Raw genomic sequence first — 72,089 nt, forward strand, 5'->3', positions numbered from 1 at the left:
ACTTGCCCAAAGTCACACAGCTGACAAGTGGCGGAGACAGGATTAGAACCCAAACCTCTGACTCCCAAGCCCGGGCTCTTTCCACTAAGCCACGCTGCACAGTCTTCCAAGTTAGGCATCCTGGGTCCTAATGCTGGGTGTACCACTTGCCTGCTATGTGACCTTGGGCAAGTCACTTAAGTTCCCTCTACTTCAGTTTCCTCATCTGTAACATGGGGATTCAATCCCTGTTCTCCCTCCTACTCAGACTCTGAACCCCATGTAGATCAGGGACTGTGTCCGACTTAATTATTTTGCATCTTCCAGAGAGCTTGGCACTTAACAAATACAATTATTACTATTATCATTCTTATTACCATTGTTATTATTATCATTATAATAATTATTACACAGCCCTGTCCCATAAAGGGCTCAGGATTTAAGTGTGGAGAGAGCAGGGAACTTATGCCTGTTTCTTCAGGTGTGGAAACTGGGGACCCAGAGAAGTTAAAGGACTTGCCCAAGGTCACCCAGCAGGGAGTGGCAGAGCCACAGTTAGAACCCAGATCCCCTGACTCTCAGCCCTGTAGGCTTTCTACTGGGCCATGCATGGCTGATGCAAGTTTTCCCACTGGGCTGGATATCATTTCAGAAGCACATGTTACACCAAAATCCTTTGGCCCCGATTCGCTGGCTCTAGAAATGTTTTCCCAATGCTGCAGCTGCCGGCATGGGAACCACCCAAATGTCTTGCTAGGGACGTGCCGTTCCCCAAACAAGTAAAATTCATTTTTCATTCCTCATAGTGAGGCACAGGTGATTTGAAGATTATAAGGTGAATCAACCAATCACTCATTTACTGAGCACTTACTGTGTGCAGAGCACTGTACTGATCGCTTGGGAGAGTACAGTACAAGAGAGTTGGGAGACACATTCCCTGCCCAAAAATAAACTTACAGTCTAGCGGAAGAGAGAGGCGTTAATGAGAAGCGGCATGGCGAAGTGGATAGAGCACAGGCCTAGGAGTCAAAAGGTCATGAGTTCTAATCCCAGCTCTGCCACTTGTCTGCTGTGTGACCTTGGGAAAGTCTGCTTGACTTCTCTGTGCCTCAGTTATCTCATCTGTAAAATTCATTCATTCAGTCGTATTTATTAAATGCTTACTGGGTGCTGAGCACTGTAGTAAGTGCTTGGGAAAGTACAATACAACAATAAAGTGACAATCCGTGCCCACAGTGAGCTCACAGTTTAGAGATATCTATACAAATGAACAGACATCAATACAAATAAATAAAATTACAGATATATACCTAATTGCTGTAGGGCTGGGAGAGGGGGAAAGAGCAAAGGGAGCAAGTCAGAGTGCCGCAGAAGGGAGTGGGCGATGAGGAAAAGTGGAGCTTAGTCTGGGAAGGCCTCTTGGAGGAGGTGTGCCTTCAGTAGGGCTTTGAAGAGGGGGAGAGTAATTGTCTGGCGGATTTGAGGAGGAAAGGCTTTCCAGGCCAGAGGCAGGACGTGGGCGAGGGGTCAGTCACGAGACAGGCGAGATCGAGGCACAGTGAGAAGGTTAGCACCAGAGGAGTGAAGTATGTGGGCTGGGTTGGATTGAGACTGGGAGCCCATGTGGGACAGGGACTGTGTCCAATCCGATTTGCTTATATCCACCCCAGCCTTTAGTACAAGATCTGGCCAGAGTAAGTGCTTAACAAATACCATAATTATTATTATTAATATTATTATTAATATAAATACATTATGGATGGGGACATAAGTGTTGTGGGGCTGAGGGAGGGATGAATAAAGGGTGCAAATCCAAGCACAAGGGTGACACAGAAGGGAGTAGGAGCAGAGGAAATGAGGGCTGAGTCAGGGAAGGCCTCTTGGAGGAGAAAAGATTTCAGCGCTGGAATATTGGATTCATCATTACTGAGAATCTTGCATTTGCCTTTCTTAAACCTCATAATTTTGACACTGTTATTATACAACCCTTACTGCCCCAACCCCTGTCTCTCTAATTCTTACCAAGGTGGCCAAGAACCTCATACAACCAACTTTCTGTATGTCAAAACTCTTCTTATTTATTATAAGATCAAAGTATTAGTGGAAGTTTACCTCTGTCTAAATTGGATTCCTGAGAAGCCAATTCTGAAATCTGCAGCATTAGGTAGAAATGTCACCAAAAGTGCCAATTGGAAGACATTTACTGAATACACAGTTGAGATCATAGAACTGGTTTGTTTGTCTGTGTTAAGTGGCATGGGTGTTTATTTTAAAATGCAAATTCTATTCAAAAAACTCTAGTTAAGGATGTGAAATATCAGCAATCTGGGGAAATGGCATAATATGGAAAGTTCTAGTGTGGAGATCCTATGCCAATTAGGAAAACAGCCACTACTCGTTTATGAAAAGTTATTTGGTGGGTTGTTTTTTTCCTGTCGATAACCTATGAAGTCATCTTAAGTAAAATGTTAGGGAATTATATAACAGGCCTGGAACCCTCTCTAATGAAGAATGTGAACATTTAAGCCGGTTTAGTAAAAAGAGCATGAGGTCGGGAGTCAGGAGACTGGTGATCCAACCCCAGCTCTGCAACTGGCCTGCGGTGTGACCTTGGGCAAGTCACTTCATCTCTCCGGACCTTTCGCAACTGTGAAATGGGAATGATAACTTCAGTCCCTCCCTCTTAGCAGGTGAGCCCCATACGGGATGGGAATCTGATTATCCAGTATCTGCCCCATCTGCTGAGCAAAATGCTTGGAATGCAAGAAGTGCTTAATTGTTATCAGAATTTTTATTATGATGATTAATAAGGAGCCCGCACATTTCGTTCCTCTAACTCTAACCTTCTCACTGAATCTCGATCTGGTCTATCTCACCGCTTACCTCTCGCTTACATCCTACCTCTGAGCTGGAAAGCCCTCCCTCCTCATATCAGACAGGTAATTGCTCTCCTCTATTTCAAAGCCTTTACTGAAGACACATCTCCCCCAAGAAGTCTTCCCTGACTAATCCCTCCTCTCCTCTTCTCCCATTCCTTTCTGCATCACCCTGACTTGCTCACTTCATTCATCCTCCCTCCCATCCCCACAGCGCCTGTGTATATATCTGCAAATCATTTATTTATCTATTCATTCCTGTATATTAACGTCCATCTTCCCCTCTAGATGGCTTAATGGAAAGAGCATGGGCTTGGGAGTCAGAGGACATGGGTTCTAATCCCAACTCCGCTACTTGTTAGCTGTGTGACTTTGGGCAAGTTGCTTAATAATAATAATAATGTTGGTATTTGTTAAGCGCTTACTATGTGCCGAGCACTGTTCTAAGCGCTGGGGTAGACACAGGGGAATCAGGTTGTCCCACGTGGGGCTCACAGTCTTAATCCCCATTTTACAGATGAGGGAACTGAGGCACTGAGAAGTGAAGTGACTTGCCCAAAGTCACACAGCTGACAAGTGGCCGAGCCGGAATTTAAACCCATGACCTCTGACTCCAAAGCCCGGGCTCTTTTCACTGAGCCACGCTGCTTCTCAACTTCTCTGTGCCTCAGTTACCTCATCAGCAAAATGGGGATTAAGACTGTGAGCCCCATGTGGGGCAAACTGATTACCTTGTATCTACCCCAGTGCTTAGAACAGTGCTTGGCACATAGTAAGCGCTTAACAAATACCATCATTATTTTTAGAACATGAATTCGTTGGGAGCAGGGAATGTGCCTGTTTGTTGTTCTATCATACTCTCTCAAGCGCTTAATATAGTGCTTTGCAAACAGGAAGAGCTCAATAAAGACAACTGAATGAATGAATGAATTTTAAGCACACACAATCAATCTATCGATGGTACTTATTGAACACCTACTATATACTCTTTGTGGGCAGGGAATGTGTCTGTTTACTGTTATATTGTACTCTCTGAAGTGCTTAGAACAGTGCTCTGCGCACACAGTAAATCTCAGTAAATAAAATTGAATGAATGAATGAATGAATGAATACTATTCTGACAACAAGGATGAATACTACTGCTACTGCGAATGATAATGGTGGTGTATGTTAAAAGCTTGCTATGTGCCAAACTCTGTACTAAGATAAATACCAGATAATCTGGTCAGACACAGATCTTGTCCCACATAGGACCGAAAATCTAAGGAGGATGAAGAAGAGGTATTAAGCACCCATTTTCCACGAGAGGCAGTGTGGCTTAGTGGAAAGAGACTGGGCTTGGGAGTCATTAGACTTGCGTTCTAATCCCAGTTCTGCCATTTACTTGCTGTGTGACCTCGGGCAAGTCATTTCACTTCTCAGTTCCTTCATTTGCAAAATGGGGATTCAGTACCTGTTCTCCCTCCTATTTAGACAGTTAGCCCCATGTGGAACCTGATTATCTTACTTAATAAATACTATTATCATTATTATCATGATTATTATTTTTTTACAGATGAGGAAACCAAGGCCCAGAGACATGAAGTGACTTGTCCAAGGTCTCACAACAGGCAAGGGGAAGGGCTGGGATTAAAACCTAGGTCCCGTGAACTCCCAATTTTGAGAATAGCACTGTTCTTAGGGCTTGGGAGAGTTCAACCAGCAAGTAAAATGTTCATGAATTATACAATGTGTCTATAACACTTTTGAACCAATATTGTGTAATTTCATTCTCCTGGCATTAGATGGAATTTTTCTCTGCAGCCCCTTTCGTAGTGTTGAATCCCCATTTTACATATGAGGGAATTGAGGTATAGAGAAGTGCAGAAACTTGCCCAAGGTCACACAGTCAACAAGTGGTGGAGCCGGTATTAGAATCCATGTTCTTCTAACTCCCACATCTGTGCTCTATGAGCAAAAAGCTCCCTGAAGATAAACCCACACAGGGATCATTGCAATCTGCTTCTTACAGTGTCTTCATGGGCTTCCAGAGGCACTATGCCATGAGAAGCAATATGTGACTGTGGGCAAGTCACTTAACTTCTCTGTGCCTCAGTTACCTCATCTGTAAAATGGGGATTTAGACTGTGAGCCCCATGTGGGACAACCTGATTCCCCTGTGTCTACCCCAGCACTTAGAACAGTGCTCTGCATATAGTGAGCACTTAACAAATACCAACATTATTATTATTATTATGACCTAGTGGACAGGTTGGCCTTGTCAACATACCATACCCCAGTCTTATCTATCTCACCACCAACCTCTCTCCCGTGTCCTGCCTCTGGCCTGGAATGTTCTCCCTCTTCTTGTCCGATAGACAATGACTTGCCCCTCCTCCAGCGCTTTACTGAAGATGCATCTCCTCCATGACTAAATCCACCTTTCCTGTTTTCTCTCTCCCTTCTGTGTTGCCCCGACTTGTTCCCTTTAATCACCACCATCCCCAGCCCCACAACACATATCTATATCCATAATATATCAATTTCTATTAATATCTGTCTCCTCCTCTAGACTGTAAGCACACTGTGGGCAGGGAGTGTGTCTGTTGTTGTGTTGTACTCTCCCAAACACTGAGTATGGTGCTTTGCACACACTAAGTGCTCGTTAAATACGATTGTTTGATCGCCTAAGGTCACACAGCAGAGTGACGGAGCTGGGATTATTGGTTCATTCATTCATTCAATCGTTTTTACGAGATGTTCTTCCCCTTGACTCTATTTATTGCCATTGTTCTTGTCTGTCCGTCTCCCCCGATTAGACTGTAAGCCCGTCAAACGGCAGGGACTGTCTCTATCTGTTGCCGACTTGTTCATCCCAAGCGCTTAGTACAGTGCTCTGCACATAGTAAGCGCTCAATAAATACTATTGAATGAATGAATGAATGAATATTTATTGAGTGCTTACTGTGTGCAGAACACTGTACTAAACTCTTGGGAGAGCACAATACAACAGAGTTGGTAGATGCGATCCCTGCCCACGAGGATCTTACAGAAGGAGGCGGATGTCAAAATAAGTTACAGATAGGGGTGAGTATCTGTCCCAAGGTGACCCTGGGGTACTGACCATCTCAAGGTCAGATGCTATCTCGTGACCTCCTGAGCCGGCAGGCGGACCTCGGAAGTGAGGGTGGGATACCGCCCCCACAACTGAAACTGCCGGATTGACAGCCCAAACTGGGAATACAGAAGGTGTGCCTCACCCCCGTGCCAATCAAATTGGGAATGGAGAAGGGGGGAGGGCAGAGATTGGATAAATTGAGGCCGGAAGCTGGAACGGCCTAAGGACACAGGTGATAAATACCTGCCACCTCTAACCTTCTGTGCAGAGGAACTGGACTTGCAGCAGCCGGCTGCAGGTCGCCTCTGTCCAGAGCGTGAGAAGGCCTCTCTGCCTGAACCGAGTGAGGAGCCGTGGGATGGGTAAGCACTCGTGGGGTTGGAAGCCAGATGCTTCACCACGGGTAAGTAATGTTTAAATGGATTTGATGTCTAAATGGGTGCCTCCCCAGTGGGATGTGAATATGGTGGGAGCTAGCTGCCTCACCAAGTGCGAGTAGCACATAAGTAGATCTGATGTCTAAGTGGGTGCCTCCCCAGCGGGATATGAATATGGTAGGAGCTAGCCGCCTCACCAAGTGCGAGTAGCACATAAGTGGATTTGATGCCTAAGTGGGTGCCTCCTGAGTGGGATGTGAATATGGTGGGAGCTAGCCACCTCACCAAGTGCGAGTAACTATAAGTGGGTAATGCATAACTGAGTTTAATGCATAAGTGTATGTAACTCATTAGTGTTTACTGCAAAAGTGTATGTAACGTAAAGGTGGATTCCTCCTGGGTGGGGCGAGCCCATGGTGGGAGCCAGCCGCCTCACCACGTTGTGAGTAAATCATAAGTGGGCTTGGGTGTCCGGCCACACGCAAGTAACATACTAGTGTATTCCTCCCGTTAGGGAAGCTCTAACACCATATTTCTCCCAAAAGGGAAGGTCGGTTTGTCGTGTCTAAATAAATAATTAATTCAATTCGCCCCGCGGACTAAATTCTATACAAAACTCAGGTTTTCCATCCCCAGCCTCTCTCTCTCTCTCTTGCCGGGCCGATTCTGAAAGAACCTGTCCCTGGCGACAGGTGACAGTATCACAGAGTGCTTAACGGCTACACAGCCAAGTGCGTAGTCGTCGCAGAAGCGTGGGCAGATAGAGGAAATAAGGGCTTAGTCAGGGAAGGTCTCTTGAAGGACATGTGATTCTAGGATTGATTGATTCCCCCCTCTAGACTGGAAGACGGTTGTGGGCAGGAAATGTGTCTGTTCTATTGTACTCTCCAAGCATTTAGTACAGTACTCTGCAACCAGTAAGCACTCAATAAATACAGTTGACAGGTTGATATGGGAGGGTTTTGAAAGTGGGAAGAGCAGTGGTCTGTTGGTCATGCTTCCATTATCACAATCACCTTACTCCCTCTTTTTTATGGCGTTTGTTAAGCACTAACTAGGTCCCAAGCACTGTACTAAGCACTGGAGTTAATATAAAATCATCAGGTTGGACACAGTCCTTATGCCATATGAGGCTCACCGTTTCAATTACTTGGGAGTAGGATTTAATCCCCGTCTTACAGTTGAAGACACTAAAACGCAGAGACGTGCAGTGACTTCCCCAAAGTCACACACCAAACAATTGGAAGAATGGGGATTAGAACCCAGGTCATCTGACTCCCAGACCTGAGCTCTTTCCACTAGACCACGCTGCTTCTCTTTGATTCTGGTTCTTCCTCTTGCTCCCAAGCTTTCTATAAGATTTCCATCTGCTCATCTCCCCTTTTAGATGTGAGCATCTAGAGGGCAGCGGTCATGACAAGTCATTATATTGTACTCTGCTAAGTGCTTAGTACAGTGCTCTGTAAAAGGCACTCAGTAAGTAATATTGATTATTTACAAGATGCTGATTTTAGCTAGTGCTCTTTTATTCCCCTTATCTTTAATCAACGGCATTTTTTGAGTGCTTCCTCTGCAGAGCACTGATTAAGTGCTTGGGAGAGCATTCATTCATTCAATAGTATTTATTGAGTGCTTACTACACGCAGAGCACTGTACTAAGCGCTTGGAATGTACAAATTGGTAACAGAGACAGTCCCTGCCCATTGACGGGCTTACAGTCTAATCGGGGGAGACAGACAAAAACAATAGCAATAAATAGAATCAAGGGGATGTACATCTCATTAAAACAATAGCAATAAATAGAATCAAGGGGATGTACATGTCATTAGCAAAATAAATAGGGTAATAAAATATATACAAATGAGTAGATGAGCACAGTGCTGAGTGGAGGGCAAGGGAGAGGGGGAGGAGCAGAGGGAAAGGGGGGAAAAGGGGGCTTAGCTGAGGGGAGGTGAAGGGGGGGGTGGTAGAGAGGCAGAGAGGGAGCAGAGGGCAAAGGGGAAGCTCAGTCTGGGAAGGCCTCTTGGAGGAGGTGAGCTCTCAGTAGGGCTTTGAAGAGGGGAAGAGAATTAGTTTGGTGGAGGTGAGGAGGGAGGGCATTCCAGGAGAGCGGGAGGATGTGGCCCACATTAGGGTTGGGGGACACAGTCCCTGCCCTCAAAGAATTCACAGTCTAGTGGGGGAGGCAGACATTGAAATGAATTAGAGATAAGTAGATTTTCACATTGCTTGTCTCATTTTTATCTTCAACGTATCCCTGTGAGCTACAGAAAGACATGGATAAAAATCCCCATTTCACAGGTGAGAAAGCTGAGGCTCAGAGAAGTTAACTGACTTTTCCAAAGTCATACAGCAGGCTAATAACAAAGCTGGGACTAGAACCCAACCCAGACCTTCTGGCTTCCAGGCTGGCATTCTTTCTGCTACATCATGAAATGGCTGGGTTTGCGTATCAGTTGCAGGAATGCTGAGACGGAAAGAGTTGGAGTCCATCGGACAGCACTTGTATCTTATGTCATGTCCTTGCGTCACTACAATCTTTGAGCAAAATATTAAAGAACCAAATTAAATAGTGTATTGTTGGTTGATTTTGGACTGACTGACTCAGGGCCTTGCTGAAATAGCAGAAACTAATTAAGCAGTGAGAGAGACAAAAATCACCTGTTAGCAATTATGCGTATAGATTCCTTATCTCTAATGAGTACTCTTTCAGCTGTGACAGAATTAATATCCTGGGAGGTTTTTTCTCCATATTGGATGATAAGAACGAGTTGACATGACTCCTAAACTTCCCGAGGTTAATGGGATTTGTATCAAAGTTTTTAAAAGGCAGCATTTTCTAACTCAAATAGCCACTTTGCTTTTTGAAAGTTTCTCGACATTCTGAATTTCTTTTTATGCTCATCCGGGTTCTTTCTTTCTTTTTGACAGTAAGGACTGTAGGTTGGTTGGAGAAGGCAAACGAGAAGCAGTGTGGCCTAGAAGAAAGACCCTGGGTCTGGGAGTCAGAGAACCTGGGTTCTAACCCCTGCTCTGCCACCTATCTGTGTTCTTTAGAAAAGTCACTGAACTTCTCTGTGGCTCAGTTTCCTCATCCGTAAAAGGGGGATTAAATCCTCGTCTCTCTGATTTAGATTTTGAGCCCCATGTGGGACAGTCACTCTATCTAACCTAATTAGCTTGTACCTACCCCAGTGCTTAGTACAGTGCTTGGCACATAGTAAATGCTTAACGTTATTATTACTATTGGAGTAGAGGGGTGGCCTAATGGATAAAGCATGGGCCTGAGAGTCAGAAGGACCCGAGTTCTAATCCTAGCTCCGCCACCTGTCTGTGTGACCTTGGGCAAGTCATTTCACTTTTCTATGCCTCAGTTACCTCATTTGTAAAACGGGGATTAAGACTCTGAGCCCTATGTGGAACAGGGACTGTGTTCAACCCAATTATCTTGTATCTACCCCAGTACTTAATACAGTGCTTGGCACATAGTAAGTGCTTAACTATTACCACAATTACTATTATTATTATTGTAATTATTGTTATGTGGGTGAAGCAGTTCCGGAGCCTTAGCAAGACCCTCTATCCTCCTCCAAGAGGTGCTCAATAGATGCTATCGACTGATTGGGTGGGGGGGTGGACAGGTATCTTATTCCCATTTTACGAATGGTGGAACTGAGACCCAATGAGGTGAAGAAACTTGCCCAAGGTCACACAGCAGGCCAGTGGCAGAATTGGGACTATCTAATTATAATGGACATAGTGCCCCTCGCGGTGACCCGACCGTAACCAACTGACATTTACCCCTGCATTGGAAAGCTGTTTGCAGTTCTAACGTGGGTAGATTTACCTTTTCTTGAGACAGGGCCCAAAACAAAGTAGGTACCTCTAGGCCCTTCTCCTCACTTTCCTCATTTTCTTCCTCATCTTTGTCCTCCTCCTCTTTTTTGTGCTTTTCCTCCTCCTCCTTCTTCTCCTCTTCCTAATTTTCCTTTTCACACTTCTGTTCGGGATGTGGAAGATACCCACAACTATTCCTGCTCAGTGCAGAAGCTTCTTGAGGGCAGGAAACCATTCATGTGTTACCATAATTTCCCAAGCGCCTAGTCTAGCGTATTACACTCAGTCGGTGGTCAATCAATACCATTACTACTTCAACTCCGACTACTCTTAGAATTACAGCTACTACTGTTCTCATCCCACCTCCTTCTGTAGACTGGAAGCTCCCTGTGGGCAGGGATCATGCTTATGGCATTTGTTAAGCGCTTACTATGTCGCCAGGCACTGTACTAATCATGTGGTGTACTGGATAGGGCAGGGGCTTGGGAGTAAGATGGTCATGGGTTCTAATGGGTTCTCCACTTGTCCTCTGCAGCCTTGGGCAAGTCACTTCGCTTCTCTGTGCCTCAGTTAGCTAATCCGTAAAATGGGGATTAAGACATGTGACACATGAGCTGTTTCCAACATAATTATCTTCTATCTACTCCAGCACTTAATTTAGTTCCTGGGACATAGTAAGTGCTAAACCAGTACAATATGTGTATAAAAGTGGAGCAGAAGGGGGGGAAATGAGATTTGGGTCAATTTTCTCACACCGGATGGCACGGCAGTACTTCTTTCTTTGGCACAGAACGAGCTTCTTGTTCCTTAGCCACAGAGATAAGGAAGCTGCACAGTGATAAACAGAACAAAATAACTCAATTTACAGTCACTATGGGAAGCTAAGGAGACCTCCCCCTCTCCACCACCCGACACCCAGAGATGGAAACAAACATCCTCCTTTCCCACCTGGGAAAAATTGCCCAAGGCCTTGGAAGATGCTGGGCTTAATCGAAATGAAGGCACGCTAACACAAATACCATAAACAGAGTAACTCAAAAATCTCATTGATAAATACAGCCAGTGAAATGCCTGGGAAAGGCAAAGGAAAACAATCATCTTGGTGGATCCCACAAGCAGCTGTTCCGTTCTGAGATTGATTTTCAATCCATCACTTGGATTTACTGAGCAGGCCAACCTACTCACTGTTCCTCCATCTTGTCTATCCCACGGCCCACCTCTCACCCACATCCTGCATCTTTCCAGGAACTATCTCTCTCTTCAAATAGGACAGACGATCACTTTCCCCACTTTCAAAGCCTTATCCAAGGCACATCTCCTCCAAGAGCCTTCCCTAAGACCTCATTTCCTCTTCTCCCACTCCCTTTCTGCATCGCCCAGACTTGCTCCCATTATTCATTCCCCCTCTCAGCCCCACGGCACTTATGCATGTATCTGTAATTCATTTATTTATATTAATGTCCATCTCCCTCTCTAGTCTGTAAGATCACTGTGGGTAGGGAATGTGTCTGTTATATTGTTATACTGTACTCTCCCAATCACTTAGTACAGTGCTCTGCACACAGTAAGCCCTCAGTAAATATGACCGATCGACTGTAAAACTCTTAAATTATGTGTAAGTGTTCTTGGGCATAAAATGCTTTTGATAATTCTGCAGAGTAGTTCACATTCATCTACGGTATCATTTTCCACTGAAATTGCTATGAGATTTCATGTATATACAGATATACGTAAATATATATATATATATATATATAATTTTGTTATCCTTGAACATCTATCCTTGTAAAAAGATCTGAGAAAGAGGAACAGACCAAATTCCCCAGAGAGTATAATAGCACTTATTAGTTAATGATGCAGAAAGTGTCAGAATATGAATTTTTCAAGCATCAGTAATTATAATCCTTTAAGAAAAGAGCCTTCACAATATCCTTGTATTTTACTCCCACTGATGGAATCACTTCAGATTTCCCAGAATGCTTTGAAACATGAACATTTTTCAAAGACTAAGAGATTATTTTTCTTTGCATTTTGCTAGAAATGGCATGACCCCTGTTGGTCAGAAAGCCAACTTAAAAGAAATCACAGGGTTTCTTCGAAATTAGCATTACCTGTCTTTGAACACCTAGCCTATACAACAGGCCCGGGTGGCTGGTTCCACCATATGGTACTATTTTTGCATAATCAACTCAGAACAGATTAAAATAGTGCCCAACTGTTTCATTTGCATTGGTTAAATCATTTAGCAGAAACTTCAAGCCGTTCAGGAGAGCTGGTATTTGGTCATCAACGAGGCACGGAAAGATAAAAGGAGATTTTTAACCAACCATCGGTGCAACGGAATTATTGAACTGAAAAGTGGAGGGCAGGGGAGGTGGAAAAAGATTAGGATCTGATGCCTGTCAGAAGCCTCGTGTTCTAGTCCCAGCTCTTCCACTGGCCTGCTGTGTTGTGACCTTGGGCAAGTCACTTCACCTCTCTGGACCTCTATTTCCTTATCTAATAATAATAATAATGTTGGTATTTGTTAAGCGCTTACTATGTGCCGAGCACTGTTCTAAGCACTGGGGTAGACACAGGGGAATCAGGTTGTCCCACGTGGGGCTCACAGTCTTCATCCCCATTTTACAGATGAGGTAACTGAGGCACTGAGAAGTGAAGTGACTTGCCCACAGTCACACAGCTGGTAAGTGGCCGAGCCGGAATTCGAACCCATGACCTCTGACTCCAAAGCCCGTGCTCTTTCCTCTGAGCCACGCTGCTTATCTGTAAAATGGGAATCACCTACGTGCTCTCCTTCCCTTTTAGACTGTGAGCACCATGTGGAACAGGGATTGTGTCCGCTCTGATGATCTGATGATCATCTCAGCCCAGTACTTGGATATAATCAACAGCTTAATCAATACCACAGTTGAGTTCATCAGTACCATATTTAAGGTTGCCAATACAGTTTGCCCCATAAATTAGGTTAAATTATTTCCAGCTTCTGGGTACTCTCCTAAATGCTTAGTTCAGTGTTCTGCACATAGTTTGTGCTCACCCAACCCCTTTGGAGAAGCAGCGTGGCTCAGTGGAAAGAGCACGGGCTTTGGAGTCAGGGCTCATGAGTTCGAATCCCAGCTCTGCCACTTGTCAGCTGTGTGACTGTGGGCAAGTCACTTAACTTCTCTGGGCCTCAGTTCCCTCATCTGTAAAATGGGGATTAAGACTGTGAGCCCCACGTGGGACAACCTGATTCCCCTATGTGTACCCCAGCGCTTAGAACAGTGCTCGGCACATAGTAAGCGCTTAACAAATACCAACATTATTATAATAATATTAATAAGTTAATAAGTAATGATTAACAATGATAATATAATTTATTATACTTCATTATTGCTGTTATTATTATTATTATAGCTGTTAAACACTTACAACGTGCCGAGCACTGTTCTAAGCACTGGGGCAAATCCAATTCAATCAGGCAGACACAGCCTCTGTCCCACGTAGGGCTCACAGTCTAAGTAGGAGGGAGAACAGGTATGGAATCCCCATTTTCAGATGGGTAAACTGAGGTACAGAGAAATTCAGTGACTTGCCCAAGGTCACACGCAGGCAGGTGGTGGAGCAGAGATTAGACCCCAGGTCCTCTGACTCCATGGCCTGTGTTCTTTCCACTAGGCCATGCTGTTCCTCTTTAAGCACTAACTTGAGTGCTAACTGTAGCTGTTTCCATAGTGGGTTTGTACTACAGTCCCATAGTGACAACCACAACTTCCTATCCCAGAATGCATAGCAGCTGTGGGCCATATCCCACTTGCATCCCCAGCAGCATGACCCAAAGCAAGGGTCAGTGGAAGGAACAAGAAACCTGAAAACCAAAAAAAAAAAAAAAACCCAACCCAAAACAACCCACCTAGTGTGTGTCCCCTCTCATTCTTCCTGAAAACCGTTTTTCAGATCTGACCCTTCCTCTCCCCGCAAACAATTACCCCATGATGAGCATGTAATGATCCCGGCTCTGCTGCTTGTCAGCTGTGTGACCTTGGGCAAGTCACTTCACTTCTCTGTGCCTCAGTTACCTCATCTGTAAAATGGGGATGAAGACTGTGAGCCCTAAGTGGGACAACCTGATTACCTTGTATCTACCCCAGAGCTTAGAACAGTGCTTGGCACATAGTAAGCGCTTAACGAATACCAACATTACTATTATTATTAATATAAAGGCACCATACCGAGAGATTGGGAAAAGACAATAGAGTTATTCGACGGGATCGTTGCCCTCTAGGAGCACACAGTCTGCTGTGTGCAGAGCACTGTACTAAGCACTTGGGAGAGGACAGTGCAATAGTATTCTCACCCGTGTTCTCCCTCAGGCCTGAAACCCCACCTCCCTTCACAGCCAAAGTCCATCACTCTCCCGACCTTCAAAACCCTTCTAAAATCATGTCTCCTCCAAGAGGCCTTCCTTAACTCTTCATTTCTCCCCCATCCACTCTCCTCCCTGCTTTGACTATGGACGTGGCTGTGGACTTTGCTTAAGCACCTTGAGACTCACCCTGACCTCACAGTACTTATGTAACTTCCTTCCACTCTACTATTTTTTATACCCATAATTTATATTAAACCTTTCTCCCTCTCTAGACTGTAAGCTGTCATAAGCGGGAACCATATCTACCAATTCTGGTGAAGCAGCATGGCGCAGTGGATAGCGCACGGGCCTGGGCATCAAAGGTCATGGGTCACTTCACTTCTCTGTGCCTCAGTTGCATAGTCTGTAAAATGGAGATTAAGACCGTGAGCCCCATGCAGGACAGGGACTGTGTCCAACCTGATTGGCTCATCGCCACCCCAGCACTTACTACAGTGCCTGGCACATACTAAGTGCTTAACAAATACCATAATTATTATTATTTCCCAAATGTTTGGGAGAGTGCTCTGCACACAGTACACACCTAAAAAATACCACTGATTGATTAAATAGAGTGGTCGACATGATCCCAGCCTTCAAGGAGCTTGCAGTCTAGCAGGAGAGACAGTCAGAAAATGAAATACAGATGGTGGTAAGGAGAGAATGGAAAGATGGGTAGGTGGATGAGTAAGCGATTAGACTAAGCTCATTTTGGGCAGGAAGCATGTCTACCACCTCTGTTATATCATCATATTGTACTGGCCCAAGTGTTTAGTACAGTGATCTGCACACACTAAGCAGCCAATAATAATAATAATAATAATGGTATTTGTTCATTCAATTGCATTCACTTAGCGCTTACTTGTTAAGAGCTTACTATGTGCCAAGCACTGTTCTAAGTGCAGGGGTAGATACAGGGTAATCAGGTTGCCCCACATGGGGCTCACAGTTTTAATTCCCATTTTCCAGATGAGGGAACTGAGGCACAGAGAAGTTAAGTGTTTTGCCCAAGGTCACACAGCAGACAAGGGGCAGATCCAGGATTAGAACCCAAGTCCTCTGACTCCCAAGCCCGTGTTCTTTCCTCTAAGCCACCTTAGGCAGTTCGGTAAGCCCCAAGCTGTCTAACTCATTTCTCCATCAGCTATAGGCAATGTTGGATTTGGTGCATCGATTCAAAGGAAGAAATTAGTTCCATCCCTCACTCACACCATTACCCCGGCTGGGAACTTCCTTCATGCTGGCTAGATGGCTGCTCTTTTCATATTCAAAGCCCTCCTAAAATTACACCTCATTCCGAGAACCTTTCCTGATTAATTGGCAATACCCCAGTCCTGCCAATCCAACAGCCACCCTCAGCATTTAAGAACAGATGTATATGTTCATTTGTATTTTCATTTCTACATTCTATTCTTTGGAAAGAACGTGGGACAACATCGCTAAAACCCACCAATTCCTTTCCATCCAAACTGCTACCATGGTGGTTCAGGTGCTTATTCTATCTGCTTTTACTGCAGTGATGACCTCCTGACCTCCCATCTCTCCCCACTCTGGTCCCTAGTTCACTCTGCTGCATGGGTCATTTTTCAACCAAAATGTTCAGTCCATGTCTCCCTACTCCTCAGTGGTCACCCATCCACCTCTGCACCAAATAGAGGCTCCTTACCATTGGCTTTAAAGCACTCAATCAGGTCACCCCCTCCTACTTCACCTCACTGATTTCCTACTATGGCCCAACCTTCACACTCCACTCTTCTAACTCCAGCTTACTCGCTATGCCCCGATCTCATCTATCTCTCCGCAGACCCCTTTTCCATGTCCTCCTCCTAGCCTGAAACTCCCTCCCCTCCTATATATGCCAGACCACCACTCTCTCCACCTTCAAATCATTATTAAGGTCACATCTCCTCCAAGAGGCCTTCCCCAATTAAGCCCTCTTTTCCCCGGCTCGCTCTCCCTTCTGTGACGTCTATGCATTTGCATCTGTGACCTTCTGACATTTGATATTCGTCTCACACCCAACCCCACGACACTTATCTACATATCTTTAAATTATATATTAGAAATTACTCATTTTTTCATATTCATTCATTCATTCAATAGTATTTATGGAGTGCTTACTATGTGCAGAGCACTGTACTAAGCTCTTGGAATGTACAATTCAACAACAGAGACAATCCCTGCCCAATGATGGACTCACAGTATTAATATCTGTCTCCTCCTCTAGACTGTAAGCTCATTATGGGCAGGGAACGCGTCTGCTAATTCCCTTTATTGTCTTCTCTCAAGCACTTAGGACAGTGCTCTGCACATGGTAAGTGTTCCATAAATACCATTGATTTATTAATTGGGAGTCAGAAGACTTGGGTTCTAGGTTCAGCTCTGCCACTGTCCTGCTGTGAGACTTTGGAGAGGTTACTTATCCTCTCTGGGCCTCCTGCTCCCACTCTTTGTAAATAATTTGTGTTTGCCTCTCTCCCCTGTTTAATTACAAAATCCTTGAAGACAGAGAATGAGTGTCTTGATCTGAAATATTCTCCCAAGCATTTAGTGCAGTGCTTCATATTCAGAAGGTGCTCAGTAAATCCCCCGATTGAATGACCTTTGACATGATGCTGCATTTCTGGAAAATCCCAAACTACGCATAAATTTACAGATTTTTGAAAGAGGACCAGTGATTAATATCATCTTCCAATGATATTTACTTTTTAGTCAATGATTCGTACATGACTCTAAATGCTCCTTTTATCGGATTGGCATGCAAGCCTTCAGTGGATGGTGATTACGCTTGTCTAAATTCATCATGAAGCTCCTTTCATTTCCAAGCCAGTAATTGTCCGTGACCCTTTGAAGAAAATCAGCATATTCCATCTAAATTTACATTTCCCGAGTTATGGGCATTTTGGGTGGCCAATCCAGACCTCCCCTGAATCAACGAGAACGTGAGTAGTGGAGCTTTCAACCCTAGAGGCAAAGGAAAAGTCATGAGGATGGGTCATCCACGTAGAGTATGACCCTGTGACCCGGCTCATCCATCTTCATAACAGCTTGATTGCGCTCTCCATGAATATTGGTGAACACTAATAATGTTGGTATTTGTTAAGCGCTTACTATGTGCAGAGCACTGTTCTAAACGCTGGGGTAGATACAGGGTCATCAGGTTGTCCCACATGAGGCTCACAGTTAATCCCCATTTTACAGATGAGGGAACTGAGGCACAGAGAAGTTAAGTGACTTGCCCACAGTCACACAGCTGACGAGTGGCAGAGCTGGGATTCAAACCCATGAACTCACTCCCAAGCCCGGGCTCTTTCCACTGAGCCATGCTGCTTCTCACTAGTGTTCCCTATTCATTTTCGCCTTTTGAATAACAGGACTACCTTTTCCATGGGAGGTGTTGGCCTTCCCCAGGGCTGAAAGGAATCGATATTTGTGCCCTTCGGTTCCAGAATGGATTTTTATACTCTTAGAGCTGTTGGACTTCCAGTCTAATTCTATAGGAAAACAGCAGTCAGATATGTGTGGATGACTGTGTGTGTGTATCTCATTTTCCTTCATGCTTGACGGTGACACTATTATCATTATTAATAATAATTGTATTTATTGACCCTGAAAAATAGGGTAAACTCCTCTACTAGATTGTTAACTTCTTGAGGGTAGGTAATCATGGCTACCAACTCCAAAGTGCTTAGTAGAGGGCTCTGAACACAGTAAATTCTCACAAAATACCCTTGATCGATTTATATTTATATTGATGCTATCGACGCCTGTTTACTTGTTTTGATTTCGGTCTCCCCCCTTCTAGACTGTGAGCCTATTGTGGCCAGGGATTCATTCATTCATTCACTCAATGGTATTTATTGAGCGCTTACTATGTGCAGAGCACTGTACTAAGCGCTTGGAATGTACAAATCGGCAACAGATAGAGACGGTCCGTGCCCATTGACGGGCTTACAGTCTAATCGGGGGAGACAGACAAAAACAGTAGCAATAAATAGAATCAAGGGGATGTACATCTCATTAAAACAATAGCAATAAGTAGAATCAAGGGGATGTACATCTCAATAACAAAATAAATAGGGTAATAAAAATATATACAAATGAGTGGATGAGCACAGTGCTGAGGGGAGGGGAAGGGAGAGGGGGAGGAGCAGAGGGAAAGAGGGGGGAAAGGGGGCTTAGCTGAGGGGAGGTGAAGGGGAAGGTAGAGAGGCAGCAGAGGGAGCAGAGGGCAAAGGGGAAGCTCAGTCTGGGAAGGCCTCTTGGAAGAGGTGAGCTCTCAGTAGGGCTTTGAAGAGGGGAAGAGAGTTAGTTTGGCCGAGGTGAGGAGGGAGAGCATTCCAGGACAGTGGGAGGACGTGGCCCAGGGGTCGACGGCGGGATAGGCGAGAAAGGGGGACGGTGAGGAGGTGGGCGGCAGAGGAGCGAAGCCTATGGGGTGGGCAGTAGAAAGAGAGAAGGGAGGAGAGGTAGGAGGGGGCAAGGTGATGGAGAGCCTTGTAGCCTAGAGTGAGCAGTTCTTGTTTTGTGTGGAGGTAGATAGGCAACCACTGGAGGATTTTAAGAAGGGGAGTGACATGCCCAGAGAATTTCTGCAGGAAGATGAGCCAGGCAGCGGAATGAAGAATAGACTGGAGCGGGGAGAGAAAGGAGGAAGGGAGATCAGAGAGAAGGCTGACACAATAATCCAGCTGGGATATTATGAGAGCCTGTACCGGTAAGATAATCGTTTGGGTGGAGAGGGAAGGGTGGATCTTGGCGACATTATAAAGGTGAGACCGGCAGGTCTTGGTGACGGATTGGATGTGTGGAGTGAACGAGAGAGCCAAATCAAAGATGATACCGAGGTTGCGGGCTTGAGAGATGGGAAGGATGGTCGTACCATTCACAGTGATAGGGAAGTCAGGAAGAGGACAGGGCTTGGGAGGGAAGATGAGGAGCTCAGTTTTGGACATGTTGAGTTTTAGGTGGCGGGCAGACATCCAGGTAGAGACGTCCCAGAGGCAGGAGGAGATACGAGCCTGCAGGGATGGGGAGAGGACAGGGGCGGAAATGTAGATTTGTGTGTCATCTGCATAGAGATGATAGTTGAAGCCATAAGAGCGAATGAGTTCACCAAGGGAGTGAGTGTAGATGGAGATTGTCTCTGTTTGTTGCTGAAGTGTACTTTCCAAACACTTAGTACAGTGTTCTGTACAGAGTAAGCACTCAATAAATATGACTGAATGAATGATTAGACAATTGGTGAGGTTGTTTCAAAGCCTGCAAGTGGGGTTGAAAAGATAGATGAGGTAACTGAGGCACAGAGAAGTTAAGTGAGAGAGAAGTTAAGTGACTTGCCCCAAGTCACACAGCTGATAAGTGGCAGAAGCGGAATTAGAACCCACGACCTCTGATGCCCAAGCCCGTGCTCTTTCCACTAAGCCCCGCTTCTTCTCGACTGATCACTTGGGAGAATACAATATAACAGAGTTGGTAGACACTTTCCCTGCCCACAACATGCTCAGCTAGAATCAGCTAATCAGATCAGAAACAACCTCTGTCCATGTAGGGGCTTCTGGTCTGAGAGGGAGGGAGAGGAGAGATCTTATCCCATTGTACAGTTGAGGAAACTGAGGCCCAAAGAGGTAAAGTGCATCATCCAAAATACAGCAGGCCAGAGGCAGAGTTGGGTGTCCTGAATCATGATTTTGTGCTCTTTCAACCAAACCATGCTGCCATCTGTATATACCATTATGGACACCCAAATGTGCTCAGCGAAGAAAGATTCTGAAACAGGGATTTTCACATTGGCCGGATTATGAATTTGGGTCTCTCTTTTTTTTTAATTTTTGGGGTTTTTTTAAATCCCTCCCCTTCTCTCCCCACCAACACCAAAATACCGCTGGATGTGAAACAGTCTACAACTAATTGTTTCCTAGTGTTTGTACAGCACTAGAATGACAGCTTTTAAATAATTGGCTAAAACAATAGTAAAACAAATAATTTGAGTCATCTAAAGCTGACAGCAGGCTGGAGGTAATTTTGTGCAAGTTGATCAATAAGGATTGCACATCCCACAATCCTCTTGGAATTTATTCCTGCAATATATCTTAACTTCAAGCAGAGCTCATGGTTAACTGCTAATCCATATTCATTGAAGAGAGCAAATGAGGGCATAGCGAATAGATGCTCTGGGTACCATCTCATCGAACGTGAAAAGTTATGGGCCCCGTTTTTCATCTTGATCTTTGGCACTGCCTAACTCGCCTTCACCACTCAAGATAATCTCTTCCGAGGATTATCATAGCATTTTGCATGTCGATGGTTAACGGGTAATTCATTCAATGAAGACGCTGGCATGAATGGAAATGGCCACCGTATAGTCGGAGATCAAATTTTCTCGGGTGTTTTTAGTTAAGTATATCATCTTAGAGCTTAGTCGTGGTTTCAAAAGCCAACTGTAGCTGTGAAAAGTAATTTTCATCCTGTTTCATCAATTACCGTTAAACAACCAGAACGTAAGGTACCACCCACCACTCCGTTTCTCATGACGGTTTCCGAGCCTATGCTGAGCTCCTCCAGGATGAGGAAGATTATGTGTTTCTGTTCTCTTCGAGTGAATCAGCCACCTACATAGCTCTGCTGATGCTTAGACAGTCTCCCCCTCTAGATGGTAAGCTTGTTGTGGAAATGTGTCTGCTAACTCTCTTAAACTGTACTTTCCCAAGTGCTTAGTACAGTGACTTGCCCACAGTAAGCACTCAAAAAGTACCATCGATCGACTGATTGTAAGCTCACTGTGGGCAGGGAATGTATCTGCTACATTGTTGTATGGTACTCTCCCAAGTGCTTAGTACAGTGCTCTGCACACAGCAAGCGCTCAATAAATATGATTGATTGACCCATCTCAATGATCAGCTGGTGATTTGTGTTTGTGCTTCTGGAGCAGAGGTGGTCAAATGGGGGTTTGTGGTTGCACCTGTTTCAATCAATCCACTGGTCAATCTAAGGTATTCAGTGAGCACTTACTTTGTGCTGAGCACTGTACTACTTGTTGGTATTTGTTAAGTGCTTACTATGTGCAGAGCACTGTTCTGGGGTATATACAGGGCAATCAGGTTGTCCCACGTGAGGCTCACAATTAATCCCCATTTTACAAATGAGGTAACTGAGGCACAGAGAAGTGAAGTGACTTGCCCACAGTCACAAAGCTGACAAGTGGCTGAGCCATAATTCGAACCCATGACCTCTGACTCCCAAGCCCGGACTCTTTCCACTGAGCCACACTGCTTCTCTACTAAGTGTTTAGGAGAGTGGAATTCATTCATTCAATTGTATTTATTGAGCCCTTACTGTGTGCAGAGCACTGTACTAAGCACTTGGAAAGTACAATTCAGCAATAAAGAGAGACAATCCTTGCCCACAAAGGGCTTACAGCCTAGGAGGAGGGAGGCAGATATCAAAACAAGGAAACAGGCATCAGTAGCATCAGAATGAATAAATGGAATTACAGATATATACACATCAAAACAAGTAAACAGGCATTAATAGAATAGAGTCAGTAGACATGATCCCCACCCTCAAGGAACTTGCCATCTAGTGGGGGAAGCAAACACTAAAATAAAATAGAGAGGGGAGGAAGCAGCAGAGTTTAAAGATGAGTACTTAAGTGCTACTGTAGGGGGGAGGTGAACGAAAGACTTAGTTGCAGGAGGACTCAAATGCATAGAAATGTTGAAGGGATGGCAAGGTGACATGAGGTGGGAGATGGGAAAGTAATCAGGGAAGGCCTGCTGGATGAAGCCTCAAAAGGACTTCAAAAGTGAAAGGTGTGTTGAGGAGAATATTGATGTGTCGTTACCAAGCCCCACAGCCCTTACCTACATATCCGTAATTCATTTATTTATATGAATGTCTGTCTAGACTGTGTGAGCTCGTTGTGTTCAGGGAATGTGTCTACCAACTCTGTTCATTTGTATTCTCCCAAGTGCTTAGTCCAGTGCTCTGCACACATTAAGCACTCAATTTTTTTTGTTTGCTTTTTTATGGTAATTTTTAAGCACTTAATGTGTGCCCAGCCCTGGTCTAAGCACTGTGCTAGATATGGGCTATTCAGATTGGACACAGTCTCTGTCCCCAATAGGGCTCACAGTCTTAATCCCCCTTTTACAGATGAGGTAACTGAGGCCCAGAGAAGTGGAGTGACTTGCCGAAGGTCAAGGCGGAGCGGAGATTAGGAGCCAGGTCCTTTTGACTCCCAGGTCCAGGCTCTAGCCACTAGGCCAAATTGCTACTTTTAATATGACAGATTGATAGATTGATCCTGGGGATGAAACTGGGATGACCTGTTCATGGCCATGTGACACCTCTACCTATAGGGAGCAGTTCTTGGTTTTGCGGAAGCCTGTCTCTCCTCCACCTGCCACCAATGTTCCTTAACTTGATACGTCTGTTACACCACTAGTCTCTTAGAGAGGCCTCACTTTTGTACGCATGCATGTTTTTCTTGATTTGTTTATTTATCTGTACTTCAACCATTTGTTCCACTATTTCATCCTGATGCATCTGTACTGCTTCTGGCTTTTTCTTATTCTTTCTCTGGCTCTCGCCGTCTGAAAATACATTTTCAATAGTATTTATTAAGCACTTACTATGTGCAGAGCACTGTACTAAGCGCTTGGAAAGTACAAGTCGGCAACAGATAGAGACAGTCCCTGCCCTTTGACGGGCTTACAGTCTAATCGGGGGAGACAGGCAGACAAGAACAATGGCAATAAATAGAGTCAAGGGGAAGAACATCTCATAAAAACAATGGCAAATAAATAGAATCAGGGTGATGTACATCTCATTAAACAAAATAAACAAAATAAATAGGGTGATAAAGATATATACGGTCGAGCGGACAAGTACAGTGCTGAGGGGGTGGGAGGGGAGAGGGGGAGGAGGAGAGAGAAAAGGGGGGAGAAGAGGGTTTAGCTGCAGAGAGGTGAAAGGGGGGTAGAGGGAGCAGAGGGACAAAGGGGGGAGCTCAATCTGGGAAGGCCTCTTGGAGGAGGTGAGTTTTAAGTAGGGTTTTGAAGAGGGGAAGAGAATTAGATTGTCTGAGGTGAGGAGGGAGGGCGTTCCAGGACTGCGGGAGGACGTGGCCCAGGGGTCGACGGCAGGATAGGCGAGACCAAGGGACGGTGAGGAGGTGGGCGGCAGAGGAGCGGAGCGTGCGGGGTGGGCAGTAGAAAGAGAGAAGGGAGGAGAGGTAGGAAGGGGCAAGGTGATGGAGAGCCTTGAAGCCTAGAGTGAGGAGTTTTTGTTTGGAGCAGAGGTTGATAGGCAACCACTGGAGGTGTTTAAGAAGGGGAGTGACATGCCCAGATCGTTTCTGCAGGAAGATGAGCCGGGCAGCAGAGTGAAGAATAGACTGGAGGGGGGCGAGAGAGGAGGAAGGGAGATCAGAGAGAAGGCCGACACAGTAGTCTAGCCGGGATATAAGAAGAGCCCGTAGCAGTAAGGTAGCCGTTTGGGTGGAGAGGAAAGGGTGGATCTTGGCGATATTGTAAAGGTGAAACCGGCAGGTCTTGGTAACGGATTGGATGTGTGGGGTGAACGAGAGAGACGAGTCAAAGATGACACTGAGATTGCAGGCCCGAGAGACGGGAAGGATGGTTGTACCGTCCACAGTGATAGGGAAGTCAGGAAGAGGACCGGGCTTGGGAGGGAAGATGAGGAGCTCATGTTGAGTTTTAGGTGGTGGGCCGACATCCAGGTGGAGACATCCCGGAGGCAGTAGGAGATGCGAGCCTGAAGGGAGGGGGAGAGGAGAGGGGCGGAGATGTAGATCTGCGTGTCATCTGCATAGAGATGGTAGTCAAAGCCGTGAGAGCGAATGAGTTCACCAAGGGAGTGAGTGTAAATGGAGAACAGAAGAGGGCCAAGAACTGACCCTTGAGGAACTCCAACAGTTAAAGGATGGGAGGGGGAGGAGGCGCCTGCAAAGGAGACCGAGAATTACCTGCCAGAGAGATAAGAGGAGAACCAGGAGAGGACGGAGTCCGTGAAGCCAAGGTGAGATAAGGTGTGGAGGAGGAGGGGATGGTCGACAGTGTCAAAGGCAGCTGAGAGGTCAAGGAGGATTAGAATGGAGTAGGAGTCATTGGATTTGGCAAGAAGGAGGTCATGGGTGACCTTAGAGAGAGCAGTCTTGGTAGAGTGGAGGGGACGGAAGCCAGATTGGAGGGGGTCCAGGAGAGAATGGGAATTAAGGAATTCTAAGCAGAGATTGTAGACGACTCGTTCTAGGATTTTGGAAAGGAAAGGTAGTAGGGAGATAGGGCGATAACTGGAAGGGGAAGTGGGGTCGAGAGCGGGTTTTTTTAGGATGGGGGAGACGTGGGCATGTTTGAAGGCAGAGGGGAAGGAGCCATTGGAGATTGAGTGGTTAAAAATAGAAGTTAAGGAAGGGAGGAGGGCAGGGGCGATGGTTTTTATAAGGTGAGCGGGAATGGGGTCCGAGGCGCAGGTGGAGGGGGTGGCACTTGCGAGGAGGGAGGAGATCTCTGAGAATACTGCAGGGAAGGATGGGAAAGTAGGGGAGAGGGTTGGTGGGAGGGAGGGGAGAGGGGAAGGGGTGATTTTAGGGAGCTCAGACCTGATTGTGTTGATTTTTGTCTGTCTCCCCCCATGGAAAGCAGTATGGCCTTGTGGAAAGAGCAGGGGCCCGAGAGTCAGAGGACCTGGGTTCTAATCCCAGCCCTGCCATTTGCCTGCTGTGTGACTTTGGGCAAGTCATTTCACTTCTTTGCATCTCAGTTTTCTCAACTGTAAAGTGGGGATTCAATCCCCATTCTCCACTTAAACTGCGACTGACCTGATTAACTTGTATCTCTCCCAGTGCTTAGAACATTGCTTGACACATAGTAAGCACTTTACAAATACCATTAAAAAATTAGACTGGAAGCTCCTTGAGGACAGGACACGTGTTTTGCTACTTGCCTACTTGCATTGAGTGGGTGCTCAGTAATTGAATTCTTGTATGGGTCATGAGGGCCTGCAAAATGCTGTAATCTTTTGTTTCCCACCAGTCTTGGGGAACTTGACCTCACTCAATGTTTTGGCTGCTGCCTGGTTCCCACTGGGCTGTTGTGATGTTGCTTTCTGTGGGTATCTTCATTCTCCAGAAGCTTGAGCTTAAACTTTTAGTTCAGCTCTCTTGGCGATGTGAGACCACTTTTCGTTGCAGTGGTTGTGTAATCTGTGTGATTGTGGCTCATCCATCAGAGAGACCTCAAAGATGTAGCACTGTCTAGACACACATACAAACACACACACACACCCCTCCCCTCCTTTGGGCCCTCATTTAATTGGAGGGGGGGAGGAAAGAATGAAAGAGAGCACATGAGGAAGAGAGGAAGAGGGACAAGGTGGAAGGGGGAGAAGGGACAACAAAGGAAGGAAAGAGGGGAAATAATCCGTTACATCGTACTTTCTCGAGCGCTTAGTACAGTGCCCAGCATGTAGTAAGCACTCAATGAATATGATTGATTAATTCATTGAAAGTGAAAGAGGGAGAGAGGGAAACGGAAAGTGTGGGAAAGAGAGAGAAGGGAGGGAGGGGCACAGGAGGTAGAGAACGGCCAATTTCTAGAAGGCTTTGGAATTTTTTAATGACCGTGGTGTGTTTGTTCTCCTCTGATTAAGAAATAATGCTTAGAACCTCATATTGTCCACACAAGGGAAATCACCACATCCATATTGGAATTTAGTACATCATTTGGCATGGAGCTGAGTCCCATAAATACTCTAGTACATGCCTACATAATGATTTTCAGTATGACTCGCATGTAATATTTTTTCGGCATTGGTTCGAAAGTAAATGGGGAAACCAAATTTAGCCAGCTGACATTTGATTATGCCTTTGGACTAATGTAATAGGGAATGTAATTACATACTATTTCACCCACAGCTGTGAGTAAATACCTATCAGGTGCCAAGGTTCACCAGATGAGCATTCTCTACAACATCATGGGGGAAACTGTGTCTTTGCAGCTTAAGGAATAGCAGCAGATTCCACTGGCACTAAAGCAATCCCTTTTGGATTCTTCCATCTGAAGAGAAATAATGCACCACAACCCTGAACATGACTTCAGAGAATTCCAGAAAACACCAACCTCTTGAGTAAGACTTTTTTAAAAAAATGTTTCTGTATTGTTAGCAAGCTGCAGAGTTGCCCCAAAGAACATGGGCTTAGGAGTCAGAGGTCGTGGGTTCTAATCCCAGTTCTGCCACTTGTCAGCTGTGTGACTTTGGGCAAGTCACTTCACTTCTCTTTGCCTCAGTTACCTCATCTGTAAAATGGGAATTAAGGCTGTGAGCCCATGTGGGGCAATCTGGTTACCTTATCTTCCTTCTAGACTGTGAGCCCATTGTTGCGTAGGGATTGTCTCTATCTGTTGCTGAATTGTACTTTCCTAGTGCTTAGTACAGTGCTTTGCACATAGTAAGTGCTTAATAAATATGATGGAATGAATGAATTTAGTTTTTCAAAGGGCACCAAACATGATTCTTGCCTTCAGGAAAATGTGGTGGGAAAATGTACTTTAAAAAAAAGAAAAGGATCTGGGGAAGGAAATTCAAAATCAATCATCTTGATTGCAAAACACTGAATTAAGTGCTTGGGAAAGTGATAAGAGCAACAACGATAATAATGACGGTTTATGTTAAGTGCTTACTATGCGTCAAGCACTGTTGTAAGCACTGGGGTAGATACAAGCTAATCAGGTTGGTCCCTGTCCTACATGGGGCTCGCAGTCTTAATCCCTATTTTACAGATGAGGTAACTGAAACAGAGAAATAAAGTGATTTGCCCAGGGTGGCAATAGATGAGTGGCAGAGCTGGGATTATAACCCAGATCCTTCTGACTCCCAAGTCAATGCTCTATCCCTTAGGTCATGCTGCATATAACAGAGTTGGTAGAAGTTCCTACCCCACAAGCATCTTAGAGGGTAGAGGGGTTTGAAAAATATCTCATTGGGTTTGTCCTATTACATTTCTGCTGTTGTCTGGGATAGGTATCAAACAATCAGCATTATTTATTGTGCACCTACTGTGTGCCAAGCACTGTGTTAATCAGAGGTATTTATTGAGTGCTAGATTTGTGTAGAACACTATTAAGTGGTCGGGAGCATTCAATACAGTTGGTAGACATGATCCATGCCCTTAAAGAGTGAAGCACTCAGGAGAGTACAATAGAATTATCAATCAATCAATTGCATTTTATGAGCACTTAATGTGTGCAGAGCACTGTTCTAAGTTCTTGGGCGAGTATAATACAACAGAGTTGGTAGGCATGTTCCCTGCTCACAAGGAGCTTACAGTCTAGAGGAATAGCTCAAGGAGCTACTGTGTGCAGGACACTCTACTAAGTGCTTGGGAGAAGAAAATAAGATATAAACACCACAGTCTAATTGTGCAGATCTTCAATAGATCAGTCTACTGAGGTCCTAATAATCCCTTGAGCCATTCTGATAGCAAAATTCCTGGGCCAATTGTTTATCAAGGGCCTGGCAGTCAGAGGACCTGGATTCTAATGCTGCCTCTGCAACTTACCTGCTGTGTGACCTTGGATAAGTCATTTTGTTTCCCTGGGCCTCAGTTCCCTCATCTGTAAAATGGGGATTAGATTGTGAGCCCCATATGGGGCATGGACTGTGTCCAACCTGATTACCTTGCATCTTCCCCAACATTTAGAACAGTAATTGCTTAACAAGTACCACAATTATGAGCGTTATAATTATCCTCATCATTTTTTTGCATCCTTTATCTATTTTTAAATAAAATGCAAGCAGTTGCTTCCAAAGATAACTTGTTCTTTCATCTGAATTGTCCCCTTCCACTGAGTTGTTCGAGATGCCAATATGTGATAGCTCTCTTCCACTCAAAACACAGCTCCTCCTTGGGAATTCCTGGAGGATTATGGCTTTTCCTGCCAAATGTCTAGTCTCGTCTTGAAAATGAAATGTGCCTTTCTACCTTAGACTAGAAATAGATAGATGATATTTCAATGTTCTCGTACTGCAGGCTTAGATTATTTTCTTAGCAGCTGAAAAGAGAGATGTTTGATATGAACATTTTCGCATAGGTCGTGGCCTAAGTTGCTACATGACTAGAATGTAAACGATTGTTTAGGAAGAGAACACAGAGTGCCTCTTCTCTTTCTGACAATCGAAAGAAAAAATTGGAAAAGAGAAACCCAGAATATACTGGCAGTGACCCAGACAAAACGTTTGCTGTGAACTGAGCCCTTGATAATAGCCAGAGTTATTTTCACATTAAGAAAGGTAGGGTGTTATTTATAACTACTTGGGGACATCACCTGCTCTGAGGGAGGGGTTTCTTGGGTTACTCACTGTTTACAAATAGCTCTGAAAACAGGCTTAGATTCATTCTCTTTCTGGCTCTAATTTCATCTTCCTCCTCATCCTGCTTTCAAAATCCCTCTTAGGAGGTTAAGAACTTTGGTGCTCTGATGAGTTGCAGGGAATCATGTGAAATTGGCAATAGAATTCCATTGTTTGTAGTCATTTTGAGCAGAAAAAATGCCCATCCGGGTGGTATCATAGAACGATCTACACACTAAGCCATTTATTGTGATGGGTTATCAGAATATGATTTGGTGACTGGGATGGGAAGGATGGAAGGAATAGTGAAGAGTGTCTAGACTGCCCCACTCAATCAATCAGTTGTATTTATTGAGCGCTTACTGTGTGCAGACCACTGTACTGAGTGCTTAGGAGAGCACAATATAATCCCAGGTCCATCACAGGTCATCTGTGTGACCTTGGGCAAGTCACTTAACTTCTCTGTGCCTCAGTTACCTCATCTGTAAAATGGGGATTAAGACTGTGAGCCCCAGGTGGGACAGGGACTGTATCCAACCCAATTTGCTTGTATCCACCCAGCGCTTAGTACAGCTAATAGAACATAGTAAGCACTTAAATACAAATATTATTATTATTAGATAGTAGACCCATTCCCTGACCACAGTGAGCTCACAACATTAATATAAGTGAATAATTTACGAATATGGATAGAAGTGCTGTGGGTCTGAGGGAGAGCTGAATAAGTGATGCAAATCCAAATATAACGGTAACACAGAAAGGGGTGGGAGTAGAGAAAATGAGGGCCTAGTCAGGAAAGGCCTCTTGGAGACAATATGCTTTTAATAAGGTTTTGAAGGTGGCGAGAGTGAGCGTCTTTTGAATGTGAAGGGGGAGCATTCCAAGGAAGAGACTGGACATGGACAAGAGGTCAGTGGCGAGATAGATGAGATTCACTCATTAATTCAATAGTATTTATTAAGCGCTTACTATGTGCAGAGCACTGTACTAAGCACTTGGAATGTACAAATCGGTAACAGATAGAGACAGTCCCTGCCCTTTGACGGGCTTACAGTCTAATCGGGGATAGAGGTACCGTGAGTGGGTTGGCATTAGAGGAACCAAATGTATGGGCTAGGTTGTAGTAGGAAATCAGGGAAATGAAATAGGAGGTAGAAAAGTGATTGAGTGCTTTAAAGCAATTGATTGAGTGCCCCGATGTGGAACTCTGTAAGTCCATCACTGGGTAGGGATTGTCTCTGTTGCCAAATTGTACATTCCAAGCACTTAGTACAGTGCTTTGCACAAAGTAAGCTCTCAATAAATACTATTGAATGAATGAATGAACATCCTGCTCACCCCAATTTTGGAGGGGGCCTAGAAATCACCTGTCTCACCCAAATCCATACCTTGAGCCTGGCTGTGCAAGGAAAAACTCCAGTTACGAAGCCTGCACTACAGCCCCGACTGAGACCAGATTTCCTGATAGGATGCTACTCCTACAAATCTACACCAACAACTCCTTGTTCTGGTGAGGTCTTCCCTCATCTGAAAGAAGCCTTGTTTGGAGGCTTCCAAATCTGTTCAGGGCCTCCAGAAGCCAAGATGGTCCGGGGGGAACTGCTAGGGCGTGATTCCGATATGGAACCCTACCCCTGAGTAGCCCTGGTTTCCCAGATTTGGTCTCAGTTCAGTGAAAGGGGCAGAGGTCGACTGTGTTTTGGGAGACAAGGTCCAAGAGAAGCAGTGTGGTCTAGTGGAAAGAGCACAGGCCCAGGAGTCAGAGGACCTTCTATTCCCAGCACTGCCACTTATCTGCTGTGTGACCCTAGCTAAGTCACTTAACTTCCCTGTGCCTCACTTAGTTCATTTATACAATGGGGATTTAGTCTGTGAGCCCCATGGGGGACAGGGACTGTGTCCAACCTGATTAGCTTCTATCTATTTCAGCACTTAGTACATTTCTTCTCATTCCATAGCATCACTTTAAAAATGCATTTGTTCATCAACTGCATTTATTCATCAACTGCATTTATTCATCAAATGAATTTGTTCATCAGTTGATGTGCTTGTATCCACCCCAGCGCTTAGTCCAGTGCTTGGCACATAGTAAGCGCTTAAATACCATTTAAATGAAAAAAAAAGGTACCTGAGCAGAATGAGAAGCAGGATTCCTCCACTTATCTGCTGTGTGACTTTAGGCGAGTCACTTCATTTCTCTGGGCCTCAATTTCCTCATCAGTAAAATGGAGAGTCTATTACCTGTTCTCCCTCCTACTTGGACTGTGAGCCCCAGATGGGATTGGGATGGTGTCTGATCTGATTATATTATCCAGAATCAACCCCAACATTTAGTACAGTGTTTGCCACATACGTGCTTAACAATGCAATTTCAAAAATTACTCCAGTGGCTTCATGGTTAAAACAGACTGAAAGTCTCACTCTCAAAAAAAACTGATCATCATCTAGGGTGGACCTAAATGTGAACAAAATCTAGCCCAGTAGGAGTAATAGTAGTTGTAGTGGTAGTAATAGTAGTAGAAAGAGTAGTAATAGTATAATAAAATAATAATAATAATGTTGGTATTTCTTAAGCACTTACTATGTGCCAAGCACTGTTCTAAGCATTGGGGTAGATACAAGTTAAGCAAGTTGTCCCACGTGAAGCTCAAAGTCTTCATCCCTCTTTTACAGATGAGGGAATTGAGGCACAGAGAAGTGAAGTGACTTGCCCAAGGTCACACAGTTGTCAAGTGGCAGACCTGGGATTAGAACCCATGACCTCTGACTCCCAAGCCCGGGCTCTTTCCACTAAGCCACGCTTCTTCTCATTATAAATAAAAATAAAATGGTGATATTTGTTAAGTGCTTACTATGTGCAAAGCATTCTTCTAAGAGCTGGGGGATACAAGGTGATCAGGTTGTCCCACGTGGTGCTCACAGTTCTAATCCCCATTTTACATATGAGGTAACTGAGGCACAGAGAAGTGAAGTGACTTACCCAAAGTCACACAGCTGGCAAGCGGCGGAGCTGGGATTAGAACCCAGGACCTCTTACTCCCAAGCCTGGGCTCTTTCCATTGAGCTACGCTGCTTCAATTGTAAACTGTAGGCTATTTGAGGTCAGGGATCATATCTGCGAACTCTGTTGTACTCCCCCAAGTATTTAGCACAGTGTTCTACAGAGTAAATGCTCAGTGAATACCACTGATTTATTGATAAAAATAGAGACGATATGATTAAATGGTGCATTGTACTAAGGCATTCAGAAGCATAATACACATTTCCTGCCCCCACCCCGGAGCTCACAATCTAATAGCCCAAGATGTTTTATGACTCTATTATGTAATAGTAATAATATTTTATCAATAAATGGCATTTATTGAAACACTTTTTATGTGCAGAACTCAATAAGTGCTTGGGGAGTATAATACAATTGAACTGGTAGACATGAGCTCGGCCCACAAGGACCTTACAGTCTAGTGGACTGTATAGTTTATAGACACAGTGATTATGGTATTTGTTAAGCGCTTACTATGTGCCAAGCACTGTACTAAGCTCTGGGCTGGATACAAGCACATCGATTCATGAACAAATGCATTTGATGAATAAATGCAGTTGAGGAACAAATGCATTTTTCAAGCGATGCTATGGAATGAGAAGGAATTTAGAACAAAGTGTTTCTCCAGCCCCTTTTCTTCATTAGCACATGTCAAATTCAGCAGTGGCAATGTGCAAGCTGTAATTTATTGTTTGTGAGAGGATAGAACTTGGCCAAATATTATGTTTCAGACAATCATCTTCAGCAGGCAATCTGTCACTATTTTATTGAAAGCAACTGAGTGGGTAAAAGGTAACTTATTAATACTGTATTACTTTGATGAGTCTACACATCTGTGTGAACAGGGCTTCTTTCTTTCACAGATTGAATGCAGAGAAGGTGATAAGTTTGTAATGGAAGGCAGCTGCAGTCAACTCAACCACTTAGCCAGAAAAACTAGAGACAAACGATCACCTTGAAGAAGGGAGGTTCCCTTCAAATGAGGCTCCTGCTACCATGTCAGAGAAGTTCTGTGGTGAGAAAATAAATGGTAGATTATAGAGTCCAGGAAAACTTGATATTCCTACCATTTATTTTCCCTCTGTGGAAATACCATGTAAGTATATACATTTTGATTGAACATTTGGTTTATTCTGAATTTATGGCATGTATTATCACTTACTACACACGAAATACTATACTACACGCCAGGGGAGATACCAGATAATCAGCCACATGGGGATCCCAGTCTAAATAATAATAATGATGGTATTTGTTAAATGCTTACCATGTGCCAAGCACTATTTTAAGCGCTGGGGTAGTTACAAGGTAATCAGGTTGTCCCACATGGGGCTCACAGTTGTAATACCCATTTTGCAGATGAGGTAACTGAAGCACAGAGAAGTTAAGTGACTTGCCCAAGGACATACAGCTAAGTGACAGAGCAGGATTAGAACCCATGACGTCTGGCTTCCAAGCCCGTGCTCTTTCCACTAAGCCATGCTGCTTCTAAATGGGGGCAGGGGGAGAAAAAGTACTGATACCCCCTTTTTCAGATGAAAACCTGGGGCCCAGAGAAGTTCTGTGACTCTCCCAAGGTCAGCCAGCAAGTAAATGGTGAAGCCTGGATTACAACCTAAGTCCTCGGACTCCCAAACCCCTGCTCTTTCCACCAAGCTTCGGAGCAAGACATAAATATCTTTGTGTATGCCTCCCCCATTGGAGTGTAAGCTCTCTGTGAGCAGGGAACATGTCTTGGGAATCAGTTGTACTTTCCCAAGCACTTAGTACAATGCATTACACCCTATGGGTGCTCAATAAATAGCATTACTACTACTGTAACTACTTTTCAAAGATACGATAAGAAATCCAGAAACTATCATTTGGTAGGTACTCAATATATGTCTGGAGTTAGGATTTTGAGTGGCAAATAAACACAAAAAAGAACAGTGGGAAGCAGTCGGGCCTAATGGATAGAACACAGGCCTGGGAGTCAGAAGGACCTGGGTTCTAATTCTGGCCCTCGCACTTGTCTGCTGTGTGACCTTGAGCAAGTCACTTCACTTCTCTGTTCCTCAGTTAACTCCTTTGTAAAATGGAGATTAAGACCTTGGGATGTGGACTGTGTCCAACCTGATTAGCTTGTATTTACCCCAGCACTAAGTACCTGGTACATAGTCAGCGCTTAACAAATACCATCAAAACAAAATCACCCACAGAAACATGTGACATTTGTTCTACACTAGATCAGACTTACCCTGTGATACTAATTCACTTGGGCAAGCCTCTAGACACCTCTTGACCCTTCTGGACTGCTACTACTACTAACTGCTACTAGGCAGTCGATCATATTTATTGAGCGCTTACTGGGTGCAGAACATTGTACTAAGTGCTTGGGAGAGTACAATATAACAGACATATTCCCTTCTCACAGTGAGCTAACAGTCTGGAAGGGGAGACAGACATGAATATAAATAAATAAAATTACAGATATGTATGTAAGTGCTGTGGGGCTGTGAGGGGGGATGAATAAAGGGAGCAATTCAAGGTGACACAAGGGAGTGGGAGAAGAGGGAAAGAGGGCTTAGTCAGGGAAGACCTCCTGGCCTCCTTCAATAAGGCTTTGAAGGTGGGCAGAGTAACTGTCAGATATGAAGAAGGAGGGCATTCCAGGTCAGAGACAGGACATGGGTGAGAGGGCAGCGGCAAGATAGATGACATCGAAGTACAGTGAGGAGTCTGGTGTTAGAGGAGCGAAGTGTGCGGCTGAGTTGTAGTTGAGTAGGATGGTAAGGTAGGAGGGGTCAAGGTGATTGAGTGCTTTAAAGCTGATGGTAAGGAGTTTCTGTTTGGAGGCGGATGGGCATCCACTGGAGGTTCTTGAGGAGTGGGGAAACATGGCCTGAACATTTTTGTAGAAAAATGATCCAGGTAGCAGAGTGAAGTATGGACTAAAGTAGGGAGAGACAAGAGGCAAAAAGGTCAGCAAGGAGGCTGATATAGTAATCAAAGCAGGATAGGATAAGGGCTTGGATTAACGTGGTAGTTTAGATGGTAAGGAAAGGGTGGATTTTAGCAATGATGTAAAGGTTGAACTGACAGGATTTAGTGATAGAATGAGTAGGTGGGATGAATAAGAGAGAGAAGTCAAGGATAATGCCAAGGTTGCGGGCTTGTGATACAGGAAAGATGGTGGTGCTGTCTACAGCGATGGGAAAGTCAGGGGAAGGACAGGGTTTGGGTGGGAAGATAAGTAGTTCTGTTTTTGACAAGTTTGAGGTGATGGCAGGACATTCATTCATTCAATAGTATTTATTGATCAATAAATAGCATTGATTGATTCAAGGAGCTCCCAGTCTAGATGGGAGACCGATACTAAAATGAATTACCGGTAAGAGAAGCAAACCGAGGATAAAATAAGTACAGAAGTGTGGTCGGTATGGAGGTGGGGTGAAATCCTAACTGTTTAGTGGGTACAGACTCAAGTCCAACTTCTGAGGTCATTTCCACCACCACGCCATGCCATCATCCCAGAGAATAGCTAACAGACTGTGTGTAGGAGAGTGCTCTAATCAAGTTTAAAATATAACACTCACCCACCCAGAAGCTCTCACTGACTTCTCCATGGTGTGAAGGGCTAAAGATCTGGATCTCACATATGGTAATGATAATAATAACAATAACTGGTATTTCTTAAGCACTTAGTATTTTTTAAGGTATTTGTTAAGCCCTATGTGTCAAACAGTGTTCTGAGTGCTGGATAGATGCACGTTAATTAGAGTGGACATAGTCCCTGTCCCACATAGAGCTCACAATCTAAGTAGGAGTGATAACAGGAGAACTAAAGCACAGAAAAGTTAAGTGACTTGCCCAAAGTCACACATCAAGCAATTGGCAGAGCTGGGATTAGAACACAGGTCCTCTGACTCTCTGGTCTGTGTTCTTTCCACTAGGCCAAGCTGCTTATGATTTGTCAGATGTTGTACTATGTGCTGGGGTAGGTACAAGATCATCATCACGTTGAACACATTCTCTGTCCCCCAAGGGACTCACAGTCTAAGGAGAATAGGTTTTGAATCCCTACTTTACAGATGAAAAAAACAAGGCACAGAGAGAAGTCAAGTGATTTACCCAAAGTCACACAGCAGGCAAGTGACAGAGTTGGGATTAGAACCCCGGTGAAAATAAAAGAGAAGCAGCAAGGCCTAGTTGATAGAGCATGGGCTTGGAACTGGGTGACCTGGGACAAGTCACTTAACTTCTCTGGGCCTCAGTTACCTCATCTGTAAATTGGGGATTAAGACTGTGAGCCCTACGTGAGACATGGACTGGGTCCAACCTGATTACTTTGTATCTACCCCAGTGCGTACAGTGCCTGGCACATAGTAAGCACTTAACAAATACCATAAATAATAATAATAATGATATTTGCTGAGCACTTACTATAAGCCAAGGCCTGTACTAAGTTACAAGTTAATTGGCTGAGACAGGGTCTCTGTCTCACCTGGACTCATTGTCTAAGGAGGACAAACCCATTAGCTTGTATCTACCCCAGCACTCAGTACAGTGTAAGTAAGTTCTCAAAAAATACCATTTTTTAAAAAAGGTATCAAACCCCCATTTTACAGGTGAGGGAACTGAGGAACAGAGAAGGAAAGTGATTTGCCCAAGTTCCCACAGCAGGCAAGTGGCGGAACATGGATTAGAACCCAGATCCTCTGATTCCCAGGCCTGTACTCTTGCCGCTAGGCTGTTGTGAATAATTCTTCAGCTTCTCTCAGATGCTTGAACAATCCCTAGTCAGCACCAGCTCTAGACAAGTGGGGGAGAGCTACTTTATGTGGAACACCCCTGCCCTGCTCAGATGGAGGAGGTTGGAGGATGAAGCCAATTGATTTTTTTTTTGTAAGTGAACGCTGCTATTTTGGATTCTCACTATACAATATTTAGATGAACCTTTCTAAAGGAACCAAAATACAACACTCCAAGCTTAATATACGGAACAGATTGATGGGGACCCTTAATCCTTATCTACTAAGCATTCAGCAGTGTCCTCCAGGTTTGGAGTGCAAGCATAGATAATCACAGCTACCTACTTCTTAGGGATATGCATCCATTAGGTAAACTCTTTGATGATTTCCAATTCCCTGAGCTTCCTCCCAGAAATGAATTGCTTACTTAGCTATTGGTTTGCTGAGCTATAACAGCTGTTGATTTCAGTGGCAGAGAGAGGAGCAGAGCCGTGTACTCCACTTTGTGCTTTCCTGTTTGGCATAGGACATTGGTTCAGTAAGTTCAGCCCTTACTAGGGCTGAAGTAAGTTCAGAGAAGCAGCGTGGCTCAGTGGAAAGAGCACGGGCTTTGGAGTCAGGGGTCATGAGTTCGAATCCCAGCTCTGCCACTTAGCTGTGTGACTGTGGGCAAGTTACTTAACTTCTCTGTGCCTCAGTTACCTCATCTGTAAAATGGGGATTAAGACTGTGAGCCCCACGTGGGACAACCTGATTCCCCTGTGTCTACCCCAGCGCTTAGAACAGTGCTCTGCACATAGTAAGCGCTTAACAAATACCAACATTATTACATTATTATTACTATGTGACAACCATTGGACTAAACATTAGGCAGGAGGTGCTGGAGACATAAGATGTGTCTCCTCACAGTGCTCTGCACCATTGTAAACACTCGATAAAAATGCCACTGGGGGGAGATGCAGGGAGGTCGGGGGAGAGGCCGGAGCAGCATCATTCCCCCACCCTGCCACCAGGGATACGTGGACAGGGTGGGGGACAGTGGGGTGGCAGGAGGGCAGTGGGCAGACTGGGGGGGGCTGATCCTGGACCACCCCTGAGACCCGGCCAGAGCCACAGTGAGAGTTTCTAGGGAAGCCAAGAGCCCCGGGTCCCAGCCTCGGCCCTGGCCTCCAGCCTCTGCATCACCACCTCAGGTCATACTTGCGGGGCAAAGCCTGGTCCAGACTCCAGTGAAAACCCGGCCCCTCAGCACCCGGACGTTCCCGTCTCCCAGTGGTCACTTTTCCCTTCACCCGGCCTTTTCCCTTCCTCATCCTTTCCCTTTCCCCGTCCCTTCCCCTTCTCCATTCTTTTCCCTTCCTCTTCCCCTTCTTCGTCCTTGGTCTCTTCCTCTTCCCCTTCCCCCATCCCTTTAACCTTCTCTACTCCCTCTCCTCTTCTCACTCTCCCTTTCCCTACTCGTCTTCCACTCCCCGTCCTATTCCTATTTCCCTTCCTCCTATTTTTCCATCCCATCCCCCAGGAAACTCTCTGTTTCTCAACCCCCCCTCTCTCTCAATCTCTTTCAATTTCTCCTTCTCTCTCAGTCTCTTCTCAATCTCAGTCTCTCCCTCTCCCTCTCTCTCAATCTCTCCCTCTTTCTGACACTGACTCTCACTCAATAGTTCTGACACTCATTTTCACTCTCAGTCTTTCTGACACTCATTTTCACTTTCGCTCAATCATTCTGACACTCTCTCACACCTCAGTCTCTCTCAGTCTCTCCCTCTCTCACTCCCTGTCTCACACTTCCTCTCTCATTCTCTCCCTTTCATTCCCTCTCACATTTTCTCAATCTCTCTCTCGCTCCCTCCCTCTCTCATTCTCAATTTTTCTCACTCTTACACTCTCTCTCATGCTCTCAGTATCGCTCAAGCTCTCTGTCTCACTCCCTCTCTCAATCTCTCCCTCTCTCCCTCTCTCACACTGTCTCAATATCTCTCCCTCCATCCCTCTCTCAATCCTTCCCTCTCTCAACCATTTACTTTCACACCCACTCTCCCTCTCTCCCCAGCCCCCAAGAGAGGAGGAGCTGGATCATGTCCCATTTAAGGCCCCAGATGCTCCTGGGCCTTCCCACTCCCCCCCCCCCCCCTTTTACCCCATAAAGTCTCTGGCCCACAGACTCCTCCAGACTATGTGGGAAGAGAAGGATTGACTGTGGGCAAGTCACTTCACTTCTCTGTGCCTCAGTTACCTCATCTGTAAAATGGGATTAACTGTGAGCTTCACGTGGGACAACCTGATGACCCTGTATCTACCCCAGCACTTAGAACAGTGCTCTGCACATAGTAAGCGCTTAACAAATACCAACATTATTATTATTATTATTATTGCAGCCCAGTCGAGCCCAACCCAACCCACTCCGTTGGGTGAGTTGCGGGTTGCAGCTGCTTCAGCCTCCTCCCCCTGGGGGGTCTTTTTTGTTTTGGTGGGGGGCTTTTAACGGGGCTGGCTCAGCTGGGCTATGTTGTACTGATAATGTTAGTAGTGATGGTGGTGATGATGTTGGTGATGATGCTGATAATGATGGTGGTGATGATGATGTTGAGGTGCAGGGTCGGGCTTCTTGAACAGGGATGGGGAAGGGGCTGAGGGAGTTGTAAAACCAGTTTGCTGATCCGCCTGGGCTCTGAAGCTCGGGAGGAGTGGACTGGGGTGTCCAATATGCTATCTGTGACACTGACCTTGATGTTGATGTGATGCCTGGGGCCGGGGAAGGGGCTATGTCTGAGGGCTGGGAGATGGAGGGCCATAACTGTGCTTGTCTCCCTGATCCTGTTGTTCTCAGTGGGAGGGTGTGGGAGGACTTGTCCAGAAAAAAGAGGGAGGGTGAGAGCCGGCCACCTGTTGTGGGCTGGGACTGGGGTTGCACTGCAGGCGGAGGGGGGTAGGGGAGGGTTTCCTGACTGGATAGTCTTGGCCAAATGGAGGGTCAGTCCTGGCTTGAGGAGGCTGCCGGCACAGGGCTCAGAGATCCCAACCCGGATATGGGGGACGGGCGGACGACACCCTAGTCATGAGCTTGTGGGGCCTGGGGGTCTCCATCCAAGTTGGCTTGTGCACTTTCCCTGCCCCTCTCGTCAGTGTGTGTATGGAGGGTGGGTAGGGGAGGAGGGGGAGAGGAAGGAGGGGGAGCTCTCCCAACCCCTCCCCACTGGACTGGCGGCACCTCGATGTCTGGAACTTCGTCTCTCGGTCGAGGTCTGCGACCGGCAGAGCCCCCACCCAGCACAGCAACCCAAGGTCCATCTTGCCCCTCAGTTCCTTCCGAGTGTCAAAGCTTATCTCCATAATGGTAAGCGTGCGTTGCGGTGTCTGTCTCGTGAACACCCGAGGATCGTCTCCATGTGTCAGATCGACCTCCCTGGAGGGCCGAACCAAAGTGTTCCCCTTAAGCAGGCCTCTGCACCCCATGAAGACCACTGGACAATGAGCTCCTAGAGGGCAGAGGTTGTGCCTTATACTCTGCTGCTCACCACACAGTCGGTGTAGTTTAAAGCTCAGGAGTGGATATTGGTTTATTCCTGTCCTGCCCGCTGTTAGCACTTGTGTCTATTCTTCCTCTAATCTGACTGTCTTCCTCCCCAACGCCCTCTGGAATGCATTGAAATGAAGCCATCCATCGTCCTCCTAGAGGTGGTGATGAGGCACTGGGCCTCCAGCAAGCGTTGGCCTGATGCCCCCAGCCTCAGCTCTTGTGGCAGTTGGATTGACGCTCTGTTACCATGGTTGTGCTGTCATAGAGTGTCGGCTCCTAGGGGGCAGGGAAAGGGTCTCTACCTCTCCAGGTTCCAGAACTCCACCCGGCACCTAGCAGGCCTGCAGAGCCCACTCCCCCTCCTACTGGCACTCAGTAGGCAACGGTGAAGTTGGCATGGGTCTCCCCTCCCTGGACGAGGGCGCAGGTGCCCAGTGTGCCCCACAGACTCATGGCTAACGGGTGGGAGCCGACACTTCCCCCCATCCCAAGCCAAGCTGGGTCCAGCGCCAGCAGGTGGAGAGCGAGAGGCCGGGCTGGGCCGGGCACCACGCTGGCCTAAATGAACTCTAGGATGGGCAGGCTCAGGCAGGCTGCCGGCTGGGAGCCAGCTGGGTAGCGTTGAGCTGGCGGGGCTGGTCGTGGCCCAGACCAAACTGCTCCTCCGCCCTCTGCCCCACTAATTCCTTCCCCGGAGACATTCTGGTGGCCGGGGACTCCTGCTACAAGGTGAGAAGCACTGGAAGAGCTGGGGAGGAGGAGGCGGGAAGGTCTTGGCCTTCCCTGGGGCTGTCTGCTCGCGGACCCAGCCCCCCAAGCCTGGGCCCCACCTGCCCCCTGCAACGTGTGTGTGAGCCAAGGCTGCTCTGCACTCTGTCCTTCCTTCTGTCTCTCCATCCTTCTGTCTGGCCTTGTCTCTCCCCGTGCTGTCCCTTGCTCTGGTGCGAGAGGCCTCGCGGGGAGTTAGGACTCTGGTCAGGAGGTTGGGGGTGAACGGGGGATGGTGGGGGGTTGGCGCTGGTGCTCCCGTGCCCTCAGCCACACATCTTTCTGGGTGTGGCGGGATCCACGGCCTGAGATGCGTCACCCGTGACCAAGCCTGGGAAGCGACTTCCAGCCTCGCGGGACAGATGTTCGACGCTACGCGCCGCCCAGCCCCCTCAAGAGGTTTGTATGGCAGCAGTGTGAGGGCAGGGTCTGGGTCTGCTCTTCCCTATGCCCCATCTGCAGGCCAGGGATCGAACTTCCCCCGGAGGGACTCTGGCCCAGGCCTCCAAGGCCGCATTTGACCCATCGGGACTTGCTCCTTCTTTCTCCAAGGCAGCGGCTCGAGGCACAGGTGGACACGAGGGAGGTGCCAACCTGGGAGGAGAGACTGACTGCTTGCCCACCCACCTTTGGACTCCCCAGGACTGCACCACCCCCACAGCACCCCAGACTCCCCTCGAGCTGCCGACTCCCCAGACCATGCTGCTTCCCGGCTCAGACCTTGGTCTCGGCTGGCTCCTTCCGGGGGGAGGGGGTTGGCCACGGGGAGCCGGGGTCAAGTGCGTGATGAAGGAGGGGCTGCCCCCTCTGGCGGCAGGGACACTTGTTCTGGGGCCAGGGGACTAGTTAGTGTTCAGGGAAAGGGTCTCTGCCTCTTCCTGACCAAATCTGGGACCCTCGATTCTCTAGACAGGCTGAGACTCCTGTCCGTTCTGCGGAGCCCCTGGGCTCTGGGTCCCTCCTGGGAGTCAGAAGGTTATGGGTTTTATTCCCAGCTCTGCCACTTGTCTGCTGTGTGACCTTGGGCAAGTCTCTTGACTTCTCTGGACCTCAGTTACTTCATCTGTAAAATGGAGATTAAGACTGTAAGCCCCACGTGGGACAACCTGGCTACCTTGTATCTACCCCAGCCCTGCCACTTCTCTGCTGCATGACCCTGGGTAAGTCACTTCACTTTTCTGGGCCTCAGTTACATCTTCTGTAAAATGGGGGATTAAGAGTGTGAGCCTTATCTGGGGCAGGGACTGTGTCCAAGCTGACTCCCTTGTATCTATCCCAGTGCTTAGAAGAGTGCTTGGCACGTAGTAAGCGCTTAACAAGTACCAAAATAATACCCCAGTGCTTAACAAGTACCATAATAATACCCCAGCACTTACAACAGTGCTCGGCACATAGTAAACCCTTAACAAATACCATTATTATTATTATTCTGGAGAAACCAAGGGCAGAGAGGAGGGAGAGGGCAGCTCAGTCACTTTGGATGTTGGTATTTGTTAAGCGCTATGTGCAGAGCACTGTTCTAAGCGCTGGGGGGGATACAAGGTGATCAGGTTGTCCCTCATGGGGCGCACAGTCTTCGTCCCCATTTTCCAGATGAGGGAACTGAGACCCAGAGAAGTGAAGTGACCTGCCCAAAGTCACACAGCTGACAAGTGGCGGAGCCGGGATTAGAACCCATGACCTCTGACTCCCAAGCCCGGGCTCTTTTCACTGAGCCACGCTGCTTACAGTCCAGGCGACAGGATTGTCTGTGCCCTTGTTACTTCTCTCCCATCCCCGTCCCTGCCCCGCCTGGCTCCGCATCCTAATAACATAAGGAAATGTTGCTCGCTCTCCACACCTCCCGCAGGACCTCCACTCCTCTGCCTGAGCCTGCCAGTTCTGGGCCTCAATCCATCCTCCGTCTGCTGTCCCACCCTGCTGCGGCCTCCAATCGATCAATCCATGAATGGTAATTATTGAGTGGTTTTTTTTAGAAAAGATAAATGGTTAATGTCCGACAGAGACATTAAAAGAAATCAGGGCTGTTCCAAAAGGGCTGAGGGTGGGGTGAATATCAAGTGCTTAAAGGGGACACGTCCAAGTGTGTGCGTGACTCAGAAGGGAGAATAGGGGAAAAGAGGGTTTCTTTGGGTAAGGCCTCTTGGAGATATGATTTTAGTAAGGTGCAGAGCACTGTACTGAGCACTGGGAGAGAATACACAGGTGGGGATTAGGAATGAGCCCCTCTTCTCAAAGTACCTAAGATAGTCTTGTAAAGAGAGGAAGCAAGAAAATACCCTAGTGTTTAGAAGGAGTAGAGGTATTCATCCATTCATTCAATAGTATTTATTGAGCGCTTACTATGTGCAGAGCACTGTACTAAGTGCTTGGAATGAACAAATCGGCAACAGCTAGAGACAGTCCCTGCCATTTGATGGGTTTACAGTCTAATCGGGGGAGACAGACAGACAAGAACAATGGCAATAAATAGAGTCAAGGGGAAGAATATCTCGTAAAAACAATGGCAACTAAATAGAATCAAGGCGATGTACATTTCATTAACAAAATTAACAAAATAAATAGGGTAATGAAAATATATACAGTTGAGCAGACGAGTACAGTGCTGAGGGGATGGCAAGGGAGAGGGGGAGGAGCAGAGGGAAATGGGGGGAAAAGAGGGTTAAGCTGCGGAGAGGTGAAGGGGGGGGCGGTAGAGGGAGAAGGGGAGCTCAGTCTGGGAAGGCCTCTTGGAGGAGGTGAGTTTTAAGTAGGGTTTTGAAGAGGTAGTATTACCACTGCAGAGAAGCAGCGTGGCATAGTGGATAGAGCACGGGCCTGGGATTCAGAAGGTTATGGATTCTTATCCTGGTTCCGCCACTTGTCTGCTGTGTGACCTTGGGCAAGTCACTTTACTTCTCTGGGCCTCAGTACCCTCATCGGTAAAATGGGGTATGAGACTGTGAGACCTACCCGGGATGGGGTCGGTGCCCAACCCAATTTGCTTGTATCTACCCCAGTGCTTAGTACGGTGCCTGGCACATAGTAAGTACTTAACAAATGCCATAGTTAGTAGTAGTAGTACTAATAGCACTTTTTAAACAACCACTGAAGGTTTTCCACCAACTCATACCACCATATCTTTCAATTAAGCAACTAGCGATTTTACGGAGAATTATTCTGTTGCGGAATACTGTAGTAAGTGCTTGCAAACGTGCAATAAAATAGAGTTGGTTGACATCATCCCTCCCCACAAGGAGCTTTCAGTCAACAGTGGGAGGCAGGCATCAAGATGAATTACAGATAGTGGAAAGAGCACCAGCCTGGGAGTCAGCGGAGTTGGGTTCTAATCCCAACTCTGCTCTTTGCCTGCTGGGTGATCTTGAAGAAGTCAATTCACTTCTCTGTGCCTCAGTTACCCCATCTGTAAATTGGGAATGAAACTGTGAGCCCCATGTGGGACAGAGACTGTCCAACCCGATTATCTTGCTTCTATCCCAGCGCCTAGTACAGTACCTAGCACATGGTAAGCACTTAACAGACACCATAAAAAACAGAGTATAAGAAAATGGACGTGCCCTGTCACTAGGTGAAGGTCGAACCGACAGGATTTGGTGACAGGCCAGGGCCTTAACTGGCGTAGACTCTCAGACTGCATGTGGCTCACGTCATATGGTGTCTTGGGACAAACGGTAAACATCAGAGAGCCAGTTAAACATAAATGCCGTTTTAACATTTCCCAGGAAACATGGCTTTGAGGTGGTGTGGTGAGAAAAAGCAGCAAGAGATTAGCAATGGTAATAGAGGAGCAGACTCGTTGGCATTCAGGACTTGCACGGGCAATGTCGATTGGGGCTAAAGATGGAAAGAGTGACTCTGCCTTCTGAAGGACTTTGAGTCTTCATTTATACCCAAAGAGCTGACCTTTTCTTCTGCTCCAAATCACTTAGAAAATTGCTGAGAATCCACGATGGGAAACCAATCCATTTCCCCGATCGTATCCTGGGAAGGTCAGAATTAAAACAATCTTTGGATGATTTAGCTGTGCGCGATGAAATACAGCACCTTGACATTGTTAATCAATCAATCTTCCTGAAGATGTGTTAATGCCGGAAGGAAGGAAGGAAGGAAGGTCTTGAATTCAGAAAGCAGCAGTTCAGGAGGTCAGGAAAACGGAGCTAGCCATCAGCAGAAAAGTCATAGTTCGAGGGAAGAGCTAAACATAAATGAACTAAAAAACCTAAAGCTTAATCAGCCACGGATGTGATTGTCAGATCTGACATGGATCAATCAGTGGTATTTCTTGAGATCTTACTGTACTAAGCGCTTGGGAGAGGACAATACAACAGAGTTGGTAGACATGTTCCTTTCCCACAAGGAAGTAGCATGGCTTAGTGGATAGAGCACAGGTTTGGGAGTCAGAAGGACCTGGGTTCTAATCCCAGATCTGCCACTTGTCGGCTGTGTGACCTTGGGCAAGTTACTTCACTTCTCTGTGCCTCAGCTTCCTTATCTGTAAAATGGGGATTAAGACTGTGAGCCCCATGTGGAACATGGACTGTGTCCAACCTGATTAGCTTGTATTTACCCTAGTGCTCAGTACAGTACCTGGCACACAATAAGTGCTTAACAAATATCTCAAGTATTATTATTATGATGATGATTACTATAAAACACCTACTTTCTCTCCCTCTTCAACTGTGAGCCCTGGGAAGGACAGGGACAGATTTTCTCTCTTTTTCTCTTCAGGTTTTGAATCTGCTAATGTCTTGTGACTCGATCACGTCTATCTTGCCGCCGAGCCCTCGCCCGCATCTTGCCTCTGGCCCGGAACTCCCTTCCCATTCATAGCCGACAGACAATCACTCTCCCCACCCTCAAAGGCTCATTCAAATCACATCTCCTCCAAGAGGCCTTCCCTGACTAAGCCCTCATTTCCTTTTCTCCCACTCTTTTCTGCATCACCCTGACTTGTTCCCATAATTCATCCCCCCTCCACAGCACTTCTATACATATCTGTGATTTATTTTAATCTCTGTCTCCCCCTCTAGGCTCTAAGTGCCTTGAGGCTGGGAACATGTCTACCAAATCTATCATCTTGTGTTCTCCCAAGCAATTAGTACAGTGCTCTGAGGTCAATAAATATGATTGAGTAGAATCTGATATTTGACTTTTCAGAATTTTACAAGTTGTTCTGTGCGTTCTGACTCTACCTACTTCTTTACTTACATTACTGTCCATCACTCATGCTATCATGCTAGATAGTAAGCTCCTTGAGGGCCTGGACCGGATCATCTTTGGAACTGTCCTAATCACTTTGTAAAGTGCTTTGCATAAAGTAGGTGCTCAATAAATACTGCAAGCCCACTGGGCTTAGGGATCATGTCTTGAGACTCCGTTGTACTCTCCAAAGAGCTTAGTACAGTGCTCTGCACGTAGCAAGCACTCAATCCATCCCATTGATTGATTGATTGGTCTTCTCAAGCACCTCACCAATTTTCAACCAACACATTTTCTTCAATCGATCAATCATATTTATTGAGCACTTACTGTTTGCATATCACTGTACTAAGCCCTTGGGGAAGTACCATATATTCATTCATTCATTCAATAGTATTTATTGAGCACTTACTATGTGCAGAGCTCTGTACTAAGCGCTTGGGATGAACAGGTCGGCAACAGATAGAGACAGTCCCTGCTGTTTGACGGGCTTACAGTCTAATTGGGGGAGATGGACAGACAAGAACAAAGGCAATAAATAGAGTCGAGGGGAAGAACATCTCGTAAAAACAATGGCAACTAAATAGAATCAAGGCGATGTACAATTCATTAACAAAATAAATAGGGTAATTGAAATATATACAGTTGAGCGGACGAGTACAGTGCTGTGGGGAGGGGAAGGGAGAGGTGGAGGAGCAGAGGGAAAGGGGGAAAAGAGGGTTTAGCCGCGGAGAGGTGAAGGGGGGGGTGGTAGAGGGAGTAGAGGGAGAAGGGAGCTCAGTCTGGGAAGGCCTCTTGGAGAAGGTGAGTTTTAAGTAGGGTTTTGAAGAGGGGAAGAGAATTGATTTGGCGGAGGTGAGGAGGGAGGGCGTTGCGGGACCGCGGGAGGACGTGGCCCGGGGGTCGACGGCGGGATAGGCGAGACCGAGGGACAGTGAGGAGGTGGGTGGCAGAGGAGCGGAGCGTGCGGGGTGGGTGGTAGAAAGAGAGAAGGGAGGAGAGGTAGGAAGGGGCAAGGTGATGTAGAGCCTTGAAGCCTAGAGTGAGGAGTTTTTGTTTGGAGCGGAGGTTGATAGGCAACCACTGGAGTTGTTTAAGAAGGGGAGTGACATGCTCAGATCGTTTCTGCAGGAAGATGAGCTGGGCAGCAGAGTGAAGAATAGACTGGAGCAGGGTGAGAGAGGAGGAAGGGAGGTCAGAGAGAAGGCTGACACAGTAGTCTAGCCGGGATATAACGAGAGCCCGTAACAGTAAGGTAGCCGTTTGGGTGGAGAGGAAAGGGCGGATCTTGGCGATATTGTAGAGGTGAAACCGGCAGGTCTTGGTAATGGCTAGGATGCGTGGGGTGAACGAGAGAGACGAGTCAAGGATGACACCAAGATCGTGGGCCTGAGAGACGGGAAGGATGGTCGTGCCATCCACAGTGATAGAGAAGTCTGGGAGAGGACTGGGTTTAGGAGGGAAGATGAGGAGCTCAGTCTTGCTCATGTTGAGTTTTAGGTGGCGGGCCGACATCCAGGTGGAGACATCCTGGAGGCAGGAGGAGATGCGAGTCTGAAGGGAGGGGGAGAGGACAGGGGTGGAGATGTAGATCTGCGTGTCATCTGCGTAGAGATGGTAGTCAAAGCCATAAGAGCGAATGAGTTCACCGAGGGAGTGAGTGTAAATGGAGAACAGAAGAGGGCTGAGAACTGACCCTTGAGGAACTCCAGCAGTTAAAGGATGGGAGGGGAAGAGGCTCCAGCGAAGGAGACCGAGAATGACCGGCCAGAGAGGTAAGAGGAGAACCAGGAGAGGACGGAGTCCGTGAAGCCAAGGTGAGATAAGGTATGGAGGAGGAGGGGATGGTCGACAGTGTCAAAGGCAGCAGAGAGGTCAAGGAGGATTAGAATGGAGTAGGAGCCATTGGATTTGGCAAGAAGGAGGTCACGGGTGACCTTAGAGAGAGCAGTCTCGGTAGAGTGGAGGGGATGGAAGCCAGATTGGAGGGGGTCCAGGAGAGAATGGGAGTTGAGGAATTCTTAGCAGCGATTGTAGACGACTCGTTCTAGGATTTTGGAAAGGAAGGGTAGTAGGGAGATAGGGCGATAACTGGAGGGGGAGGTGGGGTCAAGAGTGGGTTTTTTTTAGGATGGGGGAGACGTGGGCATGTTTGAAGGCAGAGGGGAAGGAGCCATTGGAGATTGAGTGGTTAAAAATAGAAGTTAAGGAAGGTAGGAGGGCAGGGGCGATGGTTTTAATAAGGTGAGAGGGAATGGGGTCCGAGGCGCAGGTGGAGGGGGTGGCACTTGTGAGGAGGGAGGAGATCTCCTCTGAGGATACTGCAGGGAAGGATGGGAAAGTAGGGGAGAGGGTTGGTGGGGGGAGGGGAGAGGCGGAGGGGTGACTTTGGGGAGCTCAGACCTGATTGTGTTGATTTTCGTGAGGAAGTAGGTGGCCAGATCATTGGGGGTGAGAGATGGGGGAGGGGGAGGAACAGGGGGCCTAAGGAGAGAGTTAAAGGTCCGGAACAATCGGCGGGGGTGGCAGGCATGGGTGTCGATGAGAGAGGAGAAGACGTTTTGCCTGGCGGAGGAGAGGGCAGAGTTAAGGCAGGAAAGGATAAATTTGAAGTGTGTGAGGTCGGCTTGGTGCTTGGACTTTCGCCAGCAGCGCTCAGCAGCTCGAGCATAGGAGCGTAGGAGGCAGACAGAGGAGGTGATCCAGGGCTGTGGGTTAGTGGAGCGAGAGCGGCGGAGGGAAAGGGGGGCGAGAGAATATATGAATATAACATATTCCCTGCCCACAACGAGCTGACAGTCTGGAATTTTCCTTGCATTTACTTCCTCAATTTTAAAAATTGTGGTATTTGGAAAGGGCTTAATATGTGCAGACCCTGTACTAAGAACTGGCACAGACACAAGCTAATCAAGTTGGAAACAGTCCCTGCCCCACATAGGGCTCAGAGTCTCAATCCCCATTTTTCAGTTGAGGAAACTGTGGCCCAGAGAAGTGAAGTGAGGTGATTTGCCCAATGAAATGAAAGGGAGAAATTGTGTCTCAACATTTTGATGTCTGTCGCACTCCACGTGTCTCCCCTCTCCTCCCCGCCACCACTCTGGGATGCCTTGAATAACTCCAGCAGATCATTATCCACACGTGTCCCTGGCAGTGAACTCATTCATTCATTCATTCATTCATTCATTCATTCAATAGTATTTATTGAGCGCTTACTATGTGCAGAGTACTGTACTAAGCACTTGGGATGAACAAGTTGGCAACAGATAGAGACAGTCCCTGCCATTTGACGGGCTTACAGTCTAATCGGGGGAGATGGACAGACAAGAACAATGGCAATAAATAAAGTCAAGGGGAAGAACATCTCGTAAAAACAATGGCAACTAAATAGAATCAAGGCGATGTACAATTCATTAACAAAATAAATAGGGCAATGGAAATATATACAGTTGAGCGGACGAGTACAGTGCTGTGGGGAAGGGAAGGGAGAGGTGGAGGAGCAAAGGGAAAAGGGGAAAAAGAGGGTTTAGCTGCGGAGAGGTGAAGGGGGGGTGGCAGAGGGAGTAGAGGGAGAAGAGGAGCTCAGTCTGGGAAGGCCTCTTGGAGGAGGTGAGTTTTAAGTAGGGTTTTGAAGAGGGGAAGAGAATCAGTTTGGCGGAGGTGAGGAGGGAGGGCGTTCCGGGACCGCGGGAGGACGTGGCCCAGGGGTCGACGGCAGGATAGGCGAGACCGAGGGATGGTGAGGAGGTGGGCGGAGGAGGAGCGGAGCGTGCGGGGTGGGTGGTAGAAAGAGAGAAGGGAGGAGAGGTAGGAAGGGGCAAGGTGATGTAGAGCCTTGAAGCCTAGAGGGAGGAGTTTTTGTTTGGAGCGGAGGTTGATAGGCAACCACTGGAGTTGTTTAAGAAGGGGAGTGACATGCCCAGATCAGATTTTTTTGAGTGGGTTTGGGGCACAGTGTCGTGGGTCTCTCCCATAAGCAGCTCTCTAGGACTGGACACATTCTTTTTTCCAAAGCTCTTGAACCAGAGAGGAGCCGGCCCAAGACTCAGGAGAAGAAGATATTTCAGGAGGTGCTGTGGCCTACTGGGCAGGGCACGGGGCTGGGAGTCAGGAGGCCTGGGTGCTAATCCTGGCTCTGCCACTTGTCTGCTGTGTGACCTTGGACAAGTCACTTCACTTCTCTGGGCCTCAGTTATGACATTTGTAAAATGGGGATTAAAGCTGTGAGCCCCATTAGGACCAGGGATGGTGTCCAACCCGATTTGCTTGTATTCCCCCAGCAGTGCTTAGTACAGTGCCTGGCACTCATTCATTCAATTCAATCATATTTATTGAGCACTTACGGTGTGCAGAGAACTGTACTAAGCTAACAACCAGAATTATTATTATCAGGAAGAGGTCTTTGAAGGACGGGGGGAGTTTCAGGGGAAGTTCGGACTTAGAATGCACTCTGACCCACTGCTTGGCCAAAGGAGGATGTTCTTCCCGGCCTTAGAAGAGTTGCCATGGAGACAGTTGCCCTCCTTTGCCTAGCCCCACCTTTTCCGATGATATTTTGATGGGCAGAACTACAAAGGAAGTCAGGAGATGAATACAGTGCACTGCACCCAGTGGGTGTTCAGTAAATGTTACCGCTACTCTGAAGTCCAGGGATGCCTAAGTACAGGGTGGCGGGTTGAGGGTCTGGGCTCGGGGGAGAGGATGGCATCGAGTCTGGGACGTTGGTGAGAACAAAACCACAACCCAGAGAGGTTGGATTGCCGATGCCAAATTACTGACATTCCCCCGTGCCTTCTCCTTGATGATCCAGCCCCTGTTTCTGGCTTCCCTTTTCCCCCACCCTGTGCGTTCTGGAGTCAGCTCTGCAATGTGGGGAGCACCTGGGCTCCACCCCCTGCATTCTGGGGTTCGGTGGGGTTCTGATCCCAGACCCTCACCTCTGACCGGCACACTCAAGCCCCAGACCCAGGCCACATGGTGGCCGTGAACCCAGGATGATGAGTCCCAGCATTCCCCTCCAGGAGGAGTGGATGCTGGTGGTGGTGACCACTGATTGGCTAATGGGATGGACTGACCTCCCAGCAGCCAATGGAAGGCTACAGAGAATTTGCTCCAGCATGAGGGCCTCCCTATTTTATAATTGAGAAAACTGAGGAACAGAGAAGTGGTGACTTGCCCAAGGTCATACAGCAAGCAATTGGAAGAGCAAGAATTAGAACTCAGGTCCTTTGACTCCCAGACCCATGCTCTTTCCACTAGGCCATGCTGCTTCCCAAGCAGCTTCTTGAGCCCAATTATGTTGCGCCCAATTCCTCGACAAATGTTCCAAGAGGCAGCAGGCGTGCCCCACCTCCCTTTCCCCCCACCCACCTGCAACCCACCGCACTGAACATCCAGGGGGAGAGAAATCCCTCTAATTAGGAAGGGTTTGGTCATCCCAGGAAATGATCCTGCCAACATTCTGGTTGAGGAAGAGTGACAGACAAGTCTTGACTTCTGAGAACTTGGAATTTCGAGTTGGCAGAGTTAGGACAGACTATCCCCGGGGTGGCGGCTGGGCTGTCCCTTCAGGTGTCCACCTGCTCAAGTCAGGACCTGCTACAGTCCCAGGTCTGGCGAGTCCCATCGCCCCACATCTCCTCCAAGAAGCCTTCCCTGACTAAGCCCTCATTTCTTTTTCTTCCACTCTCGTCTGCGTCAACTTGATTTTCTCCCTTTATTCATCCCCGCCCAGCCTCACTGCACTTATGTACCCATCCATAATTTATTCATTTATATTAGTGTCTGTCTCCCCCTCTAGACTGTAAGCTCACTGTGGGCAGGGAATGTGTCTATCAACTCTGTTATATTGTACTCCCCCAAGCACTGAGTTCAGTGCTCTGCAAACAGTAAGTGGTCAATAAATACCATTGACTGATTGACCCCTTTCATCCTTCATCCAGACATGCCTTTTGGGGTGTCTGTATTGGGGTGTGCTCTGTGTCCGGGTGAAGGCATCTCTTATGGGTGATTTCTTGCCTAATTCTCTAGTGAGTTGGCTACAGCCCATGTAGCCTACCAAGGCTCGCTCTGTGTTTCTATTTTATCATAGTTCTACCCTTCCACTCATACCGTTTCCCATCCTAGCCTAGCTTCCTTATCTTGTTCTTTTTTTTTTCCATAACTGTTCTCTGTTTGAGCTGGTTACTTTGCTTCCCAAGTAAGAGCTCCTCAACGTTAACCCCATCTGCCCACAGAAATGACGCTGGATGTTTTGTTGTCCAGTATGAGATTGGCAAAAGAAAGAACACTTTTGTTCTTATGATAGATAATCCATCTGCCACCTTCCTCTATAGACCCATTTCAGCCTATCAGCTCTGTTCTAGTAGCCTCTCCAAAGTGTTTAGTACTGTGCTCTGTGCACGGTAAGTGCTCAACAAATACCAGTGATGGATGGATCCCACGGTCAATCATTGCATCACCCGAGCTGAAATGCACAGAACAATTTTCTGTGGTTGTGTTTGATTGAAACACTTCTTGCTTATGTTTATGCCAAATGGTAGTTCTTGTTGTCATCATAAAATCAAGAATGCCTGCAATCAACAATATCCTGATGAAATTTGTTCAAATTATAGTCATATTTGAATTTCTAACCTGAGGAAAGGGTGAACGGGAAACACAGCACGATATTGACGGTGGCCTTTAGTCTCTCAGAAAACAGGAGTAGGAGAGAAGTGTGCGGGCTGGATTGGAGGAGGAGATCAGTGAGGTAAGATAGGAGGGGGACAGCTGATCCAGTGCCTTAAAGCTGATGGAAAAGAGCTTCTGTCTGATGTGGAGAGGAATGGACAACTATTGGAGGTTTTTGGGGAATGGGGAGACATGGAACTTTTTTTAGAAAAATGATCCGGACGGGAGAGTGAAGTAAGGACTGGAGAGGGGAGAGGGAAGGCCAGGAGTTAGGCAAAGAGACTGAAGCAGTAGTCAAGGTAGGATATGATAAGTGCTTGGATCTGCATGGTAGCCATTTGGTTGGAAAAGAAAAGGCAAATTCTAGAGGTAGAACGGACAGGATTTCATTCCAGATTGACTACATGAGCTGAATAAGAGAGATGAGTTGAGGATAAAACCAAGTTTACGGGCTTGTGAAACAGGGAGGATGGTGACATTTTCTACAGTGAAAGGAAAGTTGTAGAGAGGACAAGACTTGGGTTGGGAAATGAAAAATTCTGTTTTGGACATGTTACCTATCCCTGGGGTGAAGGAACGTCCAAGTAGAGATATCCTGAAGGCCGGAGGAAATGCGAGACCGCAGAGAAAGAGACAGGTTGGGGTTGGAGAGGTAGATTTGGGAATCATCCATGTAGAGATGGTAGTTGAAGCTCTGGGGGCAAATGAGTTCTCCAAGGGATTGGGGGTAGATGGCCAATAGAAGGGGACCCAGCACTGAACCTTGAGTGACCCCCACAGTTAGCGTGCTGGAGGCGGAAGTCCACTCTTTCTCAATCTCTTTCATAGGCTATCCCTTATCTCCCATCCTCTATCCATTGGCCTCTTAGGGGAGAATTTAAATGTTGAGTTCATTTTGTTTGCTAAATGCATGAAAATCTGATCCGGTCACAACCTAGGAGGGAGGGAGAGCAGGGATCTCAACCTTTCTGGGCCTCAGTTTCCTTATCTGTAAATGGGAATAAGGTCAGCCTACAGGCCAGTGGCGGAGCTGGGATCAGAATCCAGATCTCCCGTTGCCCTGACCCATGCCCCGCCCACTAATTCTACTCACTCTGCCTTAGTTCCTGGACATTAAGCCTTGTGGATAATTTCCAGACAGAAATGGTCAAATGATAGGCTGTTTTTTTGCACACTTACTGAGATACTGCTGGGAAAGATGGGAGAGTTGAAGAAGGAGCAGGGGGAAAGAGGGGATGAAGAGGAGCAGGGGAGGTTTTAGGGAGATCACATCTGATGGTTTCCATTTTCTCAGTAAAGTGTGTGTCCAGGTCATTAGGGGCAAGAGATGGAGGAGGTGGGGGGACAGGAGATTTGAGGAGGGAGTTAATAATAATAATGATGGTATTTGTTAAGTGCTTATTATGTATGAAGCACTGTTCTAAGCACTGGGGGGGGGATAAAAGGTGATCAGGTTGTCCCACGTGGGGCTCACAGCCTTAATCCCCATTTTACAGATGAGGTAACTGAGGCTCAGAGAAGTGAAGCGACTTGCCCAAAGTCACACAGCTGACAGTGAAGCTGGGAATAGAACCCATGACCTCTGACTCCCAAGCCCATGCTCTTTCCACTGAGCCACACTGCTTCAAAACCTCTGGAACAACTGGCGAGGGCAACAGGCAAGGGAGTCAGTAAGGATGGAGAAATAATGTTGTCAGGCAGAGGAGAGGGCAGCATTAAAGCGTGAGAGGATAAACCAGAAGTGGATGAAGTCGGGCTGATTCCCGCCAGCAGCACTCTGCAGCTGGAGCACAAGAGCGAAGGAGGAGGACTGTGGAAGAGATCTCAGGCTGTGGGTCAGTGGGATGAGATCAGCAAAGGGATAGGGGTGAGATCGGCAAGAAGCAGTGTGGCTTAATGGAAAGAGCAAGGGCTTGGGAGTCAGAGGTCGTGGGTTCTAATCCTGGCTCCGCCACTTGTCAGCTCTGTGACTTTGGGCAAGTCACTTAACTTCTCTGGGCCTCAGTTACCAAATCCTCTGACTCCCAGACCCAGGCTCTTTCCACTAGGCCTGGCTGCTTTTCTACACATGTCAATCAATCCATCCATCAGTGGTATTTATTAAGCACTTCAGACTATTGGGTTGCTATGATTCTACATAGAGAAATGAAGCATCCGCTTCACCTTTCCCCACTTGAAAGCTAGACTAGTTCCACAGCCCCAAGTTTGCTGGGAATTTTATGAATGCATGTTCGCAAAAATGCAGAATCCAGATATTTCTGAACGATTCCCCGGACGGTCGCTTTGCTGCTTTGCTCCAGCCCCGAGATTGTATTTGGGGGGCTAACTTCTGTTAAAAGCAAATGTTAACAGCAATCGATAAATGTGAAAGAGTAATCCGGAGCACTGAAGGATAAAATTGCAAACCCAATATCCAAATCCTCAACCCGAGAAATGATTGCATCTTTACAGGTAAACTCTAGCCACATTGGTTTTAATTATGATTTTCTAGGAGTGGACTACCACTTATCATCCCTCAGGGATATACGCAAGTTCTCCGAATGTGAACAGTTGCCAGGATGAAGAAAGAGGGTGGTCTGAGGCTTCCCCGAACCCTTTCGCTGTCCTGACCGCCCCAGGCCAGACAATAGGGCGTAAGCTTCTTGTGGCAGGAAACGTGTTTAATAACATTACGGGGAACATTACTAACAATGGCCTTTTTTAATTAGTCAATCTTATGTATTGAAGGCTTACTGTGTGCAGAGCACTGTACTAAGTGCTTGGGGGGAGTACTAAGTAACAGATTTGTTAGAAATGGTCCCAGCCCACGGAGCTTACACTCTAGAAAGGGAGACAGATGTTAAAATGAATGATAAATCAATCAGTGCTATTTATTGAGAGTTTAGTTGGTACAGAACACTGTACTAAGTGCTTGGGGATGTGCTGTGGAGCTGAAGGTGAAGTGAATGTCAAGTGTTTTAAGGATACAAATCTAAATGCAAGAGTTAGGGAATACTGGAAATAAGGGCTTAATCAGGAAAGGCCTCTTGGAAGAGACGCGATTTTAATATGGCTTTGAAGGGAGGGGAGTGATCGTCTGTCAGGTATGAAGAGGGAGGGAGTTCCAGGCTAGAGGAAAAATGTGAGAGAGGAGTCAGCGGAGAGATGGATGAGATAGAGGTACACTGAATCAGTTTTATTGTATTTTTTATTGGTATTTGTTAAGCACTTAACTGTGCCAAACACTGTATTAAGCACAGGGGTAGATACAACTAATCAGGTTGGACACAGTCCATGTCCCACATGGGGGTCATGGTCTTAATCCCTATTTTACAGATGAGGGAACCAAGGCCCAGAGAAATTAAGTGACTTGCTGACAGAGCCAAGTGGTGGAGCTGGATTTAGAACCCAGGTCCTTGTGACTCCCAGCCCTGTGCTCTATCCACTAGGAAGAGCAAAGTGAGTTTGGTGGGTTTTTTTTTATTTCACTGAGGTAAAATAGGAGGGGGCAAGGTGATTGAGTGCTTTAAACCTGATGGCAAGGAGTTTCTGTTTGATGTGGAGGTGGATGGGCAACCACTGGAGATTTTTGAGGAGTGGGGAAACATGGATTTAACTATTTTGTAGAAAAATAATCCAGGCAGCAGAGTGAAGTATGGACTGGAGTAGGGAAAGACCAGATAATAATAATAATAATGTTGGTATTTGTTAAGCGCTTACTATGTGCTGAGCACTGTTCTAAGCGCTGGGGTAGACCCAGGGGAATCAGGTTGTCCCACGTGGGGCTCACAGTCTTAATCCCCATTTTACAGATGAGGGAACTGAGGCACCGAGAAGTGAAGTGACTTGCCCAAAGTCACACAGCTGACAAGTGGTAGAGCCGGGGTTCGAACCCATGACCTCTGACTCCAAAGCCCGTGCTCTTTCCACTGCGCCACGCTGCTTCTCAGATGCAGGGAAGTCAGCAAGGAGACAGATGCAGTTTTCAAGGCAGGATAGGATAAATACTTGGATCAATGTAGCAGTTGGATGGAGAGGAAATGGCTGGTTTTAGTGATGTTATGAGGGTAGAACCAACAGGATTTATTGACAGATTGAATATGTGGTTTGAACGAGAGATGAGTCAAGGATAATAACATGGTTACAGGCACATGACAAAAGGGAGAGTGGTGGTGATGTCTACAATGTTGGGAAAATCATAGGGAGGGCAGGACATTGTTTATCTCTAAGGCTCTGATACCCAGATTCCAAAGTCACTCCTAGATCCCCTGTCTTCATTCCAAGGGAAAGTTTGGAGGTAATAAGCAGTGGTCCCGCAGGGCTGGCCTCGTTTCCCGATGAAGCGGAGGATATTGAATGGTGTAAAAGGTCCCATCGGGATTACTTCACTGGATTACTAATTGTCGCCACTGCATTCCCTTAAATCAAAAGGGCCATGCTTTCAATATTTATGCATTTTTTCCTACTGCAGATGGTCCATTACTGCCTAACCGAAACACGTGGCTTAGTGGAAAGAGCACAGGCATGGGAGTCAGAGGATGCAGGAGAAGCAGCGTGGCTCAGTGGAAAGAGCATGGGCTTTGGAGTCAGGGCTCATGAGTTCGAATCCCAGCTCTGCCACTTGTCGGCTGTGTGACTGTGGGCAAGTCACTTAACTTCTCTGGGCCTCAGTTCCCTCATCTGTAAAATGGGGATTAAGACTGTGAGCCCCACGTGGGACAACCTGATTCCCCTATGTCTACCCCAGCGCTTAGAACAGTGCTCGGCACATAGTAAGCGCTTAACAAATACCAACATTTTTTTTTTTTTTATCCCGGCTCTGCCACTTGTTTGCTATGTGACTTGAGCAAGTCACTTAACTTCTCTGTGCCTCAGTTACCTCATCTGGAAAATGGGGATTAAGACGGTGAGCCCCACGTGGGACAACCTGATGACCTGACCTTGTATCTACCCCAGTACTTGGAACAGTGCATGGCACATAGTAAGTGTTTAACAAATATAATTATCATTATTATTATTATTATTAATAACAATAATTGTGGTATTTAAGCTCTTTGTGCCAAACACTGTACTAAGTGTTGGGTAGATATGAGTCATTCATTCATTCAATCAATCGTATTTATTGAGCACTTACTGTGTGCAGAGCACTGTACTATGCACTTGGAAAGTACAATTTGGAAATCAGGTCTCATATTGTATTGTTGGTATTTGTTAAGCGCTTACTATGTGCCAAGCACTGTTCTAAGCGCTGGGGTAGACATAGGGGAATCAGGTTGTCCCACCTGGGGCTCACAGTCTTAATCCTCATTTTACAGATGAGGTAACTGAGGCACAGAGAAGTTAAGTGACTTGGCTCCTAGTCTAGGTAGAAAGGGGGAACAGGTATTGAATCCCCATTTTGCAGATGAGGGAACAGATAAGTGAAGTGACTTGCCCAAGATCACACAGCAGGCCTGTGGCAGAGTCAGGATTAGAACTCAGGGCCTCTGACTCCCAAGCCGGTGCCACAGTTTCAATATTTATGCATTTTTCCCTATTGCAGATGGTCCATTATCGCCTAGCTGAACTGAGGAGGAATTTTTGAGGGAAGGTCATTTTGAAGGTTTATGGGCTGCATGGCCTCCATACCTCCTTTGGAGAACTTGTTTCCTCTATGCTCTTTGCTGTTTCTCCTGACCTTGATTCTTCCTCCTTTTGATTTAGGTCAGGAAGCAATGTGTCCTAGCAGAAAGAGCACAGGCCTGAGAGTCAGAGGATCTGGATTCTAATCCTGTATCCTCCACTTGTCTGCTATGTGATCTTGGGCAAGTCACTTCACTTCTTTATGCCACCATTTTCTCATCTATAAAATGAGGATTCAATACCACTTCTCCCACCTACTTACTCTGTGAGCTCCATGTTGGGACAGGGACTGTGTCCAACCTGTTTAACTTGTATCTACCTCCAGTGCTTAGCACATAATGAACACTTAACAAATACCACAATTATTATATATATATATATATATGTACAAATATATTATATGACAATCATTATTATTATAACTAAGAAGCAGCATGGTTTAGTGGAAAGAGCATGGGCCTGGGAATCTGAGGACCTAGGTTCTAATCCCAGCTCCACCACTTGCCTGCTGTGTGACCTTGAGCAAGTCACTTAAATTCTAGGTGCCTCAGTTCCCTTATCTGAAAATGGAGATTCAGTACCTGTGCTCCCTCCCACTTAGGCTGTGAGCCTCATTTTGGACATAATTATCTTGTATCTATCCCAGCATTTAGTACAGTGCTCAGCATGTAGAATATGCTTGACAAAACACACAATGCTTATTATTATCTTTACTAGATCTGAGCAGTTCCACCTTTCCTTACAATCCATAGCATTCCTCCCAATTACATATTTTCTGCCCCTCCCTGATAATCGTCCAGATTTTCACCTCTTTCATAGGTGTTTCACAACCAGTGGGCGCTCATTAAATACCATGGCTACTACTGCAGGTAGTACTAGAGACATCTGTACGTTCCCCAGTGCTAGCTTCTTGTGGGCAGGGAAGGTGTCTGTCAACTCTATTGTACTGAATGCTTGCGAGCACTTAGTACAGTGCTTTGCACAGAGTAAGCACTCAGTAAATACCATGCTGTGATTGATTTGGCATCTAGGAAGGAATATCACCATTATTATCAATAACGTAGTGCAGAATGTCATGGCTTTATCCACATTGTCAAACCTGAATCTCTTACCATTTGCCACTCCACTCAATTTATTTAACAAGTTGGGAGAATACGTCTTGGCCTCTGGCAGAGAGGTTAGCCAAACATTAATAATGTTGGTACTTGTTAAGCGCTTACTATGTGCAGAGCACTGTTCTAAGCGCTGGGGTAGACACAGGGGAATCAGGTTGTCCCACGTGGGGCTCACAGTCTTAATCCCCATTTTACAGATGAGGGAACTGAGGCACAGAGAAGTTAAGTGACTTGCCCACAGTCACACAGCTGACAAGTGGCAGAGCTGGGATTCGAACTCATGAGCCCTGACTCCAAAGCCCGTGCTCTTTCCACTGCGCCACGCTGCTTCTCTAACATTGAGCCTGTTGAAATGCCTGACCAAAAAAGCTCAATTCCCTTTCCTTAAGAGCTTCTTTTTTGGGTCGCATTTCTATGAAACAGGGATCAAATCCCATTTTACAGGGGAAGAAACTGAAAAGTGAAGTGACTTGCCCAAGGTCACCCAGCAGAGAAGTGGTGGAGCCAGGATCAGAGCCCAGGGCCTCTGATGCCCAGACCCTGCTCTTTCCACGAGGCCTTGTTGCTCCATCATCGTCAACGTTTTCCTCTACGTGATCACCTGAGGGAAAAGAGATCTGGGAGGGCAAAGGGGCGGCCTGCTTCTATGCTCCTGCCTCTCCAGCCCCAGGTCTGCCCTGCCATCTTTGCTTTCATCGAGAGGAGACTTTGATTATTGCTTCCCTGGTGGCATCTCAATATTTCCTACTTTTTCACCGTTGATTTCCTTGAGCATTATTGATTTCCAGACAGGCTCTGTCCACTTGGCTGACACGCTTTCAAAGCCTGCTTTCTTAAAGGCCAGCGTTTTCTCTGCTCTAGTTCCTTGTCAGACAAATTGAGAGAAAGCGGAATGCACTCCCAACTAGCTGGTGTAAAAAGGCAGCCAGGCTTCAAGGAGACAAAATGGGCAAGATTCAGAAATAGCACATTGCACCGCATGTCTGTAGTCCAGAATTACAGCCCTGTTGTCGGTCAGGGGGAAAGAGCCCGGCTCTGGAAATGGGGAGCTCCTGGTTCTCGTCTGGGCCAGACGTGGAGGGGGCCTGGTGATCGGCGGGGATGGTTTCTGGGGGCAGACAGACCCCTCCTGGGGTGTTGCACAAAGTGGACGGGCCCAGCGGCATTCTGGGAAAAAGCGTTGGGTCCCCTGGGTGGGGTGGCCACTTAGCAGGGGTTCATGGCGGTATGGAACGGTTCTGTGGGCAATTTTGCCTTGATGGATCCCAGACCTTCCCTCTGCTCATCATCGTAGTGTGGAACGAACACTCCAAATCACACCTCGCCAAATTCCCCCCACTGGGAAGATAACAAAACTTGCCAGAGGGCTGCTGCAGACTGCTTGTAGGCACCTTCTCACTCGGCAAATGAGCCAGATAATAATGATGATTATGGTACATACCAAACCTCTGCTTGGTGCCCTGTTCACATCATGCACGTGTTGTTCAGGGGAGTCTCTCCCATGCTGGGCCCTGGAAAATTTAATCAGGCACCTTTTCCATTTCCTCAGCATTCTTGGGAGAGCACTGATCAATCGATCAATCATTTAATTGATGATATCACTTGAGCACTTATTATGTGCAGAGCACTGTACTTACTGCTTGGGAGAGTACAGTATAACAGAGTTGATGGATACTTTCCCCGTCCATAATAAGCTGGCAGTCCACGGGGGAGACAGATCAATTAATCGATCGATGGATCGATCAGTGGTATTTACTGAGCTCTGAGCTAAGCTCTTGGGAGATCAATCAGAGAAGCAGCGTGGCTCAGTGGAAAGAGGCCGGGCTTGGGAGTCAGAGGTCATGGGTTCGAATCCTAGCTCTGCCACTTGCCAGCTGTGTGACTCTGGGCAAGTCACTTAACTTCTCTGTGCCTCAGTTACCTCATCTGTAAAATGGGGATTAAGACTGTGAGCCCCATGTGGGACAACCTGATCACCTTGTATCTCCCCAGTGCTTAGAACAGTGCTTTGCACATAGTAAGCGCTTAACAAATACCACCATTATTATTATTATCAATTAATCAGTCACATTTATTAAGCACTTACTATGTTCAGAGAACTGAAGTAAACACTTCAGTTTTTACTTCAGATTGATTAATCGATCAGTGGAATTATTGAGCACTTACTCTGTGCAGAGGATTGTACTAAGCGCTTGGGAGAGTACACTGCAGCGGAATTGGTGGACATGTTCCCTGCCCATAAAGAGCTATCGGGGGAGACAGATCAATCAATCAATCATTCATATTTATTGAGCACTTACTATGTGCAGAGCACTGTACTAAGCACTGGAGTAAAATACAGTGGTCTGCACACAGTAAGCTTGCAGTGAGTACCACTGATTGATCAATTGATCGATTGGTCATCTACTAGGCCAGACCTAATGTCCTTCTTGCTTCACCAATTAGTCAAGCAATGAATTTCATCGAAAGCCCACTGAGCCTAAAACACTTCAGGAAAACATGGCAGAACATAGCAGAATTACAACATGTATTTTCTGGTCCTCAGGAGCTCACAATCTAATGGGGGTAGACAGAGACCAATGGACAGAACTGCTGGGCAAATTGTGGGAGCAGGAATAAGAATAAGGATGACATAGGTAGCAGTAAGAAATCTGACAACGTTCTTTTCTTTTTATTAGTGGATATCCCGGATTGCCTTACAAGGTGAAGCTTTTGAATTGTGAGATATTTGTAGAATTGTACACTGTATTTTACTCCAGAGTAAAACCAAACAAACACACACAAACACATAGCAATATCCCCAACCAGAGCAAACAGTTGTCCCCTTTCACTAAGGGCAGGAGGAAGGGGCGTTTTAAAGCTCCAGGGTTTCCCTGATATTGACCTGGTATGACTGGACACAAAAAAGCCATTTGAGAGAGAAACAGTAAAATAGCCAACTGCCCCTGGAGCATGGGATTCACACTTTTCTGCAACTCTGGTAAGCAACTGAGCAGGTTAAGGGTCTCCCCTTTTAATGAGGTCTTGAACACAGCACTCTGGAGTGGGTATTTAGATGTTTTTTTGCTGAGAAACCCAAGTCCACTGTAATCTGGGCATCACGTCAACTGTGCAACCCTGTTGCGGGCTGCTTGCCTTGTCTTATGCCGTAGAGTCATTTCCTACCCATAACGACACCATGGACACATCTCTCCCAGAACGCCCCACCTCCACCTGCAATCGTTCCATCATGGATCCATAGAGTTCTCCTGGTAAAAATCCAGAAGTGGTTTACCACTGCTGCCTTCCGCGCAGTAAACTCGGATCTCTGCCCTCGACTCTCTCCCGTGCCGCTGCTGCCCAGCATGGATGAATTTTGGCTTGTAGCAGATGGCCTTCCACTCACTAACCACTGGCCAAGTTAGGAATGGAATGGTTAGGCCTCTGGTTGACTCTCCCTCCCATAGCCGAGACTGGTAGAGTACTGAAAACTCTCCAGGTGCAACCCTGAGAGGAGTGCGGGCTGCTGGAACTCTGAAAATCCTTCCGGGCAATGCCACAGGCCGCTCTCTGCTTGCTACGTTGTATCTGTTCCTCTGATGCCCTCCAAGAGGGGTTGAAGGGGAGGTTCACCATGAGGGGAGGGAAGGGAAGGTTCACGGAAAGTCACTTGTCTCACTGCGGAAAAGGTCGGGGCCCGAGCAGCGCACCCGGCCTGGGCCTGCCTAGATGGACAGACTGGGCCGTGAAGGGAGCAGCAGGGCTTCATTCAGGGGTGGACACTGAAAGGAGGTTTACTGTGCCTGTGGGAGCAACCTGTCTGATTCAAGACAACCGTGCAGCCTAGTGGATAGAGCACGAGTCTGTGAATCTGAAAGACCTGGGTTCTAATCCTGACTCTGCCACTTGTCCGCTGTGTGACCTGGTGCTAGTCGCTTCACTTTTCTGTCTCAGTTACCTCATCTGTAAAACAGGGATGAAACCGTGAGCCCCATGTGGGACATGGAATCTGTTCATTCATTCAATTCATCCAATCATATATATTGAGTGCTTACTGTGTGCAGAGCACTGTACTAAGTGCTTAGATTGTACAATTCGAATCTGTCCAACCTGATTACTTATCTATCCCATTGCTTAGAACAATGTTTGCCACATAGTAAGCGCTTAACAAATTCCACTGGGGAAAAAAAAAGGATAAATATTCTCAAAGGGGGTTCCCACCCACTTCGAGTTTTACAGGCCACCTCTCTCCTCCCTCTTCCTCAAAATATCTGAAAGCACATCTTCCAGAGTCATCTCTCCAGTCCAGTTTAACAAGAACCCATCTCTGAGATCTTTACCCCGCTCAGCCTTCTTGGACGCCTAAAGAAGCACCACTCCCTTTAGCCCAACTGATCAGTTTGGCTATGCAGTTCTCAGGATTCACCTCCCCCTATTTTCAGCCACTTAGGTCATGAGCCTATCTCAGGTCCTTGCCCAGCTCAGACTCCCCGGAGGCAGCTTAAGAAACACCCTTTAGCCCACCTGACCTGTTTAGCTTTGAGTTTCTAAGGATCCCTCTCTAATGTCTCCAATCACGAGCCAACCACCCTAGTGGAGTTGGGGCTTTTAACTGGTCAGGCACTAGATGACAAGTTCAAAATCAAACCACCACTGTATAGAGCAGAGAGCTCTATTCAATTTTTAGTCTACTTGAAGGGATAAATGCATACAGACACGTACACACCAATACACCTCCAACTGTTTGCCCCAAGTTCGTGCATATGGTCCCAGGCCGGAGGAGCCTGGTTGGCTCGTAGCGGCCATGCTGGTTCGTGATGGCATGGACTCCCGGTGTGAGTCTTACCTGTTGTTTGGCAGCTGTGAGTGGCGGCACAGACTTTCAACATGAGTCTTAGGTGTTTAGGCCACGGTCCTGCCATCTCGTGATAGTGATTATGAGCAGCCACACAGATTCCCTCTTCCCCTCCCCATTCCCCCTACTCCCTCCCTCTGTTCTACGCCCTTCCCCTCTCCACAGCACTTGTGTATATTTGTATATATTATTTATTACTCTATTTTATTAATGATGTGTATATATCTATGATTCTATCTATTTTGATGCTATTGATGCCTGACTACTTGTTTTGTTGCCTGTCTCCCCCTTTTGTTCCACTGCGAGCCCGTTGTTGGGTAGGGATTGTCTCTATCTGTTCCGAATTGTACATTCCAAGCGCTTAGTACAGTGCTCTGCACACAGTAAGCGCTCAATAAATACAAATGAATGAATGAAAGATTCCCAGCATGAGTGTTACCTGCTTCATATGATGATGTTGGTATTTTTTTAAGTGCTTACTATGAGCAGAGCACTGTTCTAAGTGCTGGGGTAGATACAGGATAATCAGGTTGTCCCATGTGAGGCTCACAGTTAATCCCCATTTTACAGATGAGGGAATTGAGGCCCAGAGAAGTGAAGTGACTTGCCCACAGTCACACAGCTGACAAGTGGCAGAGCTGGGATTCGAACCCATGACCTCTGACTCCCAAGCCCGGGCTCTTTCCACTGAGCCACACTGCTTCATATAATAATGATGGTATTTGTTAAGTGCTTACTATGTGCCAGTCATTGTACTAAGTGCTGGAGTAGATACAAGCCAATCGGGTTGGACACATTTCCTGTCCCACATAAGGCTCACAATCTCACACAGCAGGTAAGTGGCAGAGTCGGGATTAGAACTCAAGACCTTCTGACCTCCAAGCCCATGCTCTATCCACTACATCATGCTGCTTCTCAGCATTCATTTGTGTTTCCGGCCCAGCCTGTCTCCTGCCCTTCACCAAGGTGTGAAATACCTTTATGTTAACTTTTGGACGTATTGGCCAAAGGTCCTTGGGCCAAAGTCTGGCTGCCTTAAAATTGGTCAGAAGGGGTCCTTCCCAGCAACTGAAAGAACTCTCAGAATCCCTCAGCCCAGGCCCGCATGCTATGAATAAAAATAATAATAATAATGGTATTTGTTAAGCTCTTATTATATGGCAAGCACTGTTCTAAGCACTAGGGTAGATACAAGGTAATCAAGTTAACCCATATGGGGCTCACTGTCTTAATCCCCATTTTACAGATGAGGGAACTGAGGCATAGAGAAGTTAAGTGATTTGCCCAAGGTCACACAGCGGACAAGTGTCGGAGCGGGATTAGAACCCACGACCTCTGACTCCCATGCCCACATTCTTTCCACTAAGCCATGCTGCTTCATGCTGCTTTGAGATGTACATAATCAGAATAATGGTATTTGCTAAGTGCTTAATATGTGCCAAACACTATTCTAAACACTGGAGGAGATATAAGATTATATGATCAGGCACAGTCCCTGCCCAACATGGGGCTCAGAATCTAAATGATTCTGACACTTTGACACTGTCGACAATCCCCTTCTCCACACCTTATCTCACCTTGGTTTCATGGACTCCGTCCTCTCCTGGTTCTCCTCTTATCTCTCTGGCTGGTCATTCTTGGTCTCCTTTGCAGGCTCCTCCTCCCGCTCCCATCCCCTAACTGTGGGGGTTCCTCAAGGGTCAGTTCTTGGCCCTCTTCTCTTCTCCATCTACACTCACTCCCTTGGTGAACTCATTCGCTCCCTCGGCTTCAACTATCATCTCTATGCAGATGACACACAAATCTACATCTCCTCCCCTGTCCTCTCCCCCTCCCTTCAGGCTCGTATCTCCTCCTGCCTCCGGGACGTCTCTACCTGGATGTCTGCCCGCCACCTAAAACTCAACATGTAGAAAACTGAGCTCCTTATCTTCCCTCCCAAGCCCTGTCCTCTTCCTGACTTCCCTGTCACCGTGGATGGTATAACCATCCTTCCCATCTCTCAAGCCCACAACCTTGGTGTCATCCTTGACTCAGCTCTCATTCACCCCACACATCCAATTCGTCACCAATTCCTGCTGGTCTCACCTTTACAATATCGCCAAGATCCGCCCTTTCCTCTCCATCCAAATGGCTATCGTACTGGTACAAACTCTCATAATATCCCGGCTGGATTATTGTGTCAGCCTTCTTTCTGATCTCCCTTCCTCCTGTCTCTCCCAACTCCAGTCGATTCTTCATTCCACTGCCCGGATCATCTTGGTGCAGAAAGGCTCTGGGCATGCCAATCCCCTCCTTAAAAACCTCCAGTGGTTGCCCATCAACCTCCGCACGAAACAAAAACTTCTCACTCTGGGCTTCGAGGCTCTCCATCACTTTGCCCCCTCCTACCTCTCCTCCCTTCTCTCTTTCTATTGCCCATCCCGCATGCTCCGCTCCTCTGCCACTCACCTCACCATCCCCCATTCATGCCTATCCTGCCATCGACCCCCGGCCCATGTCCTACCGCTGTCCTGGAATGCCCTCCCTCCTCACCTCCACCAAACTAACTCTCTTCCCCTCTTCAAAGCACTACTGAGAGCTCACCTCCTCCAAGACACCTTCCCAGACTGAGCTTCCCCTTTTCCCTCTGCTCCCTCTCTGCTCCCCCTCCACCTTCTGCTCCCTTACCTTTCCCCCCTTCACCTCCCCTCAGCTAAGCCCCCTTTTCCTCTGCTCCTCCCCCCTCCATTCCCCTCCCCTCAGCACTGTGCTCATTTGTATATATTTTTATTACCCTATCTATTTTTTTAATGAGGTGTACATCCTCTTGATTCTGTTTATCATGATTATGTTGTCTTGTTTTTGTCCGTCTGTCTCCCCCGATTAGACTGTAAGCCCATCATTGGGTACGGATTGTCTCTATCTGCTGCCGAATTGTACATTCCAATCACTTAGTACAGTGCTCTGCACATAGTAAGCGCTCAATAAATGCTATTGAATAAATGCGAGGGAGAATGGGCATTGGACCCACATTTTACAGATGAAGAAACTGAGGTACAGAGAAGTGAAATGACCTGCCCAAGGTCACACAACAGGCAAGTGGCAAAGACAGGATTAGAACCCAGGTCATCTGACTCCCAGGCCCATGCCCTTTCCACTGGGTAATAAAAAGGTGTAAAAAGCATGAAAATATGTGGTACGGGAGATGGGGAATGCATGAGGGTGTAGGGGGAACAAATATAATAAAGTGGCAGTTGTGGGGCTATAACCAAAATGAAAGATTTTGGTTGTCGTTCCAGGAATAATTATTATTCAGCTATGTTGTGTTTTTTTTCCAGTAGTGTGTTTGTATTATTTATCTTTTCTATTTCAATTTGTTTGGCTTTATGTCCTTTGGAAAGTGGCATCTTATTTTTCCATTTCCATAATTTTGATGTAGCCCCCTTGCTGTCCAAGTGCCCACCTGGAAATTGTATGTGTTCAGCTTTTTTGTGCTTTTTGGTGTTCTGAAATTGTAAATCTGTTCCAACAGAGATGAACCTATCTTAGCCAATTTATACTTCATTTGCATTGCTCATGTGAGATCTGTCCAGAGCCAGAGGAGATTTAAGGTCACCGTGTTCTTTGAAGATTGAACTTCTACAGCCTGAGAAAGATTTGGGGAAAATACTTTGATGTACCAGACTTACAATGTTAGATGAACAACCAAACCTTTCATACCTTGGACATTTCCAAATGATCCAATCGATGTTGCTCCCTGGGCAGATAGAGTAATAAAATTTTGACATGTTGTTATTATATTTTATCATTGTTATGGTACTGGTTAAATGTTTACTATGTGCCCAGCACTTTACTAAGTGGTCGATACAAGATAATCAGTCTGGACACTGTCCCTATCCCACCCAGATGTGGGAACTGAGGTGCAGGAAAGGACCCAATGTCACACAGCGGAGATGCGGCAGAACTGGAATTAGAACCCAGGTCCTCTGACTTCTACGCCTACACTCTTTCCTCTTTCCACTGCTTCACCCTTCCTGTAGTTATGTCAGCCCTTTCCCCTGGCTAGAGACCTCAATGTGATTTCCTCTTTTTCAATTCAGCGAAAGCTAGTCTGGAAACGGGAAGCATCTCCCACCTTTCCAAGGGCTTCCCTCACTGGAACGTTGCCATCAGGAGTCAGGATTTTAGTGAAGATTTTCTCCTTTTGACACCAACAATCAATACGAACGTTGACGAAGCGCTTAGAGGGTGCGAAACACTTTCTGTAATAAGTGCTGGAAGGATACAGTTCATGGGTAATGAGCACATCGATCGATCAATCAATACAGTTATTGAGGGCTTAGTGTGTGCACAGAACAAGCTCCCAACTATAAGAACTTGGGAGAAGCATGGTAGTAACTAGGCATGATGCCTGCATACCCAAGGAGCTTATGATCACCTGGGCCTAGAGAGCACTGTATTATACTCTTGGAGGAGTACAATCTAATGGGGGAAACAGACACTAAAATAAATTCAAGGTAGGAGGAAGCAATAGTGTATAAGGATATGAACATAAATGCAGTGGGTAAGCGTGAAATGGGTCCAAATCCTTAGATGAAGTGGCAGGACAGGGGGGAAAGAGGGTGGGGAGATGAGAGATTGATCAGGGAAGGTCTCCTGGAGGGGATGGGATTTCAGAAGGACCTTACAGATGGGCAGAGCCGTGGTCTGCTGGTTAGAACTGTATCCTCTAACTTCCAAGCCTGGGCTCTTTCCACTAAGCCGTGAAGAGACCATGGGGCCAGATGGTGGGGAGCCTTGAAGCTGATCGTGAGGTATTTTTTCTCAACGCAGAGAGACAAGGGAAACAAGAAGAAGGGTTTTCCAGAGCAGTAGAGGGATTTGTGCTGAGCGACTCTTTAAGAATAAGATGATGATGATGATGATGATGATGATAATACCTGTATTTGATTCCCAAATCTGCCACCACCCTGCTAGGTAAGCTTGGGCCAGACAACATAACTGCTCTGAGACTCACTTTACTCATATGGAAAATGGGAGTGGGCTGCCTGCCCTCCCCTTCCACATACTGTGAGCCCCATGTGGGACGGGGACTGTGTCCGACCCTTCTTTACTCCCGAATTAAGCCCACTGTTAATCATAGTTCCAAAGTGCTTACTAGGTGCCAAACACTTTGCTAGGCACTGGGGTAGAAACAGATACATCCTTTGCCATAGAGTACATGCTTACCAAATGCCATCTATGGTATTATTGGCAAGCTTCGCCTTTATTTTGAATCTTTAATCTGGAAAAAAAGAAAACACAAATTGTGAGTTCAGGAACTAACTTTGAAAGGCTCCTCTGACTGGCAGGATTGATTTGGAGTCTGGATCTGGCCCACAGTAGAACAATGACATTCCTGTTGTGCAGTTATTGTTGCCACTGTGACGGTGGGAAGTTGCAAAGCCTTGCTTCCACATGTAGGCATCGAGCAGCCATATGCATCAAGAAACTGGAACAACACGGACAGTAATGAAGATGGATAACATGATTCTAGGTGTCAGCAATGCTGATTTTCAAAGGAGAATGAGAAGGTGGCTCACCTGATCAAACTTTAAGGCATACGGCTTAAAAATCTCTCAGTAATTCTGTATACGATCATAAAAGTCACGGCGGGAAAGAATAATAGTTCTTGAAGTTAAAAGCTTTGTGAAGAATTTGCTTTGTAAGAAGTGACTCATTTATTCCTGCTAATTAACTGAGGATTTAATGCTTGTGTGCTGGGCCACTGCCATTTAGATTATTTGTGAGGTCTGTGAAACAGCAGTTTGTTGCTTCCCTCACTTTTCCCATTACCTGTGCTACAAAGTTGTGTGTTGTTGGCTGGGCTGGGATTTGTTCTGATGCCACGGTGTGGTTTGGGTAGTGCCCCTTACCAATTTACCCTCCATCTGCCCCTCTGAACCTCTCCACCTTCCCCTCATGAAATCACTCACTCCTACTCCTTCCGCTTCCCTCACTGCTACCTTTGATCTCTCGCTATCCATGGGTTCCTTCTCCTCTCCCTTCAAACAATCGCAAGACTTCCCCCATCTTAAAGAAACAAATCAAAACAAAACCCTCCCAATCTCCTCATCCTCTCCAGCTCCCAGTCCTCCCCAGATTCCAGAAACAGGCCGGATCCTCCCGTCACATTCCATTTTCTCGGCACCAACTCTCTTCTCGACCCTCAGCAGGCTGGCTTTTGACTTATGGGTGTGAAGGAAATCTTCCAATTTGGGCTCATTACAGGTCTGTAAAGTGACCAGGTGAGCTTCAGTCAGGAAAATCAGAGCCTTCAGATACCCGGCAGGCCACTCTTCAGCAAAGTCAGTCTCCTGTTCTCTAATTCCATAAAGCTTTGCTAGGCAGGACCCATGCCGAGAGTCAGCTGCTGTCGGCCAACTGGATAGTGGTTGGATGGAGAAGTGGAAAGGAGCAACGGAAAGGAGGGAGTCAGAGAAAATACTTGAGCGTCCCGGCAGGGAGCGGCCCTAGCCGAGACAGATTGCCCGCCGACGTCTGGGGAAGGTTGGGAAGCAGTGTGGCCTGGTGGAAAGAGCTCGGGCCTGGGATTCAGAGGCCCTGGGTTCTAATCCCGACTCCATCACTTGCCTGCCGTGTGACCTTGGGCAAGTCACTTCATTTCCCTGGGCCTCAGTTTCCTCATCTGTAAAATGGGGTTTCGGTCCTCCTCCCTCCTCCTTAGACTGTGAGGTCCTTATGGGACAGGGACCGTGTCCAACCTGATGATGTGGTATCTCCCCCAGCCCATAGCACAGCCCTAGGCAGTTAGTGCACGCTTAATACCACAATTATTGTTATCGTCATTGTCACTGCTACGAGTGGCTGCTCTGAGACACAAACCACAGCCATGTCACCACAACCAGGGACCTTTGTGTTTGTGCAGTGTGGTTGGGACTCTCGGGCCTTTTACACACAACTCCATCAGTGAACTTCACTGTCAGGGACATCATCGGGAAGGGCAGACACAAGCACACACACACACACACACAAGTATATGAAGGGCCACTCCCCGTCATCCCCCCGCTCACACATTCATAACCTAAATTGGAGACCCATTCCCCGAGAAGACCCGAATCTCAAACATCTATGCACCTGTCTTTAGTCTACTAGGATGCTGAATCCTGCCATTCACTTCATCTTCTGTTAAGAGAGCACACACAGTTGGGAGACTAAGGCTGTCTGAAGTGTCGCTAGGGGCTGGATCTCAGACTCGAGCTGGACAAGTAAGGAGGAAGAGATTTCTAGATGGTTGGCCAAGTGTCACCCAATTGCTTATCTGAAGAAAGATAGGGGTAGATTGGCAAGTTAATCGCTCATACACAGATTGGCTAATAGGTCTGAAGATACAAAATGGCATTACCAATAATTTGTGAAGCACTTCCTATGTACTGTACCATCCACTGGGGGAGATATGTGAAATGTGATAATTGGGCCAGTCCCTTTGCCGACATGGGGCTCATGGTCTGAGAGAGAGCAAAAAGATGGGTTTTATCCCCATTTTACAGATGAAAAAAAACAAGGCCCAGAGAAGTGAGGTGTCCTACCCTTGGTCACACACAGCAGGCGAGTGGGAGAGTTAGTATTCGAACCCAGAGAAGAAGTCTGGCTTCTGGAAGGAGCGTGGGTCTGGGAATCAGAGGACTTGGAATTTAATCCCGGC

At 46.7% G+C, this 72,089-nt stretch overlaps 1 long non-coding RNA gene and 1 other non-coding gene across 2 annotated transcripts; one reads left to right on the forward strand and one right to left on the reverse strand.

Moving 5' to 3' along the window:
- The first annotated feature begins 26,570 nt into the window (after positions 1-26,570).
- Positions 26,571-33,022, forward strand: LOC114806402. Its single transcript, XR_003754430.1, has 2 exons — positions 26,571-26,706; positions 32,833-33,022. It is a non-coding gene; the product is annotated as an uncharacterized LOC114806402 (long non-coding RNA).
- Positions 33,023-62,926: 29,904 nt separating this feature from the next.
- On the reverse strand, positions 62,927-63,064 carry LOC114806960. Its single transcript, XR_003755013.1, has one exon. It is a non-coding gene; the product is annotated as a small nucleolar RNA SNORA7 (small nucleolar RNA).
- Between the last annotated feature and the right edge of the window lie 9,025 nt (positions 63,065-72,089).

Source organism: Ornithorhynchus anatinus, chromosome X1 (genome assembly GCF_004115215.2).
Source record: "Ornithorhynchus anatinus isolate Pmale09 chromosome X1, mOrnAna1.pri.v4, whole genome shotgun sequence".
NCBI classification, from domain to species: Eukaryota; Metazoa; Chordata; class Mammalia; order Monotremata; family Ornithorhynchidae; genus Ornithorhynchus; species Ornithorhynchus anatinus.